The sequence below is a fragment of the Cryptomeria japonica genome, chromosome 3 (genome assembly GCF_030272615.1).
Source record: "Cryptomeria japonica chromosome 3, Sugi_1.0, whole genome shotgun sequence".
In the NCBI taxonomy this organism is placed as follows: domain Eukaryota; kingdom Viridiplantae; phylum Streptophyta; class Pinopsida; order Cupressales; family Cupressaceae; genus Cryptomeria; species Cryptomeria japonica.
The window spans coordinates 493,517,945-493,590,033 of record NC_081407.1 but is presented as its reverse complement, the minus strand read 5'-3'; positions in this window follow the sequence as shown (position 1 = coordinate 493,590,033).

The following is a 72,089-nucleotide window of genomic DNA, read 5'->3' as shown; positions in this document are numbered from 1 at the left end:
GGTGTGCATTCTTTGAATCTGTGTGTTTAAAGATTGGTGATCTTCTCTTGGGAAATCTGCTATGTGTATGATAGCATTTTTTTATCAGTTAATTCTATGTTTTTTCAGAATTCATTGTTATTATTAATTGTTAGTAGATTCAATGTGGATTGATTTGTGTTGATCCCCCTTGTCTCGTGAGGCATGAGAGAGTATTGGTCAGAATCAATACTGCTTTGCATTTTTCTATGCTCTGAATTTATGAAATGAACATGTGTGAGAAACAGAGTCTGTGAGCTCTTATTTAATCTTCAGAATAGTCTCTTTGTTTTATGTTAAAGGCATTCCTTTCTGTTGATGGATGAATGCTAAAGCCTTTCTATGATTTCTAGTTAAAAGTGTCTTCATTTCAAAGGTTTTCTATATAAAATTCATTGCAAATCATATGAGGAGTTGCCCTCTAATGCAAAGCATGGATTTTGATTAGTTCATCCAACTGTTGGTTTATTTGTGTCCTTTCATTAAGGGGTGTACAAGAGTCATATTACTGTAGACACCCAAAATTGTCATGTCTAATTAAATAAATATTTTATTTATTTAATCATCTAAGCTTAATTCTTCTATCAATTAAATAAATCCTTATTTATTTAATTAATTCATTTATCCTCTTCTAGCCTTATTTCTCATTTAAATAAATACATTTATTTATTTAAATTATCCTTTTCCTAAATTAAATAAATATTCTTATTTATTTAATTATCCCACTTCTTCTATTAATTAAATAAATCTTCATTTATTTAATTAATTCATTATCTTTTTCTACACATGACACATGTCATTCATCTCTTAATTCATACACTACCTACCCCTTTCATTATTTTATTATTTCTTTTACCTACCCTCTAATCATAGCCGACCTCCTTTTACACCTCTCAATCTTATCCCTCCATTTCATATAGTGTCTTCTATATAAGGAGATGTTTTCTTCATTATCAAACCCTAATCGTTCTATGCATCCTAATCAAGCACCCTAATGATCCTAATGAGCTAACAACTTGATCAATTGACTACACTACGATCCTACTTGCAACCACATTCCATTCTTTATTGAGCTCTTGTGCATATAAAAATCTGAGAGCAAATATATCAAGCAAGATCAATGGAGATAGGAAGAATGGAGATCAAAACCCTATTGGACATGTGATGGTATAATCTTTGTGATTTCATTTGATTTGCATTGTCTTAGGTAATCTTCATATGTTATGGTGGATCTTTGTTGATTGTTAGGCTAGGGTTTTGTGGTTGGATTCATTTAGCCTTTCAATATTGTTATTATTGTTATCCATTTTCACCATACACATTTTGGCACGCTCGGTGGGACTCTTGTCCCTTTGCATTTAACCTTTTTGTTGCAGATTTTGCGTTTTTGAAGTTGCAGATCGGACATTTTTCGACGACATTTTAGGTTTTTCCGCGTCTGAGAACTTTCAGATCGCGTCTCTGATTTTCAGGAGCGTCTGCGGATACTGGAGTCACGTTTGTGTTTTTGACAAGTTTTCTTTTGCAGGTCTCAGACAGGAACGTCTGTGTTTTATAAGCGCGTCTGTGTTTTTGACAAGTTTTCTTTTGCAGGTCTCAGACAGGAACGTCTGTGTTTTATAAGCGCGTCTGTGTTGTTTCTGATGGCGTCTGTGTCTGAGAAGGGCGTCTGTGATTTTTGACCACGTCTGTGAGTCACAGAACTGCGTCTGTGTCATACAGGTGCGTCTGTGTCGTGGGTAACAGCGTCTGTGTTTTGAATGTTTCGGAATTTTCAAATTTTCATTGATTTGGTTTTCAAATATCGTACTTAGGGTTTCAGATCTGTTTTATTTTTGGACTAACCCTTTCAGATCTAGCTAACTAAGTTTGTGCAGCTTGCCTTGGAAGCTAAAACGTTTTGTTGAAGGCCCCTCTTTCACAAAGTCTTTTGGGTTTCTAAAATTTACCTAACTTGTGTGCTTGCAGGAAGGGGTGATCATTTGAAACAACCCAAACTACTAACAAATTTTGTTGCAGGTCCTTGGCTAGGGTTTTGAAATTCTATTGTGTGCCTTGTTTTCATAGATTAGCAAACACTTCCATTGGTGCACTAAAATTGAATCATTGTCTTTTGTGTCTTGAGCAATAGGCTCTTTTGTTTAATCTTTAGAGGGCCTGTCTTCCCGTGTGGTCATTAGGACTACTAGTGAGAAGAGAATGACCCAAGTGGTAGCGAGGAAAACCCACCTCATCCGAACCACTATAATCAAATGTATTCATGGTGAAAACTATGAATAACGTGTGCTGATTAGTTCATACCGACACTATGTCTCCCCATAAACCCGTTTGATCAAATTTATTTGATCATTTGTAGGGCGTAACCCCTACCGGCTGGGAGCCTTCTGTATTTATAGAGCTGAAAGTGCTGCATGTATGGCCACACGAGTGGATGCCCTTACTAGCACCATTTTGTTTTAGAGGCCCAAATCCTTCTAGTTGTTGGGGCAGGAGGTCGGACCTCTGGTAGCAGCCCACACACATACGGTTCTTAGTAGAGATACAAAGTTCGCCATGGGGAGTTTTCATGGGGACTGATGCTTGGCTGACCCGAGAAGTGAGTGCCGAGGGTGGAGCCAGTAAGGTCAAGCATCTAAGTATCTGCTCTGAATAGCGTAGCCTCGGGTGTAAAACCCTATGTGGGATCAACAACTATTGTCTTGGCCAGCCATAAGAATTGTGCTTGTCTTATGTTAAACATTCAAAACATTCAAGACCAAACAACAAAACATTGTGTCTTTTGTGTCTTCAAGTGTATGCAAAACATTTTACATCAAACAACACACTTTTGGAGTCTAAACACTCGCAAACATTGAGTCCTCATCAACATTGTGTCCTCTTGTCATGAAAAACAGTCACACAGTCGGATTTGGTCACAGGAAAACAACTTCATAGATTGGAAAAATTGCACGAAGTTTATAGAAATGCGTCTGTGTCTGTTTTAACTGCGTCTGAGTCATCTAAGCGCATCTGTGAAGGGCATAATAGCGTCTGTGTGTCTAGCAGCGTCTGTGTCAAACAGAGACACGTCTGTGCCTGGGAATCGCGTCTGTGAAGTATACAGAAGCGTCTGTGTACAGAATTGAAAATTTTTACAGTCCAGCAAACAAAAGAAATTAGTTTCGGAATACTTGAGCTTCCTAGGTTGTTTCTTTAGGTTTCATCTAGCATTCAACCTGTCTCTGGGTCTCATACAGTCCATCATTGCTTCACATCTCTCATTACAGTCACAATTGTCTAAACTTGAGTCAAAAGGTCACTTGCTTGTCCTCATCATACTTTGTCAACATACTACATACAACTACACTTTGCTAAGTGGTCCCTCATCAAGGTTTCTTACCTTTGGGTCTCATTTGGTCTTACTTAGAGTCAAGGTCAGCTTACCTCATCAAGAGAAACTATCCTCTCTTTGGAAGTCACACCTACTCTACTACGTACATACTTGGTCTTACAATTTGGACATTGCAAGTAAACTTCAGATTCATTTACACTCCATACAACTCTTGGTCTTCCATACTCTTTCCATTTTTCATCTAGTCTCTCACATCTTGGTCAAACACCTAGTTCATGGTTGAAACCCGTCTTCAAAAATCTAGGAGAAAAGCTAAAGAAGCTCAAGAGTCCGCCAACATGAGTTCTTATGAGTATGACAATGATTTATTTTTCAATCCTGAGCACACTACACTGCCTGACATGGATGTTTATAGACACATTCCAAATGTGGAAAACGCAGACACTACAAACGACAAGGCTACACACAATGACAATGTGGACAACTTTTCAATACAATCAGCAGATGTAGAAGAATCCATAATGAATCCTCATTTCAATAGATTGGTTGAAGAGATAATGAAGAGGGATAGACAATACTTCTTACACATGATGGCACAAAGTGGAGCTAAAATACCTCATGACTTTGACATGTCTCAACTTATGGAAAACCGACCCTCGCAACAAACTCACTCCAACATGGATCAAAGGAGACCCAATAGTGGAGGAAATAGAGGACCGCATATGGTACCTGAATCACCATCAGCTTTGCTTCAAAAACCAGAAATCCCACATACACACGGTCAAACATATGATACTTACCTTCGAAGACCATTATGGAAGTCTTATGCAAATAGATATGCTCAATCACATGCTCAAGCTATGGATCAATCAAAACAAGTGGACATTCAAAGGCATGCTCAAAATTTGGACACAAGGAAACCTCATGTCAAATTTGGGGGCAATACAATAGAACATGACATGCCTGTAGAATATGGTATATATGCACAAAATAGATATGGGGTTCCTCAACATGAAGCTATACCAAGTGCTCCCTATATGCCGCATCAATATAAACCTCCTCCATATGAACATGTCTATGATCAATATCATCCATACATGCAACAAGCTCCTCCTCAAATTGGTGTCCCAAACATGGGGTATGCTACAAGAAATCAATCACCACCTAAGAATAATTTGGAGCAACAAATCAGAGATTTACAAAAGAAAATGGAGGACATGAGTACACCAAAACCAACATACACTATGAGAGACATATGTCCTTATCCATTTGATAAGAGCATTCCAATGCCTCCATTCCCTGCACACTTTGTGATGCCAAAATTTGACAAGTATAGAGGAAAAGGAGACCCCAAGGCACACATACGACAATTTTTCACAACTTACATAGAGGTAGCGGCAGAAGAAACATATTTGATGAGGTTGTTCCCGCAAAGCTTAGGCGATCAAGCTATGGAATGGTTCTCTCAATTACCTCCTGGTATTAAGTCATGGGGTGACTTAGCAGAGGCATTTATTCAACATTTCTCCTACAATATTGAGACAGATATCTCAGTCACTACTTTGTGCAATACTAAGCAAAAGGAGGGAGAATCTTTTGCGTCATTTTTACAAAGATGGAGAAATCTAGCCAGCAGATGCTCTTGTGAAATTCCCCAAAAACAAATGGTAGAAATGTTCACACAAAACGTTAACAAGGATATTGGCTATGATCTAAGGAAAGCTTGTTTGTCCACCTTCAAGGATGTTATTGAAAAGGGTTTAGCAACAAAAAAGGTCTTAATTGAACAAGGAGTCATTAAAATATTCAAGGAAAACAAAGATGACTTTAAAGGAAAAGACAAGCCAAGATTTTGGAATAAAAACAAGAACACAGTCAATGATGGTGTTGTTGATGCCAATACAGTGAGACCCAAGTTCATCTTTTCAGGATCAAGTTCTACAAACAATCAAGTGAATACTCAAACAACTTCTAGATCATGAAGGAAGTACACCCCATTGGGAGAACCACTTGAATCAGTCTTCAAAAAGCTAGTGGCAAACAAAGTGATCACAGTTCCAGATTTTCCTCCATATGAACCAAAGGTCAAACCAAATTGGTGGAATGATGATGAGTATTGTGAGTTTCATAAGAGCAAGGGTCATAAGACAGGAAATTGCCATCGACTGAAGAACATTGTGCAAGATCTCATTGATAGAGGTGACATTGAGATTGAGGGACATTCATCCAATCAAGAACATGAGATGTTTAAGGAACCATTCACAAAGCATGACAAGGGAAAAGCCAAAGTCATGGATGATCAAGCCAACTATACTAGAGCACCTTACAACTATGATTCAACTATCAATCACATCTCAATGGACAATCATATCTCTATTATTACCATCAAGAACAAAAATCCTGAGAATCCTCCTCAGAGACCCAAGATTGTTCTAAGAGGTTTTGGATCTTCTTCCGAACCTACCTCCGAATGTCATGTTACAATTCGTCGAGGTAAGATTACGTTGCCAGGTGCCTCCACTAAAAATATGGCTTCTTCATCAACCAAACCTGAGTATGACCTTGTAGAACAGTTAGGGAAGACACCCGCGCTCATCTCCATCCTTGAGCTCTTACGTATATCCCCCGCTCATAAAGCTATTCTTGACAAAATCTTGAGAGATATTGTCGTTCCTACTGATCTGAACATGGACCAATTTCAAGCCATGGTGGGATACCTTTCCATTCCACACTCCCTCACATTCACAGAAGCTGATGATGCCTCTGTAAGTCAGACACATAATGCACCTTTACATGTTGAAGCCTTCATACACAAACATCGAATAAAGCGAGTCCTGATAGATGGAGGAGCTGGTCTAAACATTTGTACATTGAGCACCATTAAACAATTGGGATATTCTGATAAAGCTATGAATTCGACAAATCAAATCACCATCAAGGCATATGATGATGAAGAGCGTTCATCCAAGGGCACAGTCACCTTACCTCTAAGAATTGGGCCAGTCACAAAGGATGTGGTTTGTCAAGTCCTAGATCTGGATCTCACATACAACATATTGCTAGGATGTCCTTGGATTCATGAGATGAGGGCAGTCCCATCAACATATCATCAATGCATTAAGTTTCCTCATAATGGAGTCGAGGTAACAGTTAACGGTGATCCTAATCCGTTCATATATTGCAATAACCTGATATCACATACGGAGACCATCATTCCCAGTAATCGTGAGGCTGTTCCTTCTTCGGCATACATTGACCCTAAGTCATTGAAACCTTCGACATCAAAACAAGGTGAACTTAAAGGCAAATTTCAAGACAAAGGCATGGGAGAATACACTTTAAATCAGACAATGTACTTACGACAAGTCATGAGCTCTCCAAAAGAATATGGAAGGCCACATCCTAACAAGCAAATATCCATCATGATACTCAAATGGGATCCTACTACCTTTCAAAGATGGGGCGAACTAGAAGAGGAAGATTTATACAAAATGCTCTATAAAGACATTGAAGATGACACACAAGATCAGATCAATATACCCGGTGAGAAATATGGCAAAGGCTTCAAGATTCTACAAAAATTTGGGTATGATGGAAAAAGCCCTCTTGGGTTACGAAAAGAAGGCGTTATGGAGCCCTTACAACTTGAATTGACTATAAAAAGGGAACACTCAAAAGGACTTGGTTTTCTGACTTCCAAGATCCACGCTAAAAGGACAGAAGAGGCATCACGAATCAAAATTGCCGAAATTCAACAAGAGGATCGCTATTCCACAGGCTCCAACGAATGGGAATGGGGTTCAGACAAATCCTCTAGTGACTATGAGCTCACCGAGACATTCAGAGAGCCAGGTGAACCCACAAAAGAGGAGGAGTTTTATAACAAATTCAGAGTTGGTCAAGAAACAACCCATGAGGAGTCTACACAGTCCTTGTCTCAAGGTTCTAGGTTGAAATCACATAGGATGAGAACACCTGTTCCGACATGCGCTACTAGTGATGATAATTTGGATTCGTTCGTGATCGAGACTGATGAGGAGAGTGCCATCGATGACCTTGATAATTACCTTGACATACCCGAATATAACCACATCTTCACTCTTAGCCCCGCTAACTTCAAAGACATTAACGGCCTTCCCCTTGTTCATCACCAACTCATTGACTAGGATAATGAAGGACCTGCACAGTTGGATACATTCCAAAATGATGAAGCTTTTATTGATTATCTAGGCATACGAGATGATCTTCCCCCTGGAGACCATAAAGTGGGATACACCATAGAACTCAATAGCGTGGCATATTTTGGTGAGGGTGTCGGACCTTCCAGTCGCAAAAATGTGAAAATAAGAACAAATCAAGGGTCTTATGGCGAAAACCACACTGTGGCGCTATCTGATCCCAAAAAAGTAAAAAGAAAGGACGTATCTAAGGGTGAAAACCTCTCTGAGGCACCCGAAGATGGAAGGCTCGACATTCTCCCAGCATCATATGAGGAAAAATCATCCATGTTGGTAGAGGAAACTATCAAAACAAACATCGGTACAGAAGAGGTTCCGCACAACATATTCCTAGCTCAATCATTGACAGAGTCCGAAAGGTTAAAATTCATAAGTTTCTTCAAAGAGCGACAAATCAACTTTGCATGGTCATACGCTGATATGCCCGGATTGGATCCAGATTTGGTAATGCATCATCTGACGGTCAAACCAAGGGCAAAGCCAGTGAAACAGAAATTAAGGAAAATGCATCCACAAGTGGCATTACTAGTCAAAGCAGAGCTGGAGAAATTATTGGATGTCGGATTCATACGCCCAATTGATTATCCCGAATGGATCTCCAATTTAGTACCTGTCAGTAAACCAGATCGCAGCATCAGAATATGTACAGATTTCAGAGACATCAACAAAGCTTGTCCGAAAGATGACTTCCCATTACCAAATATTGACTTGATCGTTGATCTCACAGCAGGTCACGAAATGTTATCTTTAATGGATGGATTTTCTGGTTATAATCAAATCAGGATTGCACCTGAGGATCAACACAAAACATCATTCACTTGTCCGCGGGGAACTTTCTGTTGGAATGTCATGCCCTTTGGGCTAAAAAATGCAGGTGCTACATATCAAAGAGCAATGACCACTATTTTTCATGATCTCATGCACATAATCGTGGAAGATTATGTTGATGATCTCTTGGGTAAATCAATAGACAGAGATACACATTTGGACATACTTTCAGTCATCTTTGATCGGTTGGAAAAGTACAAGGTAAGATTAAACTCCAAGAAATGTGTCTTTGGAGTAACCTCCGGGAAGCTCCTAGGATTCATTGTGTCCAAAAGAGGAATCGAAGCCGATCCAGCAAAAGTCAAGGCTATCTTGGACATGCCGCCACCCAGAAATATCAGTCAACTTTGATCCTTACAAGGGAGACTCCAGTCTATACGAAGATTCATAGCACAACTTGCAGATAAGTGTAATCCTTTTCAACACCTGCTACATAAAAATATCAAGTTCAAATGGGATGATAACTGTCAACAAGCTTTTCAGACGCTCAAAGATTATCTTTTGAATCCGCCAGTTTTGATGCCACCAATTCCAGATCAGCCTTTGTTGCTATACATATCAGCTACTCCAACAGCACTGGGGGCACTCCTAGCGCAACAAATAGCTGACGGCAAGGAAAAAGCAGTATACTATATCAGTCGCACATTGGTGGGATATGAGCTAAACTACACACCAATTGAGTGTGCATGTCTCGCTGTGGTCTTTGCTTCACAGAAATTACGACATTATATGCTCACTCATAAGACTAAGTTGATTGCAAGAATTGATCCATTAAAATACCTTCTCAACAAAGCTACACTTACTGGGCAACTGGCCAAGTGGGTAATGATCCTGAGTGAATTCGACATTGAGTATGTGGACAGAAAAGCAATAAAAGGACAAGCAATCACGGATCAATTAGCAGATGCTCCCATGATAGATGATGTTCCTCTAAATTCAGAATTTCCAGATGAATCCATTTTAACAATATCGCAGGCAAGGCCATGGCAACTGTACTTTGACGGCTCATACACACAACATGGGGCAGGAGCTGGTATTCTCTTTATAACTCCTCAAGGCGATTCTATACCAAAATCATACCGCTTATCATTTCCTTGCACTAACAATATAGCGGAATATGAAGCATTAACAACTAGATTACGAATTGCAGTTCAGTGGAAGATCCAAGAACTTCGTGTTTTTGGGGATTCTCAACTTGTCATCCGTCAAGCAACTGATGATTACCAAACAAAAGATGAAAAATTAATGCCTTACAAGCAACTGGTAGATGATTTGAAACAGCACTTCACAAAGATAGATTTTGAGCAGATACCAAGAGAGCAGAATCGTGCTGCAGATGCTATGGCTACAATTGCCTCACCGATTGATCTACCTCAAAATGAAACCTGCTATGAGTTCCTGGTAGACAATCTGTTGGTTCCTTCATATGAGATCACTCCTACTGAAATGATATGCGTTGTTGGTCCCGAATCTCAGTTATATGGTTCCATATTCACATATCTTTGCGACAATATCTTACCTCCTGATCTATCAAACAACCAACGCCGCACTTTCATTCGCCAATCCTCTCGATATGTCATTCTAGCTGATATCCTATACCGGCGAGGTCTAGATGGCACTCTTCTTAGATGTTTAGAAAGCGACGAAGCTCAGATTGCGTTACGTGAAGTGCATGAAGGGATATGTGGTCCGCATACTAGTGGTCCTACCTTGGCTAAGAAACTCATCAGGACTGGATATTACTGGTCCAATATGGAAAAAGACTCATATCAGTTTGTCAAGAAATGTAAGCAATGTCAAATTCATGGAGGCCTCATACATGCACCAGCACAAGAACTACAACCACTTGCATCTCCTTGGCCCTTTTGTTAGTGGGGACTCGATCTCATAGGAAAGATTCACCCTCCTTCTTCCAATGGTCATAAATTCATTATCACAGCCACAGAGTACTTCACAAAGTGGATTGAGGCTGTGCCTCTCACACAAGTCACTAGAAAACAAATTGCTACTTTCATCCTTAACTATATCATTTGCCGATATGGTATTCCTAAGTCCATTATTACTGATAACGGGCGTCCCTTCAAAAATCAGGATGTTCATGAACTCTGTGACCGCTTCCATATTTCCCATCGTTTCTCCACACCATTTTACCCCCAAGGTAATGGCCAAGCTGAGGCATCTAATAAAACAATTCTTAAAATCCTCAAAAAGACAGTCGACGACGCTGGCCGTAACTGGCATATCCAACTCAATCCTGCACTTTGGGCCTACCGCACAAGTGTCCGCACACCTATAGGAGCTACACCATATTCACTTGTCTACGACGTTGAAGCCATCTTGCCTATTGAGGTCGAGTTACCTTCTTTACGGGTCTCTTTGCAAAACATCATCACTGATGAAGATTACAGGGTCTCTCGCTTACAAGAACTAGAACTGTTGGATGAACGGAGACAGATTACTTTTAATCATCTCAAGGCTTACCAACAACGAATGAGTCGCAGCTACAATCACAAAGTCAAGCCTCGCACATTTGAGGTAGGTGACTTGGTTCTCAGAGAAAATCCCAAAAATCAGCAAGACAGAGAGAAGAAGGGCAAGTTTGAACCAAACTGGCTGGGTCCTTACATCGTTACAGCAGTCTATGGATCTGGGGCATATCAGCTCTCTACTACAGAAGGTGAACCTTTGGAGGATCCTATCAACAGCATGCATCTTCGCAGATTTTACACATAGTTCTCCGGAATATCCTAATTCAAAAATACAAAAAAATCAAAAAATTCAAAAATACAAAAAAAATCAACAAATTCAAAAATACAAAAAAAATTATAAAACAAAAAAATCGTTACTTGGTGAAAACCTGGCAAACAGGCGCCTTGTGACACCAAAAACAAAAAAAAACATTGAAAAATCAAAAAGTAAAGAGAAATAATTTCGTCCAATGGTGAAAACCACTTCGGTGGCGCCCTGGGCAAGTACCATGGTGAAAACTGGGTTCCCAATGCCATGCGTAGAGACTTTGCTCCTCCCTCCTTCAAGATTCACTTTCATCACTTCACATTGCACACACTCACAACCTATTCACTCACAATAAACTTACCCATTCCCATCATGGCTTGTTATTGATCTACCCAAGATTGGTTAGCCATTCATAATAAACCCCCCTTTTCACTCCCTTTCTATCCATAATAAATCAGATCCTATCTGTGGCTAAGGCAAATCCTACGTCTAGCGATGGGTGTGGAACTGAGAACACCACATGTTTCGAGGAGTACAGTTTCTTCCAGCTTCCTTCAGTCTATTCGTGCACAATCCGCAATAAAGCAACATTTGCATCACAGATTCGCAATAAAGTTTCGTCTTCTCCGCAATAAAGTATCAATTTCATGGATTCAGTCAGTTTCAGATGAGACACAGCAGTAACAATGGGCTTCAACAAATCAAATCTTTCAACAGACTCAGACAACATTATGGTACAGTGCTATCTATCCTTTCTGTGAAAGTAAACATTGTGACCACAATCAAATAAGACTTATACAAGTGACAAGAGACACTAAACTTGAGGATTACAGTGGATGTTGGTGTCGAGTCTTGGTTTTCTTTTGATTTTATCTTTTGGTGACATGTCTTTTAGCTTTTCCGGGATGTCTCTGACTAGAGATTCTATCTCCAGGATGTCTTTGACTAGAAAGGTGAGGATGGGGTATCGTCACCTATTTGTATTTGCTGTCTGTGGATTGTCTCTTAGTAATGCTATGACTTGTCCAAGGATATGAGGACACTGTGAGTCTAGTGTGAACTGGGGCATTCCTTGTTTGTGACTGTCTTATCTCCATGCAAACAGGTACAATGACTTTCTAGGTCGAACATATGCCTCGATTGTCATAACCTATTTTGCCATAATAAAGCTCAATGATGATAATGCACAAGAAGCTCTTTCACTTTCATATCTTCTATCTTCCATCCCCCTTTCTTGATTGACTTCCATCATCCTTCTTGAGTCCGCATAGCCTGCTATCACATGACTGAGTATAATGACACATCAAAAACATTTGCATTTCATGTAGCTACACCTACATTACCACATATAAGTATTTCACACATACATATAGATATCACAACTGCATCACATCCTGCACACAACACCTGTTAGCACAATTTACATTTGCATTATCATATTCATTTTCATCACATACATTCACATTTGCATCATGCATCGCATATACAACATAAAAGAACAAAAATATATATTGCATTGCATTATGTATATATTTGCATCCATATCATAAGCATACATTCTAAGAACATCTCATCACATAGGTACACATGCATATAGCTGCCGCAAAAATGAATCATCTCTCATATATATAATCAAAAATGTCATGATACAATGATGTCAAAAAATCATATGGCTACAATCACCCGCAGGTGTCTACAATACAAAAATGGTACAAATACTGATACAAGGGAGCCCTCTATGGCTATGATGAACTCCCTCCCTCGGAGCCGCCTGGCCTCGACGGAATCTGAGCCCTAGAAGGACCCGCTCCAGGATCATCCTGCCTGTCCCCCCTATTTGGTGGTGGTGGAGGACCCATGACCCCACCACTCGATGCCTGTCTCCTCCGGCTCCCTCCCATAGCTGTCGCTGTCCGCGATGGTCTATGGAAGCTCCTCACCCGCTGATCTGCTGGCATGGCACCATAATACAGGTCCCTCCAGTAGGCAATCTCCTCTCCGGCTCGTAGGACATATGCGTAGCCTGCTCCTGTGTCCTCCGCCGCCTGCCTCCCTGCCCTCAGTGTTGTCTCAGCCTCAGTGTAGCACTGAATCGCCTGATCCCTCTCCCGCTCAGTATCCCTGAGCCTGATCCTGAGTCAGTCCCTCTCCCTCTCCAGCTCTTGGATCTCATCTGCGTGGCCCTGGCAGATCTCCCTAAGCTCAATCAGCTCATCCTCCTCTGGATCCCCACCCTCTGCCTCTGCCTGTGTCTCTCCCTCTGTAGGTGCCTGCCCCTGTACCTGTCCCTGTACCTGTACTGGTGCCTGAATGGGTACCTGTCTCGGTACATGCCTAGGTCCTTGTGCCTGTACTGGTACCTGTCCCTGTACCTGTCCCTGTCTCTGTCCTTGTGCTCTAGGACCCTGTGCTGCTGGTACATGCAGGGGTACTCCACCGCGACCCCTCACCACCTGGGCCTGTCCCTCCTGTCCACCCTCTCTCTGAGGTGCCACCCTCCTCTCCCCAACTACTCCCCTCTGCCTCTGTCGGCCTTGGCCTCCATCACCCCCACCATCCTCATCATCATCGCCTCCTCCATCGCCCTCCAATAACTCTCCTGGATCTGTCAACTGTGGGAATGGATGCTCTGCCCAATATGCAGAATACTTTGCATCCATCCCGGCGTCCTTGATCTCTGGCCACATATCCCAAGGTAGGGGCACCATCTCTGCCAGCTATGTGACTGCCTGATCATATGACAATAAAGGCCCGAACTGCACCTGATCCCTAACTGTACGGGCATACATACCCGAGCCTCGTGGCATCCTCTGGATCCTGCCATACTGCCTGCATACTCTATCCACAAGCTGCCTCTCCAGTATATAGGGCATCCGCCCAATCAAATACCTGCTCCATAAGGTGTAAAGTAGCTCCACTGTGTCATCCTCCCACTCCTTGCATCCTAGATACGGCCTCCAGATGACGACGTCAATGTCATCTATCACTCGCCGCCAATGCTCTAACCTGCCAATCCGAGGCTGTGAAGTGATTATGTCGTACAGATGAACAAAACTCTGTCCATGACCTCTCCCTCTGAAGTGTATCAGTCACGTGATAGGCAGATGATCGTATGCCCAAACCTGCAGTAGTGTCACTCCACAACCAAGTCCCACTGATCCATGGTAGACAAACTGGTGAAGCTCATAATATAGGTGGGCCAAAACACATGGACCCCACGCATATCTAGTGTGCTACGTCACCAATATCTCCAGTGCTCCTCCCCAGCCCACTGCCAACCCCCATGTCGCTCTGTCCAGACATAGGAACCCACTGATAGCTCCTCCAATCACAGTTGGCAAAGCTAACCCTGTCGCAGTCATGGTATCCCATGCCACATGTCCTGCTCTCATCTCTAGGCCGGGATCTTGAAACACCCATCTCAAAGCCTCTCTGTCTCCATCGCGATCGTATGGAATCAGCTCTCCATCGATCGGTATATGTAGAATCCTATAAACATCCTCAAGGGTGACTGTCATCTCACCCATCGGCAAATGAAATGTGCATGTCTCTAAATGCCATCTCTCGGCCAGCGCAGTCAGCAAACCCATGTTTGCCTGAAACTCAAGCACATACAATACGTGTCTCAAACCCATCTCCTCGATGGCAGCTCTATCCTGAAAAGACAACTCTGGTCACAACCTCTGTGTGGATGGGAATCTCTCCCGTGACTCCAACATAGGCAAATACTCCTGCAGTCAAACAAATCAATCATGTCAGTTATAGTGGCATTCACTGTTTATCACAAAATGCTACTCGCTATCTAAATGCATATGGTCATCTATCTCAGTGACACTCACTGTTCATCACAAAGTGTTGCTATCTATCCTAGTAGTGCTCCCTATTCATCACAAAGTACTACGTGTGTGACATTCCCTGTTCATCACAAAGTGTTACTCACATTTTGCACTCCCTGTTCATCACAAAGTGCTGCTCATACTTTGGGTACTCCCTGTTCATCACAAAGTACTCTATCTTGGTGCTCCCTGTTCATCACAAAGTGCCTTGATCTATCCTAGTCTTCCTAGAGGACCTGCTTGAATGTATCCTCTCAGCAGCTTATCCAATCGACAGCGTATGTTCATCACAGAACTGCCGATTTGACCTAGAAGACAAAAAAAAAAAAAAAAAAACCTTGCATTTTCAGACATAAATGCGTTTCTAACTCACAAACGCGCCTATTGACTGCACAAGCGCGCCTAAACAACACAGACGTTCCTGTTTGACATAAACGTGCCTACATTTGTCACAAACGCGACTTTGCAACACAAATGCCCCTGAAAGACATAGACGCGCCCGCATTCAACACAAACGCGGTTCCAGACACAGACGTGCCTGGCACCGACACAGACGCGCCTGGCACCGACACAGACACGATTTCATGTTTTTGCACTTTTTTTGTACACTATTCCTAGGCACATTTATTTCTCTATTCGACATGCATTAATGACAAAAGCAAATGCGTCAAAGTACGAGGAGGTTTGGTGGTACTTACTAGCTCTCCTGCCTCTGCTGGTCTCTGAAATCGGCGAACGTGGTCAAATCTGTGTACGAAAACCATCGCTCCTGACTGTTGCTGCTCTTTTTCTCGCTCTGTACTGTGATCTCGTGAGGGTGTAGATGACAATGAGGATGTCTTTTGCCCGTGGTCTATCTTATAGCCTATCCTAGCCTTAGCCTTCATTTCCTGCATCAGTCTTCTTCATCCCGTGACTCTGTCACTTTATCCGGTCAATCCATTCTAGCCTTTCTTTCTTATCGAGAGATTATCTGCAATCTTTTCAGACTTTTTCATCCAATCTCTCGAGGGGGCATATCATTCCCATCCTGGGGCAACTCTGTATCAGTTCATCTTATCTTCTTTGAAACAACGCGACAAGCCACATTGTCTCAAAGAGGGGCAAAATGTAGACACCCAAAATTGTCATGTCTAATTAAATAAATATTTTATTTATTTAATCATCTAAACTTAATTCTTCTATTAATTAAATAAATCCTTATTTATTTAATTAATTCATTTATCCTCTTCTAGCCTTATTTCTCATTTAAATAAATACATTTATTTATTTAAATTATCCTTTTCCTAAATTAAATAAATATTCTTATTTATTTAATTATCCCACTTCTTCTATTAATTAAATAAATCTTTATTTATTTAATTAATTCATTATCTTTTTCTACACATGACACATGTCATTCATCTCTTAATTCATACACTACCGACCCCTTTCATTATTTTATTATTTCTTTTACCTACCCTCTAATCATAGCCGACCTCCTTTTACACCTCTCAATCTTATCCCTCCATTTCATATAGTGTCTTCTATATAAGGAGATGCTTTCTTCATTATCAAACCCTAATCGTTCTATGCATCCTAATCAAGCACCCTAATGATCCTAATGAGCTAACAACTTGATCAATTGACTACACTACGATCCTACTTGCAACCACATTCTGTTCTTTGTTGAGCTCTTGTGCATACAAAAATCTGAGAGCAAATATATCAAGCCTGATCAATGGAGATAGGAAGAATGGAGATCAAAACCCTATTGGACATGTGATGGTATAATCTTTGTGATTTCAGTTGATTTGCATTGTCTTAGGTAATCTTCATATGTTATGGTGGATCTTTGTTGTTGTTAGGCTAGGGTTTTGTGGTTGGATTCATTTAGCCTTTCAATATTGTTATTATTGTTATCCATTTTCACCATATACAATTACTATTCAGAGAAAACAAATATTACAATTTCAAGAAAGGGACAAATCTGTTAACCAACAATTCCAAAATTGTTGAGTTAAGTACTGGTAATGGTGAATCCATGTGCTCAGTATAGTATTTGATGTTTTTCTTAAAGAATTCACCTTTCTCTTTATCTACTCTTTCCTTTATGGTTTCCTCATTCACCTTATGTATGGTTAGAACATTTTCAATAATAAATTTGGACAATGTGTCCAATTTACCTAATGAATCCTCAATGTGATCTATCTTATAGGTGCAATCATCTTCAAAATAGGTAATGTGTCATCAATAGCCTTAAATGCTAAGGCATTGCAATCTGTTATCCTCTTAATAGATTCCAATAGAACATCTATTACATTAGTGGGTCTGAATTCTCCAATAGATGTGCTTGGTTTTTAAATAGATTTCCTTTCAACAGATACTTTTCCAATTGCTTTAACTATTTCTTCCTTATTTCCATCAATTGCTTCCTCTTTAGTTACATTTTCAACTGGTTTCTTTGTCTGTGTTATTACCTCTGCTTCTTTCGGTTTTTCAGTTTGTGTAAGTACCTCTACAATTATCGGTTTCTTTGTGTTAGTTACCTTATCCTATGTTGGTTTCTCAGTCTCCGGTTGATTAGCTTGTGTCAACATTTCAATATTCTGAGAGTCAACAGTGTGTGTCGGTGACTCAGAGATCTCACTATTCTTAGCATCAGTTGTCTTAAGCTCTATAGTCTCTTTATCCACAACAATGTTAATATCTTGTGTATCTATATTCATGGTGAAAAGAATTTCAGAATCCAGGTTAGTCTCATCATGTGTAACTTCTTCAGTTGCCTTAACCAGTTGATTGTCTATATGTACCAGTGTATCTAAAGTTATTGACAGAGTATCTTGTGTTGGTGGAGGAATGTTATATGTGACCTCTATAACAAGTATACTTCTAATTTTTCTTTTACCTTTGTCCTTTTGGTATACCTTCACAAAAGATTTGTCAATTTTCTTTCTCTCCCTTTCCTCTTTTTTTTCTCTTTCAACAAAGAATATGTCCCATTTTTCTGCAGTTTCATCAGCAATTTCTTTCACTCTCCCAGCCATTAGGCTAATCTGCTAGTGTCCACTCATAAAAACTGACCGGTTTGCTTCAGAAATTAGTTCATCAATTTTCTCTTTAGAATTTACAGGGTGCACTGCCAATAATTCTTCAACTTTTAACTTTTTGTCTAATTCCATTACTGACATTCTTTTAGCTTCTAATCTTAAATATAAGTCATTTGGCAGATCATCGACAACTTCAATCAAAACCTTCTTATAGATGTCTAAATGCAAAATAATACTAGCCTCTATAGTGTCCTTGTCAGAATCTTTGAATGAATGATACAATTTATTTACATTGCAAAGATTACCATCTTGTGTTATCTCATTTACCAGTTCCTCCGGTGTAAGGGTATCCGGTGTCTTAGGTTGTTTCTTCTTTGGAGTTAGTTTCTTCTTAGGCACCCTTACAGCCTGTTGCTTTTTCCTTAATGTCCTAGCCTTTTTAGGAGAAGGAGAAGGTACCGGTGAGGGTTTTCTCTTCTTCCTCTCAACTCTCTTGAACTCAGCTGCTTTTCCACTGTCTGTATCCAAAGAAGTGACAACCGGTAAAACATGAGCTTTCGGTTTCAGCCATTCCAGTTCACTAGTAGATATACCACTCAAGTTCGTTACACTTTCCTTAACCTCCTTAGCCATCTTGGATGCATCTCTGATAAAATTTTCTCTTCTTTTTCTCTGCTTCTGCATTGAAACAGCACTCTCAATGGTCTCAGCATTACCAAAAATTTCTTCCAATGGTTCCTTGGTGCATCAAGAAGTGTTTTAGCATATGCTTCAAAAATATTTAGATCAACTTCATAACCCATTTTTGTTATCCAAATAGTTCTAGGAGTAAGAGCTTCCATCCATGTTTCATCTTGTTTGATTACAAAGCAGATTTGCTTATCATGCTTATCTACTATGCTCTATGGTAACCTTTCTCTAGCTTTTATCTTAGTTTGGAAGCTTTTTGAAGTAGTTTGATGTAATTTTGTTACTGTCATATCCCATATCGGTGATAGCTTCCATCATTTGTTTACCTACCGAGATATCATAACCAAAGTCCTTATGACCAATGTAGGGTATCTCTTTGGTGAAGTAAAGCATCAAACACACAAGTAGGTTGCCAAAATGGAATGTCCCCTTCTTGTCACCCTTAATCATTTTTAGGTTATCAATCAATTCATCCTTAATCCATTCACAGATATCAATCCTAGCATTACTCTTGACCATCTCATATGCACTATGAATACATAAGTTGGAAACAGAGTTTAATCTATTTGTATGAGTTACTCTATAGCCAAGTACCATGCTCACATATCTCATATTTGCATTAGTAATGTCATTAACTCTAAGAGATCTGTTGTAGGATGTGGCTCCGATTAGGTCCATAACACCCTTGTTAGGTATCTTCTTAGTTTTGTCAGGCCTACTACTGGTTGAGGGTAAACTAGTAAGTGCCTTGATTGCTTCCTTTGAGATTTTAAAAATAGAGTCAAGCCACATAAACTCTCCATGAACTCTGCTTAGTACAAGATGAATTACCTCCTTCGGGAATTTAGGTATGTTCAGAATTTCAACAAATCCTAGGTCTCCTACAATCTTGTGCTCCGGTTTAACCAAACCTTGTTCATCAGTAATAACATCATTGTACATGTTTTTCAAATCATCAGTCCCTAAATTTTCTATGTTGTAGTGAATGTAGATTCTAGGGTCTTCGGCAAAAGTGAGTCCCTTCGGATTTTTCAAAATAGATCCGATAGAATCATCTTGCTTGGCAATTTCAGGGATAATCTTAAACATGGGCCTAGGGTGCTTAATGTTTCCTACCACAGTAGAGTTTGCAATAAACTTAGGTGCAGAAGATTAAAATGCCATTTTGAAAGACAAATACCTCTTCCTTGAAATCTGAATGCCTAAAAAATACCTTTGTTGCTTTGACTTGGATGCCTTTTCTCAATTTCGGGCTCTCTGAATGCTTGGATGCTTGGTGGATTGAAATGAGGGTTTTTCGATTCTTTATAACCAAAAAGTTCTTTAAAACCCACATTAAATGCTTGTCGGTTAAGTGAAATCTTAACACATCTACCGTTAAAGAATAAATATGTCTTCTTACCATCAACCGAGGGTAGAATGCATGATTTTCAACTTGCTGCCATACCCCCTAAGGATTATTCCTTAGTTAGATAAAGAATATCCTACCGGTGGAGGGTTACTCTATTCTACCGGTGCAGAGACAGATTCATCAACTCTCTAATCTCTCTTCTTAATCCATTGTTTTAAAAATTCATGCTTTATTTCATTTACTTTTTCTTTTCCCTTCTCATTAGATCCTTTATTGTTTGCTAGTATAGTCTTGCTTCTACAAAATTTTACAATATACCCAATGTTGTTACATGCATAACAAGTTACATTATTCCTCTAAATAGCTTTTCCATATCCTTGACCGGTTTGTGTTCTTCATTGATTAGATAAATGTCCAAATCTACCACAAACATAGCATTTCACATTCATTCTGCAATTTTATGAATTGTGACCCAACTTTATTGCATTTGGAACATGGACCGGTGGGTGAGTTTGTATTCTGATTATTTGTAAATCTACACTGATTTTCTCTATGACCAAATTTGTTGCAATTGAAACATTTCCCATTAAATTTATAAGCATTAGGTTGTCTTATCAGTTTACTATGATCTTGATTATTTGTAGTCCCGGAACTTTCTCCATGTTCAAATCCAAGTCCAATTGTATCTCCATCAGGTTTTTGTCTTTTCAGCATGTCATCAAGTCTTTCTAAACTTTTCTTGAATTTGTCTTTGTGTTCATTTGTAGTGATCAACTCATTTTCTAGAATGCCAATTTATCTCCTAAGCTCCTCTTTATCATGTTGCATGTGAATCAAATCTGTCTTTAGCATATCATTCTCATGATTTTTATTTGCTCCATCATTAAGTCTTCTAGTAAGGTCTTCTTCATTTATTTTCCTATCTTCAATATCCTTACATAGCCTCATGGTTAAATCTTTCATTTCATTCCTCATGTTAGTGTTCTCTTACCACAACTTATCTGCAATATCACTAAGAGTTTCCTTTTCATCATCATGTTTCTGTATTTACTCATGAAGTTCCTTCCTCTTGTTTTGTGCTATAACCAGGTTCTCCTGAAGTCCTTTAATGAATTCCTTAGTAGTCCTTGGATCATCTTCAAGTTTGATATTCTTCATTTTTTCTGCATCAAAATCTTCAAGAGCTCCCTCCAACTATTTTCTCAAACTCTCCATCGGTACCGGTTTCAGAATCTTCTTCAAGCTATTAGGCTTTTGCAAATAGAAGACCAGGCTCTGATACCAATTGTTAGATGCAATGATAGTCCCAAAGACATTGAGAGGGGGGGTCAATCAGTGTCTAACCGGTTAATGGAATATTCGAACTTATTTACAACTTTGTAACTTAAATTAATGTATTGGTAAACAAGAAATAATGTAGCAAAGAGATATAGCAGAGACAACATAAATGCAAACCATAACACAAGATAGTTTGGCAAGGAAACCCAGTGTGGGAAAAGCCTTGGTGGGATTTATGACCCATAATATTTACTCACTGGCCAATATAAATAAATATTACTTACAACATGGGCCTGCACATGCAGGAAGGCCAACATCGTAGAGCTCACTACTCAATAGAAGAGTCTCACTGACTACAAAATGGATAATTAAATCCAATACAATGTACTGCTCAAAATAGCATCTCTAATGCTTGGTTCAGTACCAGTTTAAGCTCAGTCAGATACCTTAACCAAAACCTTTTTCTTTCTTATATATACCTATAATAATAATCACCTATCCTTCTCAATACAAAATGATCTATAGGATCTCATACATATATGAGTCTTTACAATACATCGTGTTGGCTTACAAATAATTAATTATATTTACAACATAAATCATATAAACAAAACTTTGTCTCATGTTGGCCTGAGAGCTGGTATACTTCATTGTCGGTGTAATCTGGATGTCGATGAATGTGCTTGCCAGTGTTGGTGCCTGTCGGTGTATGATGTCTGTGATGTCGGTGAACTTGTTCAACCTGTTACCAGTCAGTTGCCATTAATGAAAACATCAACCATATTCTCATTGAGTGTAGAATGCCAACACAAGGAGTTGTAGATGAATCATGATCAGATAATCAAGAAATGATTAACTTATATGCATTCAGAACCTAAGGAGAAAGTACAACCCAATCATGACTAGTAATTAGATACAGGTCGGTTTGGAACATTTTTACTACTTTGGCACAACCAAAGGAGGTTTGCAAAAAAATGGCACTTGAGTGTGAAAGTATGAGGAACATTAGGAATGAATGAGTCAACATACAAATTGGATTAGGCATATGGAAGGTTGGTATATCAGTATAATTATTACCAACAGTTTAATAAGAATTAGTTGGCAATGTAATATGGTGTTCAAATGTAAGGATTTATGAGTACAATGCTAAGGAGCCTATTTATGTAGTTGGCTAAGGAAGAACTTGAAAATTATGGGACTCTTAAGACATTGGTAATTATGGTACACCTTTATGTTATGCAGTAATAGGATAACTTGATATTATGATAATAAGGTAATTTTATTAGATTGAAGGTAATCGAAAGTTGTGCTATGTCGTGGTTGGCTAGCAAGTAAAAATATAAGAAACAAGATAGAAAATGATAATTTCTTTTAGTCAAAATTTAATTAAAAGGATGATGTTGATTTCTATGCTTGTCACTTCTTGAGTGTGCACCCCCCCCCCCCCCCCCACCTTGTTCTCATGGTGGCATAAGTGGAATAGGTAGGAAAAAGCCAAATTTCCACATCACTAAGAAGGAACATGGTATGTGTGGTAATATGAATTAGTGGTTGAAGAGTTATTTATTGTACTTAATGATTATTCCATTTTTGTTTGTTCCCAACCATAATTGATAGTAATTTTGGCATCATACTCCTACTTGATGGGGACAATTAATAATTAGTCGCGAAGGTACTAGGAGCTAGTGAAAGTTGCTAAGAAACTAAATTAAGTCATTAGTAAAATTACATAATTGCATTGTACAACTCCTAAAGTGGTTCTAAGTACACAAGCATTGAGTTTGTACTCAACTATCTACCTATTAGTAAGCGAGGCATAAATTCATGCATGGGTTACCATGTAATATTGAACAAATGAATTATCATATTTTTATAATTAATGGAAGTCCAAGAAGAATGGATGAAGGATGGTATAATTAGTGCATTAATCCTTTATAATCTAGCTATGGTTGTTGAAAATCCTAAGTGGATAACGGTTTACATTGGAAAGTGTTTCTTGTAAAGGTAATAACATGGATGTAAGTGTAACGTGATCTATGTAACGAATGTACTCTCATATGTATAAGATATTTCATGATAATAAACAAATGTAAATAATCTAATAGCCTTAAGTGTCTAATAACCTCTCCCTAACACACTCGGGACGTGTGATCTTGGGTGATGTGCAATAGTTATTCCCTATAGTGTGGCTAAAATGGTCACCTTGTTTGAGTTATGATTTTAATGGTGCTTTGACTATCTATGTATAGTGTTATGTGACCTAGGGGCTAGTACTTGATATGTTTTATGATGGAAGGACCACGAAATTTCCGTTTCTTTTGATTTGATTTTTGACACTTGCCATGTTGCTAATTTTAATGTTTTTTTCGATTGCCGACATTTTTCTTCTTTCATATTGGACTTAGCAAATTTAACTTTTACTTCTATCTTTGAGGTGTCAAGTGGTCATTCTGAATGTTTGATTTAGCTACCCTAGTTATGTGATTAGTGTAAAATCAATTATTTTCATTGGACCTCTGATAGTGTGTCAAGGGAGAATATTGCAAAGAGTGAAAATTAGGCACGGGGAATAAATAAAAAGTATCATATCAAATTAAGATAGTGGAAAGTGTACCCTCTATGATGGAACTCTCTTGTGATCAATCGTAGCAAAAACGGTATTAGAAAATGGTGAACTAGACCTAGCGAATTGTGTAAGTGTTAATAAATTGCAGAATTATTGTGTTGACACGTGCATTGAGATGTTTACATGGATACTATTTATATTAAGCGTAATTATTTTCACCACTCCCTTATAATGGGATTGTTATATACCTTAATATTTGAGGTTGCGAATAGTGTGACCTATATAACTTGAACCTTTATGCCTAGATGTCTAGTTATTGTAAGCCCTAGAGATAGTGAACTACCCCAATTATGGGCAGATTTGAAGAACTTAAACTTGGATATACTTTGTTGCCTTAAGATGTGGGAAGAAATCATGCACATAGGGTGGTTTAACAAATATGTAATTAACACCCTCATGAGGCACCTTGATGTAAAATAAGCAAAATCATGCTTGGATAAAGTAAGTTATGATGTTAATTATCTTTTTTACACATGCAATGGATGATAATTTTAGTTAAGTAATCATGTTTTGAACAAATCCTTATCGAAAATATGACTCCTAGAAATTGAATAAGTGAACTAGTATGTGTAACCTAGGTAATGGAACATGATGTGTCATATTGATATGATTTGAATAGTGCATTAACTTAAGTAATTGAGGAATGCATAAAGTAGAACCTATAAACACCTATTTGAGTTACAAGGGAAAATGTAATAAAAAGACTAAGATAAGTGCAATATGGCAATAAAATATGTTAGGAGAGTAAGTTGATTTTTAGTATTGTACCTTCCCAGTAGGCAAGACAAGGTCTAGAGTAATTTAGTGGAATTGTTGGGAATATTATGTCCCTATTTTTGTATCTGAGCCATGAAACTTCCAAGAGTAAGTTGAACCCTAGGGGGGAGGATGTAGTACCCCTCCTCGATCAAACTCTGGATTAACCTAGTTTGACCATGATTAGCCTTATTAACAATCTGCATGGATGGTTGGAACACTATGTAAAGATTTCAGGATTCAATACGATGGACTATGTTAGAAGGATAAATTAAATGAATGTTGACCCCTCGTGGATAATTAGATGTAATTTTCCTATGTATCATATATTTGTTAAGGGTTTGGGGTCTTATCTCAAACCCATCATAATAGTAACTTTCATCTCTGTTAAGGATTTATTTGTCAAGATAGAACCTTGATACCTTATGGTAATGAGACTTTCGACATATGATCTCCATGAGACTAGAGGATAAGATGTATCTCACATTATGAATGATTTCAGTATATAGGTTGAGGATGTAGTATTTCATTTATGCATGCCTTATGTATGATTGCCTTATATGATTTATATGATGATGCAATTGAGAAAATGGTTATTTATGTAGTTGCTAGGGAAGAGTAATTGAATTCTAATTATGTTGAGCTTTGATTTGGATTAAATTATGAGATGTTGTGAATTGAATACTATGTGTCTAATTTGTATTTCCTTTCATATATTTATATATGCATGTGGTTTTGGACTACTAATGTTTGAAATGATGTGTAGGAATTAATCCATGTGACCATGAAAATTATACAGAGAACTAAGGCCAAACCTATGTGCGATAGTAAAGCCAAGGGTTGTCTATTTGGAGAGACAATACCTTGTATATAATGTGTTTAAATTCATAAAAGTGAATGCTCGAATGAATATTTTAATTTGTATTTGTTAATTTTGTTAATTCCTAAAAAGAACATGCCAAGTGTATTTTGTGATGTGTATTTTATGGTGTCACTTGACACTTGTGATGTGTTAAAAGTTGGAAAATGACATGTCCTTAGGAGGGAAATTGTGTAGCCCAATGCATTTTCAAATATCTTGTTGTGGTCCCAAAAGATAACTTGGTTAGAGAGCCATTAGTTTGGTCAAATCAAGTTTGACCCATAGACAAACTTTAGGTGGGTTTTGGGGGGGTCAAACTAACTCCTATGGTTGGGTTTAGGTCACTTTTGAAGGACCACTTGATATACCTATGGGTAAAGGGTATTTTTATCCATATGACCACTCACATGTGATTTTGGGGTCACTTCAAAAGTTGGTTTTCCAAGATGGACGAAAATTAAACTTTTAGAAGATTGACTCTTGGGTAGACAACCTTCCTTTTGGTGTTTAGGTTAATTCCCCCATCTTGCAACCACCTTTTTCAGTTTCCATTTCTAAAAAAAATGTAAGAGGTTGGGAAGACCAACCTATGGAAACTCACAGCCTTTCCAAGAAACTTGGAAAGTGTGAGGAGGGCCTACATAGGGGAGATTTTCAAACTTGGGATTTGATCACCCATGCTCCAATCTTGGAGACAAGTTTGAGTAGGAATTGAATTTTGAGAGTAGAATTTTGGCTAAGTAAGGAGATTGTAAGGGAATTGGGCAGCTCTTCTACAACATGCATACCCTAGCTAGAGTAAAGGCTGGTGTTATTCCTTCCATAACATTAGTCGTATTCATGTCATTGTATGTAAAATCTGATTTTGTTTATGAGTGGAATGTATATCTATGTCTTTGAACTATTTTTTTTAAATGCGTTTTAGTTGATTTCTTTTGGATTTCCTTGTTGTATGTACTTGGGAGTCAAGACTAAATTCACCCTTGGGAGGGAAGAGTAATCTGGGGGTGGAGGGTTCTTAGGATAGTCTAAGGGTGTAGAGTCTCTCTTCTAGGAAAGGAGGGATAAACAAGGATTATGGGATCCTTGTTGCTGTTATTTTTGTATAAAATTGGGGGTCATAAGGGGATTTTTGACTTAAAGCCTTTGGGGGTCATAAGGATTGATTTGGTCTTGTGAGATACCAAGTAGATGGATATATATTTTTAGCCTTGTGAAGGCATGTGGTTAACAATGGTTTAAATGCAGTTCTCCCCTTAGATACTTGGTCCACCTTCACCCCATTTTTTTGAGTCACTTGGTGACTATGTGCAAGCCTGGGTTGGGAGTTCATTGTTGAAATGATTTCTTTGAAAAATACAATTTTTTATATTGTGTTTTGAGTGTGTGTGTCTCCCATTTGGTTCTTGGTTCTTCTAGCTCGAGGGTGGCCTCTAGTAGGCCTAGGTTGGGAGGTGAGCCTCCATGGTCACATCCAAAGTTTCATTTGTAGGTTTGCAATTTATTTAAAAGATGGAGAAAATCTACCTTCCTAAAGTGGCTACTAAAGTATTTTCAAGTGTACCAAAATTTTCACCTTCAGATTTAAATTCCTCCTATTATATTTATTTGAATTTCAGGAAATATTGGAAGGAGATGGAGTGAGTGAGAGACTTAGAGAGGGGGGAGGTAGATTTTGGTATTTTGGTATGGTTTTGTCATTGATGTCAACACCTACTAAATACACCTACTTTGGAGATCCAGCAACATTCACCGGCAAACAGTAAACTGTGCAACAATTACCGGTATATGATTAACTGGTAGGATATAATGTTCACCGGTACCTACAATGACATGGAAGACACTTGGTAATGTCGAAGACATCATGTGGACACTTTATTTTGAAGTAATAATCATTGGTATATTCTTATTTGCATATTTGCTTTTACCGGCAAATAGGTCCAGGTTATCTAGGGTTACATCGACAGGTTTATCTTCTCCAGATCAGCATGGCACGCTATGGAGATGATTTATTATTATTGTAAATGCATTAAGCCGACATGTTCAATCGGTTATTGCATCGGATATTGTATTCTTTGTAAAATGTTTTTATTGTAATATCTTATAGAGCCAACCTACTAAAATTGGTCTTAGGGTATGATATAAATGTAAGATCTTATTTGTAAGATCAAGGGTGGAAGGCGAAAAATATTTAAGAAAAGGTTTATGTGAGATAAAGTAGAGGCATACACGAAGATATCATTTGAAGGTGAAGTTAGGTTTTTTTAGAAGCATATCAGCATTACACCTGTACTGAATCCAGCATATGAAGATTCTATTTTGTGCAGTACATTCTTATTGGATTTAACCATCCATTTGTAGTCAGTGTGACTCCCATTTGTGATTGAGCAGTGAGCTCTAGGCTGTTGGCCTTTCTGCATGTGCAGACCCCTTTTGTACACTTACTATCTGCAGTAGTATCATCAGATTGTGGGTAAGGTTTCCCACCGTGGTTTTTCCCCTTACAGGGTTTCCACGTACAAATATTGGTGTCATGTGTTGTGGATGACTTTGTGCTTATGTTTCATGCATTAATTCTTACCGGTATAGCAATTTACTGTTAACACTATCTACCGGCATACTTAACTGATTTACCGGTATTAAGCATTTTTTACCGGTATTAAGCATTTAGTTGGTTAATAAGTTTTTGGTTTGAATTTATTAGACAACTGATTCACCCCCCCCCCCCCCTCTCAGTTGTCTCTGAGACCTACAATTGGTATCAGAGCTTAGTCCTCTTTTTGTAGAAGTATAACAACTTGAGGAGATCTAATGTCTACTAATTATTTCAGAAAGGATAGTCCTAAACTTGATGGAACCAACTATGGGATATGGAAAATCAGAATGGAGACACATCTGAATTGCATTGGTAAAGACATCTGGGAACTTACTAAGAATGGTTATACTGCTGCTATAGCTAGTCAGACTGCTCCCACTACTTTAGCTAAAGATGAAGAAAATGATTGCAAAGCAAGAGAAGCACTCTTGAGCGCATTATCAGATCAACAAATCATGGGATTATCATATAGGTCCACTGCAAAAGCTATTTGGGATCATTTGGAAACATTGAATGAAGGGGATTCCATAGTCAAAATTGCAAAACTTGAAAGCTTCTGAGTCAGGTATGAACATCTAAAAATGGAAGAAGATGAAAGGATTTCTGCTTTTATGGAAAGAGTAAATGAAATTGTTTTAGGTATCAAATGTTGTGGAGGAACCTTGAGTGAAGATGAGATTGTTTCAAAAATCTTAAGAGGTTTGCCACGGGCATATAAAATGAAGGTTACTGCTATAAATGAGTTGAGAACAATGCCTAATACATCAGTAACTAGGGATACATTGATTGGAAAACTTTCAGCTTTTGAAATTGAGGAATTTTGGTCCTGTTACTACTATAAAAACTGATTTGGCCTTCAAAGCATCAACATCATCTGATCCATCCTTTGACAAATCAGACTGGAGAGCCTTTTATGCAAGAGAACTTGAAGAAACCAGGAAGGAGAATGAAGAGCTTGAAGAACTTGAAGCACTATTTGCAAGAAAAATGCCAAAAGGCCCAATTGGAAGTAAGTATGAAGGTAAAGCACCCTTTAAATGTTTTAACTGCAATAAGATTGGTCATATGGCTTCAAGATGCCCTAATAGGCATGCTAGACTAAGAGAAGAAGCTAGAAGAACATACAAACCTAATCCTGAATATCAAAGATACAGATTTAAGAAAAACAAAGATAAATCTTGTTACATTGCTGATGAAGGTGTTACTGATGATTCTGATGAGGATCCAGTAGACAATGGATGGGTCTTTTTTGCTATAATAGAAGATCAACCGGTACCTATTGCTCAACCGGTAGAACAAGCCCTAGCAGCTAAAGTTGAATCAAAGGATGAATGGATTATTGACTCAGGATGCTCACATCACATGATTGGAGACAAAGGTAAATTCTTGAACTTTCAAGAATACAATGGAGGTTTAGTAAGATTCGGAGATGACAAATCCTATTCAATCAAAGGTAAGGGTTCAATATCTCTTGATGGTAAACATAACACTGACAATGTCTACTATGTTGAAGGATTAAAACATAATCTTTTAAGTGTTGGTCAATTAGTTGAGAAAGGTTTTCAGTTACAATTTAAAAATGGAAAATGCAAAATCATGAATAGAACTGGTTTGGAAATTGCAACCAGTAATCAAACTAGAGGTAATATCTTTCATTTGAATAACAGTGAAAAGGCATGCTTAATTGCACATATAGATGAAAGTTGGCTATGGCATAAAAGACTATGTCATGTAAATTTTGATTGCATGGTAAAAATCAGTACTTCTAAGGCAGTTAGAGATCTACCTAAAATTGTGAAACCTCATAATACAATTTGCAAGGAATGTCAATTCGGAAAACAAGTTAGAGCTAGTTTCAAAAGTATTCCAGAAAAATCCAATAATGCCCTTGATTTAATTCACACTGATTTATGTGGTCCAACTAGAACTAAAAAGCTTACAAGGTGATAGATATTTCATACTAATTATTGATGATTATTCTAGAATGTGTTGGGTTACTTTTCTCAGAGAAAAATCAGAAGCACTTGGGAAGTTCAAGCTATTCAAAGCAATGGTTGAAAAATGAAACCAATAAGAAAAGATCAAGGAGCAGAATTCACATCTAAAGATTTTAATACATTCTGTGAAGTAAATGGAATCAAAAGATAGTTATCAGCACCTCGGACACCACAACAGAATAGAGTTGTTGAAAGAAAAAATAGAACTATTTTGGATGTAGCAAGAAGTATGTTATCAGAAGCAAATCTACCACATGTATACTGGAGAGAGGTAGTAAGCATTGTTGTCTATACATTCATCAAAGTTCACATCAAAGGTGAAACCGGTAAGACCCCTCATGAACTATGGTTTGGTAATACTCCTACTCTTAAGTATTTCAGAATTTTTGGAAGTAAATGTTATATTAGAAGAGATGAGTATATTGGCAAGTTTGATCCTGGAAGTGATGAAGGAATATTTCTTGGTTATTCATCTAAGAGTAAAGCATATAGATGTTTTAATAAAAGATTACAGAAAATTATTGAGAGTACAAATGTAAAGATTGATGAACAATTCAGAGGAACTTCAAGGTATATAGACTCTGAACCAGAAACAGAAATTATGACAAATATAAATCCACCGATACAGAATGATGATCCAGTTACTCCAGTATCATCAGAGGATTCCACAGTAATTGAAGAACAACAATAGACTAAGACACCCCGGTATGTAAGACTGAATCATTCTGAAGATCAGATAATTGGAAGCAAATTTAAAGGAGTCATGACAAGAGGAAGATTGGCAAATGAAGAGGTATGTCTTATTTCTCAAATTGAACCATTATCTGTCAATGAGGCATGTGAAGATAAATTTTGGATTAAAGCTATGGAAGAAGAATTAGGACAAATTGAGAAAAATAATACTTGGACATTAGTTCCCCAGCCTAAAAATAAAAATGTAATTGGAACCAAATGGGTATTTAGAAACAAACTCAATGAAGATGGTAAGGTTGTCAGAAATAAAGCAAGACTAGTGTGTAAGGGATATTCTTAGAAAGAAGGAGTTGATTACAATGAGACCTTTGCACCGGTAGCCAGAATTGAGGCAATTAGATTATTCTTGACTTTTGCAGCTCACAAGGATTACAAAGTTTATCAAATGGATATTAAATGTGCATTTTTTAATGGAGATCTTGAAGAGGAAGTCTATATTGAACAACCTGATGGATTTTCCCTGACAGATGACAATGATATGGTTTGCAGATTAAGAAAAGCTCTGTATAGATTAAAACAAGCTCCAAGAGCTTGGTATGCAAGATTGGATAAGTATCTTTTAAAGATTGGTTTTACTAAAGGAAATGCAGATAGCAATTTATATTACAAAGTAACTAATGATGACATCTTGATTATGGAAGTATTTGTTGATGATATAATCTTTGGAGGAGAAGATGGATTATGTAAAGAATTTTCTCTTGAAATGCAGCAAGAATTTGAAATGTCTATGATCGGAGAAATAAAATTATTTTTAGGATTGCAGATTTTACAGACTGATAAAGGCATATTTTTTAGTCAATCTAAATACTTGAAAGAACTACTTAAGAAATTTGGGGTGGAGAACTCTAAACCGGTAAGCACACCTATGACTACAAATGACAAATTATCTCAAAGCGATGAATCTACACCTGTTAATCCAACTAGATACAAATCTATGATAGGAGGTTTACTATATTTGACACAAACCAGACTTGATATTATGAATGCAGTATGTATAGTTTCTAGATTTCAAAGTAATCCTAAGGAAAATCATGAATCAGTAGTAAAAAGGATTTTCTGGTACTTACAAGGCACAGCAAATCTTGGATTATGGTATCCTAAAGATGAAAATTTTGATCTATATGCATACATAGATGCAAATTGGGCAGGAGATGTGGATGATAGAAAAAGCACCACTGGAGGAGCATTCTTTCTTGGAAAGAGATTAGTTTCTTGGTTAAGTAAGAAACAGAGTTGTACATCTTTATCAACAGCAGAATTAGAATATGTTGCAGCAGCAACAAACTGTACACAGGTACTTTGGCTTAAGCAAATGTTGAAAGACATAAAGATAAAATGCAAGGAACCTATTACTATATATTGTGATAACACTGCAGCAATTGATATATCTAAGAATCCAGTATTACATTCTAAAACAAAACATGTTTCTATCAAAATAAATTTTCTAAGGGAAAAAGTTGAAGAAAAGGAGATAAAACTGGTTTATGTGAATACTAAAGAATAGCTTGCAGATATTTTCACAAAACATTTGCCTAAGGAAACTTTTGAGTATCTCAGAAATTAGCTCGGAGTCATACCTCCACCGGTAGAGACTTAGACAGTTGATGATTGTCATCAACCGGCAGTAAATGGACAAATCTTTTATTCCGGTATTTGATGAGGAAGCTACTTCTCAGGGGGAGTAGTTGGTATTTTTCTATGGACTTAAATTTTGTAGCTTTGGCATTTGATGTCAAAGGGGGAGAGATATATGAAAAACACATTATCAATTGAGAGATATCTATGGTGAAAATTGGTACAGGATAACATAAAATAACTCATGTTGCTTCCAGGGGGAGAGATTGTCACTTTGAGGAGATTGTTGGTTTTACACTTGGCATTTCTGTTTTGGCACTTTGATGGTTTTTCCATCTTGTGTTGCTATCAATGCCAAAGGGGGAGATTGTTGGTATTTTGGTATGGTTTTGTCATTGATGTCAACACCTACTAAATACACCTACTTTGGAGATCCAGCAACATTCACTGGCAAATAGTAAACTGTGCAACAGTTACTGGTATATGATTAACCGGCAGGATATAATGTTCACCGGTACCTACAATGACATGGAAGACACTTGGTAATGTCGAAGACATCATGTGGACACTTTATTTTGAAGTAATAATCATTGGTATATTCTTATTTGCATATTTGCTTTTACCGGCAAACAGGTCCAGGTTATCTAGGGTTACACCGGCAGGTTTATCTTCTCCAGATCAGCATGGCACGCTATGGAGATGATTTATTATTATTGTAAATGCATTAAGCTGACATGTTCAATCAGTTATTGCATCGGATATTGTATTGTTTGTAAAATGTTTTTATTGTAATATCTTGTAGAGCCGGCCTACTAAAATTGGTCTTAGGGTATGATATAAATGTAAGATCTTATTTGTAAGATCAAGGGTGGAAGGCGAAAAAGATTTAAGAAAAGGTATATGCGAGATAAAGCAGAGGCATACACGAAGACATCATTTGAAGGTGAAGTTAGGTTTTTGTAGAAGCATATTAGCATTACACCGGTACTAAATCCAGCATATGAAGATGCTATTTTGTGTAGTACATTCTTATTGGATTTAACCATCCATCTGTAGTCAGTGTGACTCCCATTTGTGATTGAGCAGTGAGCTCTAGGCTGTTGGCCTTGCTGCATGTGTAGACCCCTTTTGTACACTTACTATCTGCAGTAGTATCATCTGATTGTGGGTAAGGTTTCCCACCATGGTTTTTCCCCTTACAGGGTTTCCACGTACAAATATTGGTGTCATTTGTTGTGGATGACTTTGTGCTTATGTTTCATGCATTAATTCTTACTGGTATAGCAATTTACTATTAACACTGTCTATCGGCATACTTAACTAATTTACCAATATTAAGCATTTAGTTGGTTAATAAGTTTTTGGTTTGAATTTATTAGACAACTGATTCAACCCCCCCCCCTCTCAGTTGTCTCCGGGACCTACAATAGAGATGTAAGAGAGAGATGTAATCAACATGCTCTTGTCAGTATTTTCTCACTCTCTCTATCTCAGTCTCTTTATCTTCTCAAAAATATAGACCTATCTCTCTTTGGGATCTCTTCTCTCTCTCACTTATCTCTCCCATCTCTAGGCCTCTCCCACTCTCTCTCCCTCTATAACTTGAACCTTTATTCTTACCCCCATCTGTATCCCTTCCTCCCTCTCTATTCTTCTCTCTCTCTCTCTTGGTTTCTCTCTCCATTCTCTCCATCACTACCTCTCCCTCCCAAACTCTCTCCCTCCCCATCTCTATGTCTCTCTCTCCCTCCATCCTTAACTCTCTCTTTATGTCTTATTATCCACCTCTCTCTATCCTTCTCTATCTATCTCACCCCTCTCTCCGCATCTAGTTTTATCACCTCACTCTCCTCCTATAGGCTTCTCATGATAGTTCTGATACTTAATGTAAGTACAGATCCAATAGCCAACAAGATGAGAGGGGGGGGGTGAATCATACAAACTTAATCTTCCATAAAAACATCAGATTCAACCTCGGTAACATATACTTCAGTAATATAACCAAATACTGTTAAACATGCAAACTCAAAAGCACATAAACATCATAATCCTCATAACACTAGATTTAACGTGGAAACACAAATAGGGAAAAACCACTGTGGGATTTTGGACCCACTAAGAAATATACTCTTCTAGAGTATGCTCGGTTAAAAGCAAATCCTGTTAAAGATTACAAACACATTGCTAGATGTGACCCGGTTAAGGGATTTCCCTCAGATCTGTTAGGATCTTCACCTTGTTAGAGGTGACCTTGTTAAAGGATTTCAAACACTCAATCAGAATGTCACCTTGCTAGAGGGTTTTACAAATAAGACTGTTAAGTCCACTCGGTTAAGAGATTTTATGTCACTTCACAAAATAACAGTAATAAAAATCTATCTACAACTTCACATCTAAAATGCTAAAGCAGATTCTTATTTGCTCAATACAATCTAGACATAGAACTAATCTTGTCCATCTGTCGGGCTTCTATACTCTATTATTCAAACAGGTCTTCAAGCTTCTATGCTTGGTAATCACTATGTAGCATCCATGTGCATACACTTGCCCACATGCATTGTTTATCAACAGTTCCTTATTTATAAACAATTTGCCAACCGCTTAATCTCCTTGATCACATTTCCCATGATCAATCATGGCCATCAGATCTTCAAACTTGTCCAGGTTCAATGTATTCTTTGATCTGAAAAGTGTTTTACCCTGCCTTGGAACTTGCATACATTTCTTGGAACTTGTGCTAGGGTAATGCTGTTCAATCTGCGTTGTAGATCTTCATGCTGATTTTCCTTTGCCATAAATTCTTTAACAAACTTCATGCATGGCATACCAATCATTTAATCAGTTCTAGCTCATCAACTTCCTTCATTAAATAATGCATGTAATCATTTAATGCATTACAGCTCGGTAACAACTCGGTAAATACTAAACTTAACTCGTTAGACATTCCGCCTTCATTAACCGATAGCGATAACCTTAGGGTTTACCAACTAGGTTCCTTAGGGTTTACCGACTAGGTTCTTTGCTCGGTAACATAGTATAGTATTAACCTTTCAATCAATAACATATGTAGGATATCAAAACAATCTAAACATCATGATCTCATCATTGTCTAACTCAATAATAATTTCCCATTGAATACCTTATTTCTCCCCTTATTCATCATATTCTTTCTATGTCTTTTACCAACATCTTTATACTCATCAAATCATACTTCTCAAGATATGGCAACATCATACTAAATTAGAAAATCAATTTCTTGACATCAATGACAAAATGATAATATCAAGACAGTAAACATCCTTAATCAGTTATATCCATAATCATCAACAACCTTCTCAATATCCTTATTGAAATGCCAACATCGCACCCAACCCCCTTTATCCCTCTCCCTTAATGAACTCTCTCTCTCTCTCTCTCTCTCTCTCTCTCTCTCTCTCTCTCTCTCTCTCTCTCTCTCTCTCTCTCTCCCTCCTCTTCTGCCTCCCTCCCCTCTCTAGGTCATTACCTCTCCATCCACTTTATATGGTATAGGTTTTAGAGTATATAAACTATTTAGAGTATAGGTTTTAGGGAATGGGATGGAGGGAGTGAGAGACCCATGAAAGGAGGAGATAGAGAGGTGAGGAAAGAGAGGGAAGAGAGAATGAGAGAGCTCATAAAGGGAGAGAGGGGTCGAGATGGAAGGATATAACTAGAGAGAAGATAGATAGAGGTGAGAGACCTAGATGTGGAGAGAGATGGGTGAGATAGATAGAGGGTGATAAAAGAAGAGAGAGAAAATAAAGTAGAGAGGTGAGAGAGAGAGAAGAATAAAGAGAAAGATAGGGATGATGAGGGAGGGATGAGAGGTATATATGGAGTGAGTGAGATAATTAGAAAGGTGAGAGGTAGCTTGAGGTACAAAGGAAGGGAGAGAGGCTCACTAAGAGAGACAGATAGGGGTACAAAGGAAGGGAGAGAGGTGGAGAGGGAGAGAAGAACTAGAGAGGGGAGAGATATAGAGGTGAGATACCTAGAGCTTGGGGAGAGAGAGGTGAGAGATCTAGAGTGTGAGGAATAGATGTGAGAAAGATAGAATGGGAGAGAGAGATGGGTAATGATTTTAGGAATTGCATGCAGAAAATATCAATTATATGCAGATAAACATTAAACACGGGAATGAAAAACACAGAAATAATAACAACAAAAAGACAATACTTAACATAGTTCACCCAATCTCGGGCTACATCCACCAAACATAGAGTCCAATATTATTATCCAGTAAATCAAAACCGATTACAACCAGCAATCCCCTTGCAACTCAATATCACTGCAAAATGCTACAAAATTCTCTACAAAAAAACCCTCACCCTTAGCCTTTTTAACAAGACTTATTTTGGTTACAAAATTAGGGTTACAACATGTCAGCCAATAGAAAAATAACACCCGACACCTTTATAAAATAATGTCTTTTTGGCCTCGTGAGGCACTACCCCTGGACCCTGAAAGGGGCGCTACCCCCAAACCCTTGTCAAAAAATATGGGGGGAAACCACACCGATAGAAGAAGAAAAAAATTTAACCTCTAAGTCTGATTAGGCTTCATATAACAAAAAATGATACATGGATGAAGAGGTAGAGAGGTAAAGGGGGAGGAGGGGAGACAGAAAGGGTGGCAGGAAAAGGTGATGACCTAGACAATTGTGTGTGAGAGAGAGAGAGAGAGAGAGAGAGTCAATGAGTAAGGCAGAGAGATATGGGCATAAGGAGGGAGAGGGGGATAGAGATGGATAGGGGAAGAAAGTGAGGGAGAGGCCTAGAGAGGGGAGGGAGGGAGAAGAGGAGAGACAATGGAGAGAGATAATAAGATTTGATGGGTAAGGGAGAAAGATGGGGGTAAGAAGGGAAGGGAAGATAGAGAGGGAGAAAGGAAGAAAGGGAGGGAGAGACCTAGAGAGGTGAGAGAGATAAAATAGAGGGAGAGGGAAAAATAGAGAGGTATCAACATAGGCAATACCATCAACCCTGCGTATGCTAAACCTTGTCCCATCAATATTGTACCCTAAATCCTATACCAATACCCACAACTCTAAGAAATATACCCTCAACCCTATATTTTACACCCTATTCTCAAAAACCAATACCCAAAGAAAATTATATACCCTATACCATATAAAGAAGAGGGAGAGGTAATGACATAGAAAGGGGAGGTAGGGAGAAGAGAATATACAAAAGAACAAAGAGAGGAGTAAGAAGGGATGGAGGTAGTGAATGACCTAGAGAAGGAGTGGAGAGAGAGGTCAAGGGTGAGAGAGAAGAGAGGAAGAGAGTTCATAAATGGAGATGGGTAAGGGGGAATGGAGAGATAGGTGGAGAGGGAGGGAGAGAACTAGAGAGGGGAAAAATAGAAAGGTGAGGTACCTAGAGGGGGAGAGAGGTGAGAGACCTAGATGGGGAGAGAGAGAGATAGGTAGAGGGGGATAGAGAGATGGGGATAATAAAAAGTGGATGGATAAGTAGAGATGTTGAGAGGGGGATAGAGAGATGGGGATAATAATAAATGGATGGATAAGTAGAGATGTGGAGAGGGGGGGAGGGAGAAACCTATAGAGAGAGGGGGTTGGGAGATAGAGAGAAAGAGATGAAGAAAGAGAGGGAGAGACCTAGAGAGGGGAAAGAGAGGTGAGAGAGAGAGGAAAGAGAGAGGGAGAGGGAGAGATGGAGGGAAGTATCAATATGGGTAATATCCTCAACCCTATGTACCCTAAGCTCTATACTATCAATCTTGTACCCTAAATCCTATATCCTACACTTCACTCTCAAAGACCTATACCCTAAACAATTTATATACCTCATACGATATACCATATATAAAGAAGAGGGAGAGATAATGACCTAGAGAGGGGAGGGAGGGAGAAGAGGAGAGAAAAAAGAACAAAGAGAGAGGAGTAAGAAGGGATGGATAGAGAGATAGACATGGAAGGAGTGAGAGACCTAGAGAAGGAGGGAAGAGAGAGGTGAGGGAAGAGAGAGAAGATAAGGACAGAAAACATAAAGGGAGATGTGTAAAGGGGATTAAGACAGATGTAGAGAGGGGGGAAAGAACTAAAGAGGGGAAAAATAGAGAGGTTAGATATCTAAAGGGGAAGAGTGGGGTGACAGACCTAGATGGAGAGAGAGAGGGGTGAGATAGGTAGATAGGTATAAAGAGAGGTGGGAAATAATACATGGATGGAGAGGTAGAAAGGTGGAGAGGGAGGGAGGGAGAAAACTATAGAGGGGGAAGAGAGAGAGGTGGGAGGGAGAGGTGACAACCTAGACAATGAAGAGAGAGAGAGGGGGGGGGGGGAGATAGATATGAGGGTAAGGAGGGAGGGGGAGATAGAGAGGAATAAAGGGAGGAAGGGACCTAGAAAGGGGAGAGAGATGTGAGAGAGAAGAAAGTGAGGGAGAGGGAGAGATGGAGGGAAGTATCAATATACATAATACCCTCAAACCTATGTACCCTAAACCGTGTATAATCAATATTGTACACTAAACCCTATACCCTCAACCCTCAACCATATATCTTACACCCTATTACCTAAAATGTATACAAGGGAGGTAGAGGCACATCAAGAGATTACAGAGTGATAAAATGAGAGAAAGAAGAACAAATATAAATGAGGGCTAAGGAGGGAGGGAGTGAGAGGTAGAAAAGGAGTGACTGAGAGATGTAGAAAGGGGGGACATAGAGAGAGAAGTTCTCAAAGATAGAAAGAGGGGTAAGGAGGTAGAAATAGAGGTGGAGAGGGAGGGAAACAACTAGAGGGGAGAGATATAGAGGTGACAAACCTAGAGCCTAGGGAGAGAGGGGTAAGAGACCTAGGGGTAGGGATAGAGGTGAGAGAGATAGAGGGGGAGAGAGATGTGGGTAGTTAATATAGGAAGAGAGGTAGTAAGGTAAAGAGAGATGGAGGAAGAGACCTAGAGATGGATAGAGAGGATGTGAGGGGTAGGTAGTGATAGAGAGAATGGAGAGAGAGGGAAGAGAAATAATAAGAGAGGGAGAAAGAAGAAGAGGAACATGCACTATGCCCTCATGAGGGAACTTCAAACATTTGTGAATGATTGAAGGAACTACTTCCATGGAAATTTGTCAGGGAATACCCAGCTTAACCCATAATAGGTCTAATTCGGGAATAATTGCAAAGGTATTTGACACTCGTAGCATCCTAAAATTGCACCCCTTTTCAATTTTGAATACATTTGGGTCTGCACCTTCGTTTTTGCACCCCTTGGCCTGATTGAAGACCTGATTATGCTCATACACATCACAAATGCCATAAAAATTAAAATGCAACTCATCAAGCACATTAAGCCTACGCAAAAATAGGGCAGGACCATGGTGCCATGCCATGGTCCACCCTAATTTGGGGCCCCTCAAAACCTAATGCAACATTTCAAATTTGAGCAGGATTTCCCTTTCCATGTCAGATCATGTTGGAAAATTAATTTGTTTTCCTGATGGGCAAGTATATAAAGAGGATTTCCCCTCTCATTTGAATATACACACACAATCATCCATCAATTAGAAAGAGCACACATGTGAGATCAAGCATTCAATAATTCAATAGCAATTGAGCATTTTCAATCCTCCTTCAAGCCTTGGAGCACCAATAAAGTCAATATTCAAGCATTGAAGTGGAGATTCACATCCTATTTCATGAAACCCTAATTCCATGTGGAGGCATGCAAAACTTCACAAGGAGGTACCATCATTCAATTTTTTAGTCATAATTCAGCATCTCCCTCAAAAGGAGAATATTTCCTTACATTCATTTAAATTATCTTTATTTCAAATTCATGGTTAATTCCAAAATAGGGGTTTGACCTAAGGCAAGCCCCTATTTCCCCTTCTTTTTGTGTGCATGAAACAGGTACAGAGTTGTACTCCTTAGGATAAGCTTTATTCATAGAGACAAATCATCCCCCTTAGATGTGCAAAAAGTCCAAAGGACATTTGTGATGCACCATGGTCTCAACTTTTTAGGATCTTTTTCAAGGATTAGATCCGACTCGGCTTATACTACTCAGATCCAGGTGGACGTGAAAATCCCACATCTATAGCTCACTGCTTTCTTAGTTTTACCTTAATTTTCAACACTTTTATCTAAATTTAGCATTTCAACTTACAAAAGAGAGGAAAAACCCCACAATAATTAATCAATCCACTCAGTATTCAATCCTTGTCTGGTTTGTGACTGAATCTAGTGGATTATCTTCCCTCTTTTGAATGTAAAGGTTTTAAGCGAAATTGATTTGGTGATTTCTCTCTTCTATGTTGCAAATTTCCAAATCAAATTTCCCCCTTTACAACACCATCTTGGGTCCCACGAGGTCTGCCAAAGTGGTGCTTCCTAAAGGAGGAACAAAGAGTATGTCATGTGTGTGAACAAAGGCACCACACTCGGTATATCTCGCCCTATGCAACCCATTGATAAATAGAGCCTCCTCTATGATGACATCAACTTAGCACATGGGACCTACCATCACACCTATAACGATATAACAATGGGATATATCATTATTTTTTGGTCTCTTGTTGGGGGAGAGATCGAAGTGATGGTGACCATTTTAACAAATGAGCCACCACTCGGCTCAAGTTTTTATGACACAAAGATGAAGTTTGATGACTAAGGCAAGAAAGGATTAGTTTAGATTTCAAGACCACTATTGATTTTATCAACAAACTTGTTAGATTTTTTCTTACGCTCACCAAACCGAATTGCACCACTGTCTATATGATCTTGGACTCAATATCTAAGATGAATACAATGCTCGATATCATTTCTAAGCACACGATGATACTGACAAAATTTGGAACCATTACCATTGAGGGTATGGTCTTTTGTTGGGCAACAATATGATCTCAGGGAGGGTTATAAGATTATCTTTCAAAATATTTTTCATTATAATCAAGTAGGAATCAAATAACATCATAAAGACCCGATTTCACTGTGGATCTTGCATAGACCTCTCAATAGCTTGAGGGACAGTAGTAATTTTGTCATAGCCTTATTCTTTTTAGACCCTCTCATGGAAGAAGTGCCTCCAAAGGTATTAGAATTAGAGATTGAGGAAGATTCCCCAAATCGAGTCATCATGTGTTGACAGTTAGTGAGTGTAGAACATAGATTAGTGAAGTTTGAATAACGATACAAGAGCCACATTCTCCCTTAGTGTCAATTGCAGATATTTGATGAAAATTCTTTGTAAATCACTACCTAGTAGGGTAAAAGGAATCTTTGTGGAGATCGAATGGTAATGAGAGATGAATTTTTTAATCCTCTCATTGGGTTTTTGCTTGCAATGAACAAGATCTACTATAGTGACCTTCCTTCCAATGTTTGCCTGAAAACCAAGTACAAAAGGCATCCATAAGTTGATTGAATGAATTGATAGAGTAATCAGGAAATGAACTATACCATTCTAGCATGGTTCCCTTAAGGGACCGAAAGAATAACATTAGAAACACAAAGTCCAAGTTGTGATAGTCACTGCAGACAGTCATGAAAGAATTGATATGAACATTAGGATCTCCTTCTCCATTATTTTGATCAAACGTTAAAAATTATGCCCCTCAAGGGGTGATCATGTTCAAGATGCTTATATTGAGGGGACCACAATGATAATGAGCAGGCAATGAGGATTGATTAGCAGTACATGCAAGAGTAGTAATTTGTTGTAGTTGTTCCATATTTCATAGAATTGTAATTAAAACTAGATTGTTAGGTAGGGGTGGTGGAGGAAAAGCAGAAGAGCCATGAGGGTCGATACCACCACTGGTACCAATACACATACAAGCACTAATAGAGGCATCATAGGTCGTGGAAGTAGTAGACATACTAGTATACCCTAAGGGTATTTGTGAGACATTAACACCAGGTATAACACTACCAATAAATGGATCAACAGTAGGCCCAGTATCAACCATGTGGACCGATTCCCCAATGATATCGACACTAACCTATGAGGCGGTAGCACTAGATTGATCATCTTAGGCATGGATCTCAGCAAGGGGTACATGACTCTTAATGATCATAGATATAGATCTCAACACCTCTGGGCCTTTCTTGTCTAAGATAAGCATATCTCTCATGTTATGAATAATAGAGCTAGTTTGGGGGAGAACATTTTCTTATTCAAGGAAACCCTCAAAGTCTCTCAGGTTCTCCTCTAAGGAGTGGACCTAGTCAAATGGAACCTCAAAAGTAGATTCATGATCAATGGCAGGAAGAGACCTTGGGGGACTATTTGTCAAAGTATTATTCCAAGAACTATTTTGTGAACTATTTGTAGAAGAGCCCTCAATAGTAATACCCTTAAGGGGAAGAGAGCCGAAGGGATCACTTGGATCCATCATACTTATGAACATTGGACCGAACCGAGTAGGACTATAGCAATTTAGAATAATATTTGGTCTAGAAGTTCTTCTTACAACAACCCCAGAGGTAGTCTAAGTCGTAAAGCTCATAGACAAGCCTTACAACACCTTGACAATCCCTAAAGATGTGAATAAGGAACCTGACATAGTTATTAAAATAATAGTTAAAAGGGAAATTTTTAATTATTTTAAACTCAACACACTCTCCACTTAGTATGAGAACAAAGTACAAAGATGTCAGGTGCCCTATAGATAACACAAGATAGGTCATAGAGATCTTTCGAGGAACTCTTTTAGATCTCTCTACCTAAGGATGCACATGTGGGTTGTGGACGACTGCATGACACACTGACATCCTGTGCAGACATAGTACAGAGTTTCATACAAAAAATGCAGTATGACAAATATGTGTTCTAGATGAGTTAAAACTAAATAGACATATAATAAAAAGTGGAAAATTACTACAATTATTAAAGAAATGAAATGAAAGAAGGGAAAGAAGCAATCTCATTGATGGTCCATGAATGAAGCTTCCAGCAAAGCAACTCTTCTCCAATGAAACCTACACACAAACCAAAAAGGAAAAATGTTGTCTTTTTGTTTATAGGTCTGCCACAATCAGTCCCTCATTTTGATGTTTCCACCTCCATGGATAGTCAGATAGATAGATAGATAGATAGATAGAACCAATTACATAATAGATAGTAGATGAAATAGAAAATACTAATAAAGATAACAAAGAGAAGAGAAGAATTCCCCTTCCACACCCAAAGCAAAGAGCTTGTCAGATGAAGAAGATGAAGCACAATCGTTTCCAAAGCATGATAATGGTGATGAGAGTCTCAAGCACAAACAAGGGCCAAGAGTGTTGGAAAGTGTGACTAGAGAACTTCAATGGATTCCATGGAGAGCATAGAGAGTGATCTTGATATTAGAGATGCTTGAATGAGTTTCTAGAGAGCCAAAATGAAGCAAGAAAGGGAAGATAAGCATGCTAAGGACAAAACTAACATTGGTGGTTACAAGAAGAGGTGTTACAAACTTTGTCAGTCGCAGGTGTAATGCTCAAACAAGAACTTGTGGGTTGTAGATTCATGAGATGCTAGCATAGAGCACAAGCGTCCCTACGACGCATATGCATCCACAAGTCATACAATCAACAAGGTTGAGAAAAGACAAGATAGTAGGTGATGAAGCAATCCATGCAAACAAAAGGATAAAAATGTAAAAGAGTTCTCCAATCAGCATAAAGAAAAGGTGCTTACGTAATATGGAATTACATAGGGTGCAATTTACAACACTACAATATGAAACATCATAAAGATTCTTCAAATGGAGATAGTGGAATCAAAATAGAGTGCCAATTTAGTGACTGAATTATGGCAAGCTTATGAAAGGTGAAAATAATAAGTTATTTTTAGCTTGTGGACTCATCTTGGGATTTAGACATTAGATTTTTAACCAAGGATGCAGGTTCCACATTTTGGATTGTTTTAGCTCATGGTTTCCTAATTGCCACGTGACAATTTTATGCATTGCTTCTATTACTTTGTTTCTTGAGTTAGAGATTTCATTGTTAGTTTTGTAGGTATTGTTATATTCTTAGAATTACCCTAGATATCTTGTCAATGACATTTTTGTAAAAGTTTATTGTAATAATTGATTATTGAATAATATGTTGATTTTCTTTAGATTATGGCATTTTTGTTCTAAAAGGGTTCTCTATGATATGATCTTACAATTATATGAAAATGGTTTAATTTTTACACATACCACTTGTAATAGACTATTGTAAAAACAAATATTTTACATTTTTACTTCCTTTCATTTGGTATGTATTAGGACATAATTTATTAGAGGTCATACAGGTTATGGCATTTATATATTGTTCTAATATAAGGTCTCACAACTTTATATTATAAAGTATATACCTTGTAATAATTAACAATCTAATAGCTATTATACTATTAATTATTTATGAATGATTACTTTGAATAGGTGTGACTAATACCCCTTAAAGTATCTTTCCACCATTCCTTTGTATTTAAGGGGGTCCCTCTTATTTGAAAGTGTATGAATTTGAATATTTATAGCAAACTATATCATTATATATAGGAGGTATTACTAGTCATGTGGAAGTATGCACAAGAATGTTTCCAAATTTATTCTATTTTTTAATAGACTATTATTTGTGAATTTTTTTAATAAAATGATGTTTTATGGAGTTTTTCCATGAATATCTTGTGTAATGTGTAAAATATATGCTTTCATGATACTCATTTTATTTATTTTATATTTTTCTTATAGTGGTTATTGTCCTAAGATCCTAATTCCTAACATGGTATTAGAATAAGGTAGATTCTACTATGCATTCTTATAGATTCTACTAGAAGACAAACATATAGAATGTGATAAGTATGATTAAAAGGTAAATTTTAAACATTGTCATTTTTTATGAATTTTATGAGTATTCTACAAGCTTGTCTCTTTGGAATTATTTTGAGTATATCTTATTTTCAATTGTAAGAATGGGGTTTAACCTATAAGTTTGGAGCACACTAAACACCATAGAAACAAAAGAGACCTTATTTAAAGTTTTGATATTTGTATTTAATGAGCAGTATTTCAATACATTTGAGTCACTAAACACATTAAGTTAATTAAAATTTATTTTCATGTATGTGTGTGTTCTTAATTTAATTTATAAAAATCCTAATCAACTATATCCATTAGATAAAAGTGAAAGGTTGACATTGATGAAGAATTAAAATAGACATTATGAGGATTTATTGAAGTTATATCATTTTTTTATGTTTTAAATCATTTGAATGGTTTATTGTTTTAAAATAGACATCATCCATCCTTACCAAACGAGTACAACCTTGTGTGTAGATGTAGTTGTTATAAATGGAGGCTTAGGGGAAGAGCACCAACAGACATATGTATTCCAATAATCGTGCACTCCTTGTGAACCCAACCCCCTCGTTACTAACTTTAAAGAAACCAAAACAATGATAACTAAAATCCCATTAATAAATTTCAAATGTACCAATAGTCACTGACTTTTTAGCTTTTTCCTCTATAATTGGCCCATTTGTGTATGACTACTAGGGTATCCATGCACAACTAATAGGTCATTTGTGCACAAGTATTGACAATTTTAATTGCATGATTATTGGGGCATCTTTAAGTAGATATCGGGCAATACATTGAAATGTGTACTTTTTTACCCTTGTGTGCATAGTGGATCACATAGCATGCATCGTTACTACCGAGAAGCCAAAACAATAGCTATAAGTAGTTAAGTCAAATATGGATACAACAACCAAAAAAAATCTTTGAAATCTTATGTACCGTTTAGAATCTGTGGGTGCGTGAAGTTAGCTATAACGACTATTAGTACACTTCCCCTGCATGAGACTTCTAGTGATGTCTTCAACAATAGATTAAATGCAACTTGTCACATTTCCTTTTAGGCAGGCCTACAAAATAGAACATTTACTCATAAAATGTAGCAATGAATGAGTTTCATTAGATTTTGTTTTTTGTTTGATGAAATAGATAGTTTTCTATTGTTTATTTTTAATCGAAAAGATATCAATAGATTCATGTTGTCAGCATAACAAAGTAAGTTCATAGATAATATAAAATAAAACATATAAAATAACAAAATGAATTCAAAATCCCATCCAAAACAAATGAATTCTTAGATGATATAAAGCCCTCGGAAAAAATCTACTCACTCCTGGAATTACCTTCATAGATCATTTTGTACTTCAAACATTTTAGTACGTGCAAGTACAAACAAAAGCTTTCAATTATTATCGACGAGATTACAAAGAGCACACCTGTAATCTGAGAAGACTGTATCCACCCATTACCTTCAACAAAGACAAACAACTTTACAAGTAATAATAGACAAGGGAAGCTTCCTGCAATTCATTCTGCAGGAAACTCCACGTGGAAGATGAACATCACTTTCAACCATAACAATTTTGCAATGGCTTATCTAATCAGCTATTGCTTTATTACATGAATGCACAACAAAATAGACAAATTTTCTTGAATGAAATTAAAAGCTCAACATTGATGATGAGCCCCATCTTTTGGTTTTGGGATTATAATCCTCATTTTGTTTGATATATAAAGTGTAAGAGATTTACGATATCAAGAATAAAAAACAAGAATTTAGCCAAAATTAATAAACAAACATTATCCTTATGATATTGGTATTTTCTGCCCATGCAAAGATGATTAAAATTACATTTAAAACATTCAAAATTATTTTGAAAATGTGAATGTTACATATCAGGAGTGAGAAACCATTTGTTTGAGGTATATAAGGTGTGGAAAGAGATAGTGATCAATATGGAATAATCATCAAAGGGCCAAAAACCCTATTAGTGGTATATATGGAATCATCATCAATGGGGCAAAAACCCTATTAGTGATGAGGCCGTGTTCTCTTAAAGTGCTCAAGATAGTCAACAATATTAGTATTGAACTTTGTCAACTCATAAGCAAGGTAATCACCATTAAAACCTCCTTCAAATGTAGTCAAACCTTGAATGTATATTTCTATGATGCAAATGAACATGGATTCCTTACATAGTTGAGACATCATGACCTGGATCCATGACCCACCACTTTTGCAAGCAACTAGAGAATATTGTGTAGACTATATGATCTAATACAATAGATTTATTAAATTTTAGTATATAAGCATGCTAAGTTGAGGAAATTTGACTTGTTGTATGTGGATATGAGAGTAAAGGAACATGGCTAAATCTTTGGATGCAAGATCTAAAAAGCATAATATAATAACTCTAGGGATTATATGCTTCAAATTCAAATGGACACTTGGTCTTAAGGAGTTACCATTGTGTGGGAGTGTGCATAACAATGACACCTCTATATATAAGACTTGATGAATAAAATAAAATCCTATAAGCATTTTAACACCTCAAGATGGCTAAATCCTTGGATGTGAGTGTTTTGACCATATTGTAATGTTCTTCTCTCTCTATTAATCTTCCACTTTTAAAGGCATTGTATTCAGAGCTACGAGCGCACTATGTAACAAACCAAGGTTGAGATTGATTTGAGGAGATCCAAGCTCCAAAAAAATCTTTATAAAACTTCATATATATAGCATATTTTAAAATAATAGTATTGTAAATCATGACAAGATGATCTTCATGTAGTTTGGAATATATTCTCTTCATTTTGACATATATATGTGTCCTTGTTTATCATTGTCAAACACGACCTACATTATCAAAGTGCTTCATTTTTTATATATATAAATTGGCATGTGATGTGCCCTATTAACATTAAGAATGAGAATTTTGAACATAATATTATTAGGGTTCATACCCTTATAACATTAATATAGTGTTCTAATATAAGGCTATAAAACTATATGTTATAAAGATAGTTCATAATATAATAAATACTACTTTATTAATTATTTATGAATGGTTGCTTTAAATAGGTGTGACTAATACCCCTTAAGGTATTTTTCCACCATTTCTCTTAAATTTAAGGATATTCTCTCTCATTTGAGAGTTTTTGAATTTAAAGATTTATAGTGAATTATAGCACTATACACATGATGTATTATTTTCCATATGGAAGTGCATAGAGGAGTGTTCATAGGTTCAATCTATTTTTAATAGACTATTTTTATAAGTAAATAAATAAAATAATTCTTGTTAAGATTTTTTATCTGAAATATTTTCTCATTTATATCTTGTGCAATGTGTAAAATCTATATGCGTGTACGATTCTCATTTTATTTATAATTATTAGTATCCTAAGATCCTAATTTCTAACAATATCAAAGTCTAATCACTTCAAATCTTAAGTTTTAGGGATAAGAATTTGTTTTACTAATTTTGAATTGAGTGGGATCTTATTTTAAAACAATCTTGCTTCAAAAAAAAATGGAAAGCATGTCAAGGATAGAGATGAAATTCACAAGCACTAACTTTGAGCTTTGGAAGCTCAAGATGGATAATATGTGTGTAGATAGAGACATATGGGATACCATATTTATATCCAAATCTCCTATAATGAATCAATTTAATTGGGACATATTGGATAGAAAAGAAAAGGACCTCATGAAGCTCTATTTGACAAACTCTATTTTATTAAATGTACATGAAGAAGCCACAACGTAGCAGATTTTTGGAAGAACTTGGGAGAGATTTATCAAGCTAAATCCATAGTAAAAAATACTAAGAGAGAAAGTGTATACCATAAAGATGGAGGATGGTAGTTATGTGTTCAAGAACACAAGTGCATTGTTTATTATTGAGACCTAGTTGTACTCACATGGAGTAAATATGGATGAGGATCATTGCATGATATACTTTTATATTATTGTCAAACACATGGGATCACTTGGTTATTGAAATTGGAAGTATTATCTTTAAACGCAAGATGGATAAGTAGGTGCATCCTTACTTTTGAAAGAAATGTGGAAAAATACTTTTGAATCAGCCAAGAAGGTGTTATCTATTCATGGAAGATTGAAAGAGAAAGGAAACAAAAAGGAAAAGAAGAAATATGTTTGGATCCAAATATTATAGAAGATACGAATCTCCTAGAAAGACCAAGGTTAAGTGTTGGAACTAAAACAAGCCCAATAATTTAAAAAGAGACTACAAAGAGAAAAAATAAAAATAAAAAATGATTCAAGTGATAGGTCTAAAAATTCTTAAGATGATAGTGATAATTTTTTGTCCTTGGAAACACATGCATTTGAAGGTAGATATTTGATAGAATTTAGAGCTTCCTTACATATGACCTAACAATGGGATTGGTTTTCAAAGTATAAAGAATATGATGGCAAGAATGTGTGCCTTGGAGATGACTCATACCTTAATATTTTTCATTGAAGACCCTTAATCCAATTCCATAATGGATGTATGAAAGGATCAATGGTTCTGTATAGAACTTGTTATTAGTGAACATGTTTTACAACATAGATATGAAGGTGAGTTTGTCTAATGGAGGGTGTAAGATGGTGAAAATAACTTTGGTACTTTCGAGGGTGTTCATGCGGGAACTCTATTTTAGATGGATGTATGCATAATTTAGTGCAATATAATTTTTACTTTGATATACTAAAGAGATCAATACATTCTATGCTCTTACCATCAAAACTAATAGAAAAGAGGAGTGTTGCATCTACTTCTAATGATCAAGGTTTTCCTGTACTTAAGGGCACTCTTACTTCATAGACCAAGTTAACTATAGAAAAGAAAATCTTATGGAAATATAAAATGGGGCACTTATTTCATGAGAACGAGAACTTATTTCATAAAAAAAATGGACCTGCATACTTAACAACAGGATCCAAAACCTAAACTCCTACTCATATAGAATTGGTATTCATTTTGATTTTTAATATAGATATGTATTTTAAATAAAAACCTATACCCATTTTAAAACAGATAGCTCAAAAGGCTTCTTCGAATCTCAGAGCCATCGGTAATATTGGCGGTTAAGCTTAGTCTCAGCGGTCAATCTTATTCTTGGCTATGGTCACCTGAGCAGGAAAGAGTATCCGCGAGACAACTCCAAAATTTCATCAAGATTTGTAGCGTCCCTCCTTGACGACCAAGTTCCAAAGGATAAGGTGTTGGCGTTAACGACACAGTTATTTGAGCAAGATGTTTTGGAGGGGCTGGATACTATTCTCAATCGAGCTATTAGTGGCATTGGAATGCCTCGCCCTGGAGATTTGATCTTATTTTTTGTTCTGAGAGAAACTATTAACTACTTTCCCTTCCTATTGGATCTTAAGGGCCCTGCTTTAAGGCGTCATAGGGCATTTGCAACAATGGGGATCATATTCCATTGATTGGAGGCTGTTGGGAGATGAACCAAAAAATGCAGATAGGGAAGATGAATTTTTAGATTTTGCCAAATTGAATGGTCTCTAAATGAGAATATGACCAAGGGCTTCCCAAGCAAATTTATCAAAGCCCTTGACAATTTAAAAAATTTATTTGATTCTCATTCAGAATAAGAATTTATTCAGTTACAATTAAAATTGTTCAATCTTGAATTAAAAAATGGTGATGTTATGAGTTTGGCTTCTGAAATTAGAGCCATAAAACAAGATGTTAATGCTGTTGGTGGGAAAGTTGATATTTATCTCACTGCTTTTATTAAAAAACTCCTTCCAACACATTCTACTTATCTAGAGTCCCTTCAAGCAAGTAACCAATTGAAAACCATTACTTTTGATTTATTGGTTGAAAAGTTGGTTGAACGTGAAAAATCTTTTGGAATAAAAATAGATAATACTAATGAAAATGTTTGTTTTGCTCACCAAGAAAAACCTCTAAATAAGAGCTCTTCAAGAGGAGGTTATAATGATAGAGGCAAAGGTAGAGGTCAATGGAGGAAAAATGATAGGCAACATTTATATTGTAAAAGATGTGGTAGAAAAGGAAGTCATGAAGCACATGAATGCAAGTTGTCATGGGATAAGATAGGAAGTTTTAAAGAAAATACTTTTAAGCAAAAAGATAAAACAAAAGTTTATAATGATGATAAACATTCAGCTGATAAAATTCCAGGAGCAGCCCAATTTGCTTGTGATAGTGATGGTGATCAATATGTGCTTTATGTTTTTGACTTTGCATCTAATTCCTAATGGTATGATTCTTGGATCTTAGATACTAGAGCCACACAACATATGACATTTCGGCATGATTACTTTGAGGAATTTCATGAAAGTGCATGTGGTCCAATTTACTTATCTCATAAATCAAGTCTCAAACCTATTGGAAAAGGAACTGTTCGATTTAAGTTGCCTAATCTTCTAGACTTTGTGCTTCATGATATATTGTTTATTCCTCAATTGAGACATAATTTGTTATCACTAGTATTGATTCGACAACAAGGCTACTCTATTCTGTTAAAAGATGGGCAAGTTGTTGTTAGAAAACAATCAAATAATAAAGTTGTATTCACTGAATGTGAGGATGGTAGATTATTAAAACTAAATAGCACTTCTTTTTCTAAATTTTTTGCATATCTTACTGAAGAAGGTAGTCTATCTCCTGTTCTTTTATGGCATGCAAGACTTGGGCATATTGGTTATGATAACATTCATATCTTGCAAAAGAATGGTGTTGATGGCTTACCTGTTTTGCCTAAAACAATTGAAAAATGTGAAGCATGTATTCTTTCCAAGCAACATAGAAATTCTTTTCCTCGCTCCACTTGGAGAGCACAAAGAAAATTGCAGCTTATTCATTCTGATTTATGTGGGGCTTTACCAGTAGATTTTGTGGGAGGATCTAAGTATTTCATGTTGTTTATTGATGAATACAGTCGCATGACTTGGATTTATTTCTTGCAGCAAAAATCGGAAGCTTTTGAAATTGTTAAAAGGTTTCATGTTATGATTGAAAAACAAGCTCAATCTCAAATTGGTACTCTTCGAACAGATAATGGTGGATAATTTACTTCTCTAGTTTTTAAGGACTATCTACATCAAAATGGGATCCAACATCATCTTACTGTTCCAAGTACTCCTCAACAAAATGGTGTTGTTGAACGAATGAATAGAACTATCATGAATATGGTTCGTGCAATGTTATATTTTAAAGGAATCAAATTACATTTTTGGGTTGAAGCAACAAGAACTCTAGTTTATCTTCGTAATAGATCTCCATCATCTGCATTACACCAATCTATTCCATATGAAGTGTGGTTTGGATATCCTCCTTCTGTTCGACATCTTCACATTTTTTGTTCCACTTGCTATGCTTTAATTCCCAAGGACAAAAGAAGTAAGTTACAGCATCACAGTATTAAGTGTATTTTTCTTGGTTATTCAGAATCTTCCAAAGCATATCGGTTGTATGATGAAGTCAACAAAACTTTCTTTATTACATGTGATTTTGTATTTGTTGAAATCTCCAACATTTCTGAAAATGATGAATGTAAATTCAAAGAGCTTGATACAATTACAAATTTTTCTCCTTTGATAGAAAACTCTTGTGAGATTCCACATATAGAATCCATATCTCCAAGTGATCTAATTCATGTTGCTCCATCAATAATTGACCAAGAAGAAACCCATCATGATGAGCTTGAACTCTCTGAACTATTAACCACTAATACAACATCTAGTAATGAAATGGTCACATCTTTTGTGCAACCAAAGTCTTCTCATAAGTGGGCAAAACAAGTCCAACAAACATTGAAAGATTTAAGACCTGATGAAATAGGTAAAACAGGTACAAGAAGCTCTTACAAAGCAAGGCTCCAAGCTCAAACCAATAGTGCAGATAACTTAGAGACCATTAGTGAACTCAATCTCATAATTGACTCTGAACCATCATCCTATAATGAAGCCAAAAATATTACAGTATGGAGGAAAGCTATGCAAGATGAGTATGATGCTCTTTTGAAAAATGGCACATGGTAGTTGGTTGATCCTCCACTTGGTTGTAAACCTATTGGCTGCAACTGGATTTTCAGGAATAAATATAAAGCAGATGGTACACTTGACAAACACAAAGCCCGACTTGTTGCCAAAGGTTATGCTCAAAAGGAGGGCATAGATTATGATGAAACCTTTGCACCTACAGCAAAATGGACCACCATTCGTGCTTTGTTAGCCCTTGCAGCTCAATATGGGTGGAAAATTCACCAAATGGATGTTAAAACAACATTTTTAAATGGTGATCTCAAAGAATCAGTTTATAGGACTCAACCAGATGGGTATGCAGTCAATGGAAAAGAACATCAGGTATGCAAGCTTGTCAAATCATTATATGGTTTGAAACAAGCTCCTCGAGCCTGGTATGAAAAACTTACCGAGTATCTCTTAAAGTTGAATTTCCAGCATTTTGAATTTGATGATGCCACACTTTTTGTTAAAAAACTTGATAAGATTATTGTCTATCTTGTTGTTTATGTGGATGATTTATTTATCACTGGTCCTGATGAGAGTAATATTCAAAATGTGAAAGAACAACTGAAGCAAGGTTTTGATATGACTGACTTGGGCCATCTTCATTACTATTTGGGTATTGAGGTAACTCAAACACCTCATTTTATTTTTATCACCCAACAAAAATATATTGGTGAACTTTTGCATAAGTTTGGCATGGCTGATTGTAAACCCCTTAGTACTCCTATGGAGCAAAATCTTAAGCTCTTTGCAGATGACCCTTCAACATTGGCTGATGCAACTATCTACAGGAAACTTGTTGGTAGTTTGATTTATGCTACAACTACCCGTTTGGATATTTCTTTTGTTGTTGGAGTTCTTTCAAGGTTTATGCAACAACCTAGAGAAACTCATTGGTTTGCTGCCAAGCGCATTCTTTGCTATTTGCAAGGTACTCAACACTATGGGCTCAAATACTCCAAGACAAACCAATTTTCTTTGGTTGGCTATTTCGATTCCAATTATGCAGGTGATTCCACAGATGGAAAATCTACATCTGGGTATTTAATGTATCTTGGATCTGTTGTCATCTCTTGGAGATCTAAAAAAGCAATTTGTTCCAGCTGCCTCTTCTTCCGACCGCCTTTGAAGCAACTCGAGAAATCTTATGGTTTTGAAGAATTCTTGAAGACTTGCAGACACCACAGCTTTCATCAACTCCACTCTTCATTGACAATCAATCTGCTATCAAAATAGCTAAAAATCTAGTATTTCATGATCGCACCAAGCACATCAATACAAAGTTTCATTTGATTCGGCATTATGTGAAAGATGGCACCATATACCTTAAATATTGCCCCACTGCAGATCAACCAGCAGATATTCTTACCAAGGCTTTGGGCAGAGAAAAGTTTGAGAAGTTCAGAGAAATGCTCGGCTTAACCCCTTCAGATTAAGGGGGGGATGTTAATATCTCATCGTGCCTCCTCTTTATATCTGCTTGTTTATTTTATTTTGGATGTACAGTTTTTTTTATCTGAATACAAATTATATTCAGATTGTCATTCTTTCCATTCTTTTTTCTATCTGCTGCTAACAGAGATTCCAGATTGTTATTTTCTACCTGGGCTAACACACTCTTAATGATTCTTCTTGAATAGAAGAATCTGGTTTATTTGAGGAGCCTACCCCAGTTTTTCAATTATCAAAACTATACTATGTCATGTAATTGTTTTTAATCTTGATATAATTTCCTCTGACATGACCATTTACCAGTAAAAAAAAACAACAGATACTCAATTAAAAACAAAACGAATTCATAGATGATATAAAGCCCTCCTGAAAAAACTGCCCATTCCTGCTAGATATTACCTTCGTAGATCATTTTGTACTTCAAACATTTTAGTAGGTGCAAGTACAAACAAAAGCTTTCAATTATTATGGACAAGATTACAAAGCCCAAACCTGCACTATGTCCACCCATTGCCTTCGGGAAAGACAAACAACTTTACAAGTAATAATAGACAAAGGAATTTATGTCATTCATTCTGCAATGGCTTGTTTAATCAGCTATTGCCTTATTACACGAATGGACGCCAAAATAGACAAATTTTCTTGAATGAAATGGAAAGCTCAACATTGATGATGAGCCTCGCCTTTTGTTTTTCGGATTATAATCTTCATTTTGTTTGATAAGTGTATGAGATTTTTGATATCAAGAGAATAAAGAAAAAATAAACACTATCCTTATGACCTTGGCCTTTGTTGCCCATGCAAAGATAATCCCAGTGCTTGAGCATAGCATAATTTGAAGTCTTATTAGAGAGTTATTTAATTTCCACCGTATTGAAGTCTTATTATACTGCTTTGCATATGACAACTCTGAAGCATTGAATTTACCCAGTATTCTCACGACACCAAATTTTAAAACAATAAAAAATCTGTATTACTATTGCTAACTTTCAACAAAAACAGATCGGCTTGCTGAATTTCCAAATACATATCCAGTAAAACTATTAAATAGTATTACTACTGGCTCAAATTTCTTGACATGAAAAAAGAATTGTTCGAGTCCTGATCAATTTAACTATATCTTTAATTTAGCTAGCAATTCTATTGCATGAATTATTAAATACCTTTCTCTTGATACACAGCATGAGACACGTTTAAGAGGCATGCAAATCCGGCGTAGGATTATGAATTTTCGTACAACACCAGGGAGTTGTTATGCAACAACTCATTGGTCATGGTCATCTTAGAATGGTCTTGGTAGTGGATGCATGTCAAAAATGATCCACAACGTTCATGGCTAAATGGAAGCTTAACATTGAGGAAGAGACTATCAAAGCTCCTTTTGGTGACATTATTATTATTGATTAATAGGTTGGTTGTGTTTGATCCTCTATAAAAATATATATATATTAAATGTTAATCAGTTGAGGGAAGAATTCATTTATAAATAGAAAGCCTTTTCTATTTTAATATTTGTGTTAGGTCGAGAAAATAACATTTTCATAGTTATTATTATTTCTTAAAAAACAAATATAATCATCAAAAATAGAATTCAAGGAGCGTTGGAGGAAAGGGAGGAGCTGAGGTGACAGAAACCCTAACTAGGGGTTCCTATCCACTCTATGGAGGACTTAGGCCTCCTTCACCTAGGTAAGCCACCTACCCACTGTCCTTGGTCATTTTTGCATTTATTTCTTGTACCTTTTCTCCTCTAGCCTGCATGTTTGTGCGTTGGGGAATTAATGTTGTGGAACCCATCTGGGTACCACTTGCCATTATGGATGGCAACCCGCAAGCCAAGGATTCTGCTCGTAATAAACCTCCAATCGGGACTTCATCCGGTGTCAAATCTTTCAAAAACGCACTAATAAATACCCCGGTAACTGTCCCAAGAATTTGAGGCTAGCCTTGTTGCACTAACTGAATGTAATAGACAGCCAGATGGAGGACGTAAGCAACTTGCCACTATTGTCACTAAATTATCTATTGTTCCTAATATTGAAATGCTTAATGTTATTACTGAAGAAAAAGCTCACCTAAAAAGTGTGGCTATCTTCCTTGGGGATGTGGATGTAATAAAATTCCAACTCAAAAATTCTTGGTTGAATGGTTAAAAAATGTTTGGATTAAGAAATTAGGGTTACATTCCTTGTTTTGTAGAATCATGTAGAAAGGTCTTTACCTAATTTTCTTCAAAGATGCTAAGTCATAGAAGGTTGTGGTAGAGAGACAATACTAGTCTATAGGTAGTTGTACTTTTAGGGCATTAAAATGGTTGCTTGAAGATGTTAATGATGTAATCTTGGCCTTGTCATGCCCCTACTAGATTGGAGTTAAGAGCCTTCATCCCTTGCTTTCAAATTTAATTCAACAAATATTGGAATCGGTGGGTAAAATATTAAGGGTAGATAATACCTAGGCTACTCTACCTCATATGGATGTTAGAGTTCTTGTTTTGATCAACCCTGGTATCAACCTGCCTAGGTTCATTGAGATTCCCATTGGCAGTGAACCTGTATCATGCATCAGTAAAGTGCTTAGGGGGGATTAATGTGAGTTTTCTATGCCGCCATGAAGGCCATATTCGAAAAAATTTCCCTATCCTTGTACATTGCAAATATCCCTCCAAACATATTGCAACTATTAACTCTAATCACACAATTCTTGCCAATTCAAATGTGGCCCTGCCTAGCAAAGGTGAGACTCATCCCCCGTCATTAGAAGGCCCCTCCCCTGATTGTGAGCAGGGTTCCCTCGTATTGTGGCTTAAAACTCTACAAGATGTTGTCTGCACTACTACTAAAGATCATCCTATTCTTTTGCCCCCCACTAATGCCTTAGTAATCAAGGATGCAAATATTGGCTAGAATTTTGTTCCTATTCTTCCCACCATTGACAACTCCTTTGAAGTGGGGAAATTTAATGTAGACCCCATTGCTTATTCGATCATCTTTGTGTCACTATCCCAAATTAGAGACTCCTAGAGATAAGTTTGGCCCTAATGTGGAGACCAAATCAAGTAAAGTTAGGAGATATTCCCAATAGCTTGCATTGGATAATATAAGGAAAAACATTGACAATAAGATGGATGTGTCTCATATTTTACTAATGATGTTCTCCCTACCAGTCTTGTTTACACACAATTGGATATTATCTCTCTCTTTGTTGACTAAGGATAATGTGTCTTTGAATTTTAATGACTTGGGTTTGTTAAGTTGATTGTTAGAGATTTTGAAAATAAGAACCATAGTCCTAAGGGGTTGAATAAGTTGGATAATCTGGCAAACCCTAAGCAGAATGTCTCTTCACTGAAACTAATCAACAACGTCAGTGTCCTGCTAGGCTCTACTACTAACGAGCTCCATTCTAATGAAAGTGTAGTACCCATTTCACCTCTCTCTGATCATGTCCTTTCCCTACCCCTTGAGGAGAATCAAGTTACCCAACCTTAAGTCACATAACACTGGACAATAGGAGTCTGCCCCTTTGGATGATCCCTAGCCTATTGCTCTCAATATTGATGTCATTGTGAGCCACAAGGTTCCCCATGCATCTCTTGATCTAGCATTAGTCCCTTATGAAAATTGTAATATAAGTTCCATTATGGGCATGGAAGAAACCTATGCCATTGAATCTAATCAGATAACAGAGATAATTTCCAATCATCCTACAATTAGGGAGGAACAACTTCCTAGACAAAGGAAAGATAGGCCCACAAAAATGTGGCCTTTGGTAAACTAATTCTTGTCGAGAATGGTCAAATTATAGTTCTTAAGAAGAAGAGAGGAAGACCTAAAAGTATAATGTCTCCTCTACCAAAGAAGAAAGACACTAACAAACATCTTCCTAAGTGTTTTGACAACCTTAGGGCTGCAATGGATATTTCCAACTAAGGTTCTTTATGAAGATAAATTGTATATCATTGAATGTAAGCGGGATTGAATCCTTGGATAGGAAATATATGGTCAGTATATTTCTGAACCAACACAAATACAGAGATGTACTATTCTTAAAATAGGTCACAGACACGAGCTTTGCATTGGATGTGAATCTTAGATATATTTGAAGGAATGCATTCTAATTCTCCACTAGGCATATTAAAGGAAAAGGAGGGATTTTCATCCTCTTAGCCAATAAATGGGGTAATTTGGTCTTTGATAGTGGGACATCCCCTTGCAACAAAGTGGTAAGGGTCATCATTAATAACAAAGGATCCAAATTTGTCTATTGCTCTCTCTATGCCTCTAATGACTACAAAGAAAGAACTGGGATTTTGAAATGATTCTTTAGCCTTCCTAATGTGCCTTGAGTGATAGCGGTGATTTTAATATGATTCAACATCGGGAGGATAAGTTGGGTGGGTTGGATCTCGATTGGAAAAGTACTGAGAAATTCTATTGGACCATAATGAAGGAAAAAATCTGATTATTTGATCCTCTAGGAGGAAAAAAGAAAGAGTTTAATTCTATCTGGTATACATGGTGTAACTTTCAACAAGGAAGGAAAAGGATTTATTGTAGGCTAGACAGGATTTATACCAATAAGGATTACTTTTCCTTCAATCAAGGTAAAGATGGTAGCATGGTTAGGGCATGCCCCTACACTCTATCTGATCACCGCCCTATCAAGACTATGATCATAATGAATAGCTTTGTCAGCAAGCCCCCTATGAGAAAAGATAACTTCATTCTCAACATTAATCTTCTCAATGAGAAATATGTACTATCTATGCAATTTATATGATAAGACAAATTAATAATTGGGATAAGAGCATCACATCTACCATTAGCAGATAGAATAAAAATATTAGTAGTTGGAAGATCATATTTCAAACAGTAGAGAGAAATAAGACCAAAGATGATAGGAGGATGGAAAAGGAACTCAATGACAACCTCATTATTCTTGAAACTCATATTCAAGTCAATCCAACCAATTAGGGAATCTTAAAGTCATTGACCTGTACCAAAGATTTGTAAGAAGAATACAAAACAAAAAAATACAAGGGTTGAAGATTAGAGCCAAACTCAATTGGCTGCAATAAGGTGACAAAGGATCCAAGTTCTTCTTCAACTTGTTGAGATGGAAAGAGTTTAAGGAAAGGATTGATAAAGTTTGGGAGGAGGGTAAAGAGCTGATAGATCAAGATGATATCAAAGAAGCCTTCCTTTTGTATTTTCAAAAATTATTCACCTCTAAAGAGAACTCTCCAAAATGTCAGGAAGCCAAAGAAGTTGTAGAAGGCTTATTCCTAAGAAATTATTTGAGGAAGGATCCAAACTTCTTAGAAGCCCTATTACCTTTGAATAAATCTGTAAGGCCATTGGCATGCTTAATAATGATAAGGCACCCAGTCCAAATGGGTTGACAATCAAATTTTACAAGATCAATGAGGACCTATTTCAAGTATATGAGGAAGCTATAAAATTAGGCTCTCTGGGGACTAATATCAATAAGGGTGTTATTAAGCTCCTCCCTAAGCATGGAGACAAGTCTCTTATTGATAATTGGAGAACCATTACACTATTGAATGTGTCTTATAAGATTCTATCAAAAATAATTGCCCTCAAGTTGCTTAACGTCCTTCTCAAGTTTGTTAGTGTTAGCACCCCCCACAATTTTTCATTTAGAATGTTCAAGCTTGCGGGTTTCCCTATGGTGTCTTTATTTCTTTTGGGTCTTTTGTACCTCTTTGTTTTGAACCTAAACCGTTGAACTTTAAAAAATAGTTCAATAGGTTCAAGGTTCAAAGCACGTTTTAGAAAAATGTCTTTAGCGGCCTCTATCTCCACTAAAGCAAGCGCGTTATTGTTATGCGTTTTGAACTTTGAACCCTTGAACCTTTTTGGTTCAAGGTTCAAAACATCTTTTTGTGAGTCGCGGCTATGTAATGTTTCTTAACGAGTAGGTGTCAATATGTTTTAAGTTGGCTTTGAACTTGAACCTTGAACCAATTGTCTTTTCGGTTCAATGGTTCAAAGGTTCAAAGTTCTTTCTTGTTAGTCATGGTTATTGCTCGTTCCCGGTATTGTTTTGAGCTGCTAGTTCATTGTTGTTCTTTCCAGATAAACTTGAACCATTGAACTCTTTGTAAGATGGTTCAAGGTTCATAAGGTTCGCTTCAAGCTGATTCTAAGACTTTGTTAACACTGAAAGCAGCACGGCAAGCAGGAATATTCTCGGCATCTAACAGTTTAAAATTCTAAATTTGGAAAGTAATCATGAGAACATTAACTATTTGTGCGGAAGTGATGGGCAATTAAGAAGGTGTCAGATTTTCAGTCATTTCACTGTTACTTCACACGCTTAAGTGAATCATTATGAAGCGTGTGTGATTTTCTTGGTTTTTTTCTAGTCGGTTTAAAAGGATATATGAATTCATCTCCATATTTGTAAGGGTTGTGGCTGCTATAATTGAGAAAATTGGAGGCGCAGAAGGTAAATTCAGCTCTACTTTCCTGAGAAGGTTTCCAGATTCATGGTGGTAATGGGTAAGTTCAGAAGATTCCCCTATGTTGTATTTCTTTAGTTCTGAGGATTTATCGGTGTAGGAAGAAAATCTTTAGCTTGTTGGAGTAGAATTCTACCCTGTTTTAGAATTGCTTGATTAAAAGTATAGATAGGTAGTATAAGGCCGATATTGTCGAAGCTTGGTCGGACGTCATATTTAGTGAGCATATTACCAGAACTAGATGATACTTCCTTGGCTCACGCCAATCTAGGGAATTTCTTAGAAAGAACCAAGAACCCTCAAGATGGTTCAATAATGGAGAAAATAGTGAGAAGTAGTCTCATTGAAGCCGTTGCATTTCCACTTGCTGCACCTTGTCCAGATTTGGTCATAGCTTGCATGAATAGGTATGATGCAGAGAATAGATGCATAAGAACCAATAATGGTGAGCTGCTAGTTGGTATCAACATGGAAACAGTAATGGCGGCAATGGGAATCCCACACAAGGAATCATATGAGGATTGGTCTATTGGGACCTCATACGCCTTTTTCTCAGAGAAAAAGAGTATGTATAGGAGTGTAATTGCAAGAAACTGGCTCCTTAGAGTTCAAAAATGAGGGTCATGCCTACCAGAGCCCCTAACTAGAGAGCACTTCATCACAGAAGTGCAAGACATTGTTATATTGTTGAATAGGCTAAAAGGGAACTCACACTCCTTTTACTAGGAAGATTGGATGTATTTTTACATTCAGGTGTTGTTATCCGGTGACAAATATCTTGATTGGGCCCAAGTAATTACAGAGAGACTCCATGAAGGTTTGAGTAACTTTATGGGTATGTCTAGTTTTTATATGTCCTCTTATCTTTTCTACATACTAGCTTGTACCAGAGATTGGCCTAGTTTTCTCAATTAACCATGGGTGGATGGCATGAAGGTTTATGATTACTAAACTTGGTTACAGCAATAGAGACATGCAGAACATATTGCCAGATGGAATGGCGTCTTCCCAGGGAGACTTGCTTTTGAACTACAGGGCGATGTGAACAAGAGGATGTCAATTGAAGCAATGGAGTTAATAAGTATATACGGCAGCTTCTTCATTTAATTTCCCAGGTTCGCCTATCTTTGGTTAGGTGGTTTCGAAGGTGAACCATTCAAGCTACCAAGGTATGCCTTTGATAGCTATGTACTTATAGAGGTGAGCAGGCAACTAGCTCATATTGATAAAAGGTTGGGGGCAAAAGGCAAATCTGGAGTTGCCTTTCCTATTGAACTTGGATACTATAGTTGTAAGTCTGTATTTGATGCTTTAAATTTGGAATTGGAATTTAAGAGGATGAACCTGCAGCCCTATGTTGCTAGAAGTAGGTTTGATAGCAGAGGTTATGTCGTGGAAAATCTAAATGAGGATGACCGCTTCCATCATGAACCCCAGTTGGAAGATTACTGGGATAATTGCAGTGATGAATATGAGGTAAGAAGGAGACTGTGGTCAAGATTTACTTTGCAGCAGATAATCACCATGAAGCTTCCTATCAATGTATCTAGAGCTCAGGAGGAAATAGGGGAAGATATTTTGGATCCTAAATTCAACAAGGAAGTTCAAGAAAAGCCAATCCCTGAGATTGACTGGAATAAAAAGAAAGATGATAATTTTCGAGCTAAAACTTTCAATGTTGTAAGGAGAATTGAGAAGTGGTTGAGAGACCACAAATTTAAGAAAGGATCGCTCATATCCTCCCATGAACTAAGAGTTGATTCACATATTGTGAGTCAACCTCCTATTTCTTCCACTAATGAAATTGTTGATGTTGCAGGTGGTTCAAAGCCAATTGTTGAAAAAATCCAACCCAGGAGATAAAAAAGGTCACCATTAGGTTCTACAACAGCCTGAGTAACTCGGTCAAGGAGCAAGAAAAAGAGTAAAATGCCAACATTGAGCCAGATTGTTGTGGACCTGGATCCTAGAGAAGAAGTAGAAGTAATAATGGATCAATGGGATTTAGGTGAGCCTGCGGTGCAGGAAATGGACATAGGTAAAGAAATAGAGAGTGAATTGAACCCCATGAACACTCTGGTTATTGTCAATTCACCAGATACTCAGGCAACTCCTCCCCCTAAAGAACTTGCAAACACACTGTGATGGTTGGAAGTTGTTGTTGGGAAGAAACGAAGTGTGGTTCCAATTACAATCCCTATAGAAGATATGGTCAGCAAGTGTCTTGGAAAGGTATCTAAGCTAAAAAGACTTAAAACGCAAACAATTCTTGAGGTAGATGAAGCAACGGGTCATTGGATGGCCGAGATAGCCAAGCCTATTTTAGATAGAGACACAGACCAAGCTACCGAGGATGACTTCACAGTGGAAAAGATTGATCTGGGGGTTGCTTTGCGAGCCTTTGATGTTAAACATTTGGAGTCTTCCACGAAGAGAATGATTTCTAGAACATGGAAGGACGAGAACGATAAAAGGGAGCTGAAGCAAATCATCACTCAAATGGCTAAGTACATCAATTCCATTCACCATCCAAATCCTCAACCCTTGTCACAGGTGGCAGTATCATTTGATCCCAAATCTCCAGCAAATCAAAAGATGTTGGATCAAGTCCAAAGAAATAGAATGGTCATGGAGATGTTCAATAAATGGCTGGATCTTATAATATGGCAAGGTTCAGACTATATTGTCAGTCTAGTGAAATTATATGAGGATGATGTGACTGTGAGCAAAGAACTGGAATTAGAGGTCATTGTCTAGGAGAAAGAAAGGACCAAATGGATGGCAGTTCTTGCACAGATGAATGATATATAAAATTATGAAGTGATGAAGTTCTTGGCTGAAAAACCTGTGGAAAGCCTAGATGATAATGTGTTATATTTGTCAAGGAAAAACGTGGAGTGACGTAATTCAATTATCAAATAGGGCCACGAAGAATCCACTAAACTACTAAAAGGATTTACAAATTTAATTGATACAATGCAAAGGGATCTTAAATGCATTGACATCCAGCTTATGAAAGATAATGCCCAGACAATTGAAGTTGCCATAGAGATGACAAAAATCTTCCAAGAAAGGATATAGCTCATTCAGAAGACAAAATCCTTGACTACAGATGATTTCTCAAAAGTAGCCAGGATTGAGTCAATTCTCGCGGTTTGTTTCGATCATCTGGAAATGCACAAGGCAAGGGTGACACAAGTGAATATGGACAAGGAGGTTTGGAAGCAACGAATTCTGAATATTGGACTCCCCTACTTTCAAATTATTCTAAACTTCTCAGCAGCACATTTAGAGTGGCGTGGCATGCCCAGTTCTGCGGCAAAGAAGGATAGACCAGTGGCTTCCTCTACCACGGTGGAGTCATGATCAATTAGGGGATGAGTTGTCAGCCTTTCTGTGGCTATTATTTTAGTTTCTCCTATTTTTAGCAAACGGTTTCTTTAACCTTTGGTTAAAGTGAAATTTTAATGATTATGTAACAAACTATGAGCCTGGAGGCTATTTAAGCTAGGAAGCAAGTTTATGTTAAGGTCCAAAAAAACTGTGATTTTTCAAGGAACAAACAGTATATGTTTTCTGTGAATTTCTTAAAACTGGAATGACTGGTTTAGTAATGAAATGTTATGGTGTGCATTCTTTGAATCTGTGTGTTTAAGTATTGGCGATCTTTCTTGAGAAATCAGCTAATGTGCATGATAACATTTTGTTATCAGTTATTCCTATGTTTTTTGAATTCATTATTACCATTATTTGCAAGTAAATTCATTGTGGATTGAGTTGTGTTGATCCCCCTTGTCCTGTGACACATGAGAGAGAATCGATCAGAGTTCATACTGCTATGCATTTGCTTTTGCTCTGAATTTATGAAATGAACATGTGTGAAAATCAGAGTCTGTGAGTCTTATTTGATCTTCAGAATATTCTTTCTGTTTTATTTTAAAAGCATTCCTTTGTGTTGATAGATGACTTCTAAAGCCTTTCCACGCTTTTTGGTTAAAAGTGTCTTTATTTCAAAGTTTTCAGCATAAAATTCATTGCAAATCATACGAGGAGCTGCCCTCTAATGCAAAGGATGGATTTTTAATTGGTTCATCCAACTGTTGGTTTATTTTTTTCCTTTTATAAAGGGGTGTACAAGAGTCATATGATTATTCAAAAAAAGCAAATATTATAATCTGAAGAAAGGGACAAAACTATTAACCAACAGTTAGTAACACTCAAACTGGTTTCATTAAGGGTAGATACATCCTTGAGAATCTCCATACTAGTTGGGAAGCCATGAACTAGGCTCGAAGCTCTAACCAAAATGTGGCTATGCTTTTTATTGATTTTGAGAAGGAATATGATTGAGTGGAATGGGGTTTCCTAATTACGATGTCGGGAGGATTTGAATTTTCCATGGAAATTTATTAGATAATTCAAGTGATACTAAGGGATGCTTCTGCTCAGATAGAAGTCATTGGATCCCGTACTCAAAGTTTCAACCTTGGAAGATCCATTATACAAGGGTGCCCCCTTTCTTAGGCTCTTTTTGTTATTGCTTCTAATGTTATCTTCTACCTCCTTAAAGAATCCTTATCCCCAAGAATTAAGGGTATCACCTTTCCTAATAAGGAAGACCTTCTTAACATATAGTTTATGGATGATACTACACTAGATTCTTCAAACTTAAGGAGGCCAATATGGACTCATTACTTAGAAAATTAGATCTATTATGTGAGGAATTAGGGGTCAAGGCCTCCTCATCTAAATCCTTTATGTTGGGATGGGACGAGTCCCCCCATATGGCTCAATAACTACAACTATTGATGGGGTGGCCCTTCCAAACAAGTAGGGTACCTTGGTATACCATTATTTCCCATTACTTTATTGAAGGACATGTGGTTATCGATCAAAGGTAAGATTGACCATAAGCTTGGAAAATGGTACAAATGGTACCTATTAATGCCTAGCAGGTTGCAAATTTGTCAGAAAACTTTGTCATCTTACAGTCTTTATTATGTGTCAATATGGAAATTCAATAGCTACCGAATCAATAACATTTAGAAACAAATAAGGAGTCTCTTATGGTTTGACGACAAAGGTAACAAGAAATGGCACCTTGTTTAATGGCTTGATGGTATTGTCTAGGAAATAATGTGGGGGGCTTGGGTCTTAAAGATCTCAAGTTGCAAGGGATTTCCCTTACTGTTAAGTCGATTTTCTGTGCCCTAGATGGTAACAAACCATGGAAGGTTCTTATAAGGAATAAAATTAAACTATTCATTCCTAAGAAAGTGAAATCATGTAAGTTTCTCCCCTTTAGTGACCTAATCATTGGAAATTTTCTTGTTACCTCTACAAGCTCTAATGTCTTCAAGGCTATATGGAAGGCTTGGTAATTCATTAGGAACCTAATACTCACAATGGCATCAATATTGGCAGTAACACCCTATGTAGGGAGAGATCCATATGATGGGAACCTTACCCACAAGGGCAAGCCCCTTTCCCTGCTTCAAGTGTGCTTGGCTAAGAGCAGGAATCTTAAAGGTATTAGTTAATTTAAGGATATTATCATTGATGGGCACCTTATATCCTGGAGTTCTCTTAGTCAGCAATTAAATATTCCCCCATCCGATTGGAGAACATATATTATTTTGAGGGAGGCTTTCTCTAATCTTTTGTTCCTCAAGGTTTGTTCAGCAAGGGGTTCAAACTCTTCAAATGGGTTGATGGTACTCCTCTAATGAACACCAAAGCCAAGTCTATTATTAACTCTTTATGTTGCAATAAGGAATTAATTACTCACTTTAATGTTGTGTGGAAGCTTAATCATTCTAACAAGGATTGGCAAAATCTTTTTTCTGTTTTATGGAGTAGTAATATTATACCCAAGAAAAAAGTTTTAAATGGTTATTTCTTTTGCAGAGATTACCTGTTAAGAACAATAAACAAGGCATTGATATTTGCAATAATTGCAAGACCTTTCAATCAGGAGTTCATATTCTTTTTATTGTATAGTTTCTCAAGAAATATAGAAAATATTTGATGTTACATCTGGTCTGGACTATAATGTTTCTTATCATGATACTATTTATGGCTTCATCCTTGGACTTAAAAAAGAGTAATTTATTTTGGTTTCTATTAAGTTGTGAAATTTTATAGCAAATATGGTCTCTTAGGAATGAAGAGAAATGTCAAAGCAAGGGAAGGTTACTTACTGAGTCTATGTAAAGACTCATTTTTCATATTGTTGATATACACACTACTATTGTTTTGAGGATGGCCAAGCAGAAATTTGAGAGATTTATTCAAGATGGGACTACAAGAGTGTATATCTCAAAGATATCTCATGGATAAACATGGTTAAGATATAGGGAAGAACAAACTCCATTTGTGACAGTGCTAGAGACCTTTTTGAAAGAGCTCCAAGATGAAACAAAATTTGACAGAAGCCATCAAGCAACCCAAGTTGTGGCAACAGAAGTGAGCATGGATGGAATAGAGAGACTGTCATCTGTAGTAGACCTAGAGAATTGGAACAAGAGTGTCAAATGGATGGAAGGTCCTATGGGATGGATGGCCTAGATGGAAGATCAACCAAATAGTCAATACAACCTTGAAGAATATTAACAGTATATTATCCAACAATGTCAATGGATTTCCTGTATAGTTGCATAGATACATGTTCAATTTTGTATAATTTTGTTAAAAATATATATCACGGATGTAAGTATGTAATGTAAGCCTAGAATGACAGTTGTAGGTGCAAAATAATGGCTATTACACACATCTAGGTACTCAAACTAGAGACACAAGTTTCCATTGAGAAGATATCTGAATTCCATTCTTCTGACTCATTTATTCATCAATCCGAGGACCTATAACTTGAAATGAGACTGCAAAGTATATGCACTAAGAACATATAGGAATAAGTCTATCCTATTTTTAGGCAATTGAAAGTGATTAAACAATTGTTTTCAAAAAAAGAAATTGCTTGAAATCATGGCCTTAAAGATAACATTAATTTATGCTAACAAAATACCAATTCTTCAACTTGTACAGAAATAACTATTCTACCTTGTTTTGGTTGCAGGAATAGTCATAGAGTTACAAACTGTGGCTGCAAGAACATACAACAAGCAAGTGAATGAAACATAACTAAGCAACTTAAAGAAGAAGTGCATAGAAGACAACCATATAGAATTCTCACCAAGTGGGTCCCCTTGGATGAGTCTCCTAGAATAAGAACTATAACATAAATTAACTGACTAAGCCCACAACCATATCAGAAATGCCATATTAACTTGGAAAGTAGATATTCTTCTTTTTCAGAAATCAACTCGACAACATAACATTACTTAATAAAAAATCAAGAGCTAACTAACACAGGAATGTGCAAAGGATTTATAACATTCATCCTTAACAACAATCCATAACATTCGCTCCACTTCCTACTATCTAGGTGGAAGCTTTATTTAGAACTCATAAAATCTAGGAAAGCTAAGATAATCAGGACTCCTATCCTTTTTTTAACATTTGTATATTTTCCCTATATCCTCTCTAACATCCCTCATGACAACTAACAGTCTTTATTAACAGATCAGGATTAGTCTACAGACTCCTTATTGAGCAGGGACAATAGTGACCAACTCTTCAACAGATTTTTGAACTCTTCCTGCCTTGTTGTCCATCCTTTGTCTGTGTTACCCTATTGCTATGAATGAGACCTTGTTCCTTCATGAAGATCATTCCATATAGCTGCCACACAAAGGTTAGAGAAAACATTCTATCCATACATCATGATCATTTATTTTGAACATATTCATTAGTCACACATAAAAATAGTAAATACTTATAATTGCATTCATAAGGTTCATGGTTCTGTCAAAATAAAGGTTTCAACTATAGGTAATAAGACTTATCAAAACAATCATATAAGGTCGATTAAAGTATGTTTATGAAGTCCATCAGCAAATACAAAAACCCCTAAAGATGTGAAACTATCTATGAAAGAACCATAAAACTATGACTCATCACACCCACCAACTGAAGGTTTTGCTAGTCCACCAGCAGATGTTCCCTCAACAGATGTCTTCTGATTTTCAATCCAAGTCAGTAGCCTGAAGTTAGTAATAGAAGTCTCCCCTCGTGTCTTAGAAATAGGGCTCCAGTATAACCCCTAGTTCTCTCTGAGATTCTCATGTCTTTCTCGTTCTTGTTCCACATCATAATACTGCAATTCCTCCCAATGAGGAATAGGCCACCATAACATAGGCAGTTGGAAGATCAAAGGAATCCACTTTTCCTACTATGACCGCCCCAAATGTATATAGGTGGTTGCTCACCTGAGTGTTGCATGATAGATTCTCAAAGAATGTGGCTCTACTTTCTTCAGGTTCTCAGGTAACCCATTTCGTCTCCGAGCCAGATGTCCATACACTATTCTTGCAGATGTTTTTGCCATTTGTTCAAATTCAGTGTGAACTTCTTCTCTCGATGATAAAATCCTTCTTTTGACCCTTGGATCAGAATTAAGTTGGTTCCATCTATATTAAACTTCATCTGGGTCCCCTACTTTAGTCCTCAGTGGTAATGGGACAACTTGTTCCATATCCATATATTCTCTAGCCTATTCACCCCTCATATTTTCATTTTGAATATAAGACATAAATGCCCTAAGATGAACATCTTCTATAGAAAGAAGTGGGTTCCATTGAGGTGTGTATATTATAGAAAAATTGTGAAGATAAAATTCATAAATTAAATTCTTTTTCTCAAGAGAAGAGGTTTTATAGGCATTGAAAAATTCATCAGGAGTCATTAATGATGAATTCAGTCCTGACAACTCCCTACCTATCTTGTAGGAAAGATGTAATTCCTTCAAATAAAGAGAATATACTCTTGGACGAGGCCTACATTCTATTCCCTGAGGTAACAGAGTAGCTAAATTATCTATCCTATCCTCCAACTTGTTTATTACTACATCATTTTCCTGCAGTTTTATTTGTAATGCCTCATTTTCTCTTTTCCATTCTTCCTCCTTATTTTCTAATAATTGAAATAATCCAAAAGCAATCGATCCCCAAGAAAAATAAGGTAGAACATGCACACTTACCTTATCTTTCATTTGATGTTCTTCCTGATTCACTTTCTCAGAAGCCTCAGCCAGATTTGCTAACCTAGCTGCAACAATTCTTTCATTATCAGGCTTATCCTGACCGGTTTGCTGAGGTCTAAAAGTATTATCACCAATGTTTAAATCAACATTTAGATTGATTTCTCTAAAATTTCTTGGCACTTATTCTTCTTCATTGTCTGCTTCTTCCTCTTCTTCTTCCATTTCTTCTTGTTCATCCTCTTCTTCTTTCTGGTCTTCCTCCTCATTAGTCTGAACCATTTTGAATTTCATGTTTTGTTTCATTCAATTTTTCTCCTCCCAACTCTTTATTGGGTCCTGGATTCTCATCCACTTCTTCTTCTTCTGAGAACCCTTTTGAATGGGACATTTCATATTCCTTCTCTTCTTCTTCATTAGAATAAGAGGATTGAGACAATACCCTAGGACAGTTTTCTTGAGGAGACTCTTCCTCATCAGATTCTAAGCTTGGAATTTTAATTCTTTCTCCTACGGCTACTTTCCCTTTAATCTTCTTTTTCATCCTATGATTAGTTCTTGTAGGCTTATTTCCTATAGAAGGTATTTCCATTTCTTTCCTTTTTCGGATAGATGATCCACCTTTTGCTATAAGGTTTCCCATTTCCTGAGTTTTTGCAAAGGTCCTAGGTTTCTGATTCCTTCTTTTTAGAAAAATTTCCCTCTTTCTTCTTCTAAACCCTAATTCTTAGAACTAATTTTTCATTCTTCTTACTCTTGGATGAGGGTTTCTATTTTTTAGGATCTTTTTGAGTGACTTTTTGAGTGTCATTTTTATCCTCACTAGAAGAATTTTCACTATGATCCTTAGTAGGTTTACAGGATGAAGCCCCTATTTCTTTTCTAGAGATGGAAATTTGCCTTAGTGGACGAGCCCTGCTTATAGCCAAAAAATCCACCCATTGCATCCTGAGATTGCTTTCTACTAGAGCTTGCTCAACCAATAGCTGAATTAAGCAATGGTGAGACATAGATTGAAGATTACCTTTTTGTACATGAGCTACCATCTGCTTAAGTATTTTGTAAAGGAAATTTGGAACATTCATCCATCTACCATGTCTTAAATGACATAACAATTTGAAATGAATACAATGCAATTGAGATTGTCTCCCCTCACAAGTAATGTACTTAATAATATAGGTTACCCTATGAGCCTAGAGAGGTGGAAGAGACAACTTGTTAATTCCTTGCTTAGGGACATCCAAAGGAAGGTCACCATGCTCTATAAACTGTGCTCTGGCAGACCTGACATGGTTATTTTTTGGAAATGGTTCATTGTCCCTAGGAAAACCAGAAACTTGAGCAATACACTCCTCTATAACAGGAATCCTCAACCCTTTCACCACAACCATATCATCCTTCAAAGATTGTGCAAATTCAAGGGCTACATCATCATCATAAGTATGCAATTTTAAGAAATAATCTAACCACCCAGATCCTTTATACAAAGGTTCATAATCCTCATCTTGTAATATCAGAGTGTGGTATGTAGGCTCTTATTCGAATTTGTACAGGACTAATAATGGAAATACCTTATCTCACAATCAATTACCCCCTCCCCCAACTAAAGATAGATGTAGTGTCCACACATGCGTAAGGGTAGGAAATCAGAAGGCAATCATAATTATTTAAAATTTGAATGAAATGACAAAAAATATGAATCAAA